The sequence below is a fragment of the Chelonia mydas genome, chromosome 2 (genome assembly GCF_015237465.2).
Source record: "Chelonia mydas isolate rCheMyd1 chromosome 2, rCheMyd1.pri.v2, whole genome shotgun sequence".
In the NCBI taxonomy this organism is placed as follows: domain Eukaryota; kingdom Metazoa; phylum Chordata; order Testudines; family Cheloniidae; genus Chelonia; species Chelonia mydas.
The window spans coordinates 215883333-215955076 of NC_057850.1; the positions used below are offsets into that span (position 1 = coordinate 215883333).

The 71744-nt window shown below is 43.6% G+C and overlaps 2 protein-coding genes and 1 long non-coding RNA gene across 6 annotated transcripts; 2 read left to right on the top strand and 1 right to left on the bottom strand.

Annotated features, from left to right (window-relative positions):
- Nucleotides 1-1825: 1825 nt before the first annotated feature.
- On the bottom strand, nt 1826-2957 carry LOC114018391 (PI-actitoxin-Aeq3c). Its single transcript, XM_037891652.2, has 3 exons — nt 2709-2957; nt 2145-2327; nt 1826-1854 (listed from the first exon to the last, which is right to left on the bottom strand). The coding sequence occupies exons 1-3, from the start codon at nt 2800-2802 to the stop codon at nt 1841-1843; spliced, it is 291 nt and encodes a 96-aa protein (XP_037747580.1). The 5' UTR covers nt 2803-2957; the 3' UTR covers nt 1826-1840.
- A 14533-nt stretch (nt 2958-17490) lies between these two features.
- On the top strand, nt 17491-24334 carry LOC119565410 (guanine nucleotide-binding protein G(I)/G(S)/G(O) subunit gamma-11). Of its 4 annotated transcripts, none has more exons than XM_037890682.2 (3): nt 17491-17681; nt 18076-18174; nt 23879-24334. In XM_037890682.2, the coding sequence occupies exons 2-3, from the start codon at nt 18079-18081 to the stop codon at nt 24002-24004; spliced, it is 222 nt and encodes a 73-aa protein (XP_037746610.1). In that variant the 5' UTR covers nt 17491-17681; nt 18076-18078; the 3' UTR covers nt 24005-24334. The 4 variants fall into 4 exon arrangements, with proteins under 4 accessions (XP_037746610.1, XP_037746608.1, XP_037746609.1 ...); XM_037890680.2 differs by having other exon boundaries at nt 17493-17681; nt 18072-18174; XM_037890681.2 differs by lacking the exon at nt 17491-17681 and adding an exon at nt 17771-17951.
- A 17164-nt stretch (nt 24335-41498) lies between these two features.
- Nucleotides 41499-58077, top strand: LOC122464733. Its single transcript, XR_006289044.1, has 3 exons — nt 41499-41539; nt 49209-49385; nt 58018-58077. It is a non-coding gene; the product is annotated as an uncharacterized LOC122464733 (long non-coding RNA).
- Nucleotides 58078-71744: the final 13667 nt, after the last annotated feature.

Consider the following 71744-nt stretch of genomic DNA (forward strand, 5'->3'; position numbering starts at 1 on the left):
CTCACCCAGACGCCCAAGAACGCCATGGGGGGGGCCTCCGTACATCCAGCCACTCCACCCCAGAGGATTGCCCAAGCAACAGAAGGCTGGCATTCAATAAGTTTTAAAGTTTTAAAGTGCTGTGTAACATTGTCCTTCCCTCCTCCACCACCCCTCCCGGGCTACCTTTGCAGTTATCCCTCTATTTGTGTGATGAATTAATAAAGAATGCATGAATGTGAAGCAACAATAACTTTATTGCCTCTGCAAGCAGTGATCGAAGGGGGGAGAGGATGGTGGTTAGCTTACAGGGAAGTAGAGTGAGCCAAGGGGGGTGCATTTTCATCAAGGAGAAACAAACAGAACTTTCACACCGTAGCCTGGCCAGTCATGAAACTGGTTTTCAAAGCTTCTCTGATGCACACCACACCCTCCTGTGCTCTTCTGACCGCCCTGGTGTCTGGCTGCATGAAACCAGCGGGCTGGTGATTTGCCTCAACCTCCCACCCTGCCATAAACATCTCCCCCTTGCTCTCACAGATATTGTGGAGCGCACAGCAAGCAGTAATAACAATGGGAATATTGGTTTTGCTGAGGTCTAAGTGAGTCAGTAAACTGCGCCAGCGCACTTTTAAACATCCAAATGCACATTCTACCACCATTCTGCACTTGCTCAGCCTGTAGTTGAACAGCTCCTGACTACTGTCCAGGTTGCCTGTGTATGGCTTCACGAGCCATGGCATTAAGGGGTAGGCTGGGTCCCCAAGGATTACTATAGTCATTTCAACATCCCCAATAGTTATTTTCTGGTCTGGAAAGTAAGTCCCTTCCTGCAGCTTTTGAAACAGATCAGAGTTTCTGAAGATGCAAGTGTCGTGTACCTTTCCCGGCCATCCCACTTTGGCGTAGGTGAAACGTCCCTTCTGATCCAACAGTGCTTGCAGCACTATTGAAAAGTACCCCTTGCGGTTTATGTGCTCGCCAGCTTGGTGCTCCGGTGCCAAGATAGGGATATGGGTTCCGTCTATGGCACCACTCCAGCCTGCATATTTTGGGCACTTCTATAATAAAGAGCATTTAAACATCAATGCACAGTTAGGCTAAACTTTATTACATCTTGTCTGACATGTATTCCACTGGCAAAGATACTTCTGAACTTATTTAACCTCTGCCGATATGCTTAAGAGATATATGATAATTGATTGTTAAAATACAGCTCTAGACTGAGTATCTAGTGAGTTAGATGGAGTTTTCAGACATAATGGATTTCTTAAAAACATTAGGGATAGACTATGATGCACTCCAAAAAGAAGCCAGGCATATACATCCTTCCATCTTAGGCCTTTCCTCAGTGGAGTGATTTTATTGGTTTAGCCAACGAAGCCCTAAGAAGCCTCGATTCAGTGGGAGTTTTATCCTAGCTAGGGTTGTAGGATCAACCCTAGTATTACCAGTGCTGTTACTGTTACAGCTGTCACTGGCAAAATGATAAATCCAGGAGAGAGAAAAAAACAGTTGGCAAAATCCACTGAGTAAGGAAACCTTCACCTGCTCCCAGAAGCTTCTTGGTGTGGAGATTTGTGACGGCATCACACCTGAGAGCTACTAGCTACGGTATCATTTTGGCTCAAGTGACAAACATACATATGCAAGCTACAACTTTTATTAAGTTATGCAGCTGAAAGGAAAACCTTTTTTAAAAATAGAATTTGGGGTCTTCAATTGATGTCTTCAAATATGCCTTCAATTGATGAAGCAGCAAATGTTGAGAGAATGCAACCTTCCCTAGAAGTTCAAGGATGCTTTCACACTGGGTAATGAGTAGGCACACCAGGCATGGCTGCAGGGCATAGTAAAAGTTTTAGTAGGGCAACCCTGCAGAAGAGCCATAGACATAGTAGTGAAAAACAACAAGATGGAGCTTTCTGAGCGAATAGGCTCCTACGTCTACTTTTAGAGAAAGCATGCACACCAGAAGGACTAAGTAGCTCTGCTGATGTGCTGGGGCATAACAGAAGCGATCAGTAGTCTGCCTCGCTTAATGCAAACCTGGGCAGCGAACTATTAACCACCAGCGCAGGATAACCGAGATGTCCCAGCATGCCCAAGCCAATGCTGGGGCGAGGACCCCTGTGTCTAAATAAAGGGAGAGAGAGAGGACTTACTCCGGATCATCCGGCAGCTTTTCTCACAGCTTTCCAAGCTTCTGAAGTTGTTGGCATTGCCCTCGCAGCCCCCATAAGTGAACTCCTGGCATGTCTGGGTGTACCTGTCGTAGTACCATCTCGGGATGAGAGCCCGGCAGGGGCCTTCCTTCGGGGGCAGCAGGCAGACCTCTTGATTTGGGGCTGTAAAGAGAGACAAGAGCTTTCGGGGTGAGTCACCGGGGAGAGAGGCGACGGGCCAGGGCAGTTCCCACGTGGCCGGCTTTCAGCCCTAGCAGCGCGAGGAGCGGGAAGGTGAGCGAGACGCTGGGAGAAGTTTACAAGGCAGGAGGAAGCGGAGGGTGATCTAGCCCCCAGCGTGCTGGATATCAAACTCCTGGGGGCTTTGCGGCGGGGGCCAGCCCACGGGAGAGACAGAGCTTGGAGCCAGCGCTAGAAGCGTCACCGGACAAAACCGGGACGGAGAGAGCCACCGTCGTTTGCCCAAGGACTAAAGGCCCCCAGGAAAGCCGCGCTGAGCCGAACCCCTCCCGCAGCTGGCCGGGCCGGGAGCTCGGCTGTTACCTGCTGGCGCCTGGGGAGCGCCCGGAACCTGTCCCAGCAGAAGCAGCAGCGAGCCCAGAGCTAAGCAGCTCCGGAGGCTGGCGGGCGAGCTCATTGCCTGCAGGGATGGAGACGCGGAACCAAGGCCGAGGCGCGGGGCTGCAGGGCAACCGATCTGGAGAGCGAGCCGGCGCTTGTCCCCCCCTGCCCCATCTCTCCGTCCCTTATATCCGCCGAGATCACCTCCCCCGGGCCGCGGAGCGCGGGTGTGGCGCGCAGCCCGAGTCACGCCTCTGGGGCAGGGCGGCGATTCGAAGAGCCCCTTCCCAGCGCTTGGAGCGCGTCATGCCGGCTCCGCGGCCAGGTTCCGCTGGGTGCTGGGCAGTTCCCAGCGAGTAACTCCGGGAAAGGCCCTTTGCTCACCCCGGGGAGGGAAAGAGCGGGCGGGGAGGGTACAACAGAACAACCGTCAACTCCGCTCCAGGAGCCAGGAGTAGCACGTCAGGGAGTCCTGAGCGTGAGGAATGCGTTCGGCTTCCTCCGCGATGGTGGCGGGCAAGATTGCCCCCTTGGCACCCGTGCGGATCAATCAGAAATCAGGCTACGCAATCATCTGCCTGTCAAACCCCCTGCTGGGGAGAAGGCAAGTTTCCGATGTGTCCTGTCGTGCTGATCACGGTCATATCAAAGGATAACTGACCCCTCCTTTCTTACCTTGCCTTTTCAGCTGCTGGGTACATCTTCAAGTCATTGCTCCGCTTGATGATGCTAAAGCGACATATCCCATTAAAGTGCTCTTTGTGGTGACTGTACTTAGTGTCAGCAATAACAGTTTACTTTGTTTCAAATGTAAGAGTTTGTGGCAGCTCCGTTTTTTACGAAAGGAAAAGTTGAGGAAAAGTTTAGAAATAGGGAAATTAGTGGCTGCTGGAAAAGCTGGTGCATGGTGACCCTTAGGCCACTGCATGCAAGGGACTGCAGTTTATACAAAAAAAAAGTTGGGGGCAGAGGGGGCGCGACTTGAACACAGACTGTAAGTACCTAACACAGGGAACAGAACTTTGGTAATAGAAGACTCTTCAATCTAGCAGACAAAGATTTAGGATCCAATGGCTAGAAATTGAAGCTTGACAAATTAAGACTAGAAATAAGGTGCTTTAAAAAAAAACAAAAAAACAGGGAAGGCAATTAACCCTTGGAACAATTTGAGGGTTGCGGTGGATTCTCCATCATTGCAATTTTTAAAATTAAGAATGAACCTTTTTCTAAAAGTCATCCTTTTGTTCAAACAGGAATCAATTTAGAGAAGTCCTATGGGCTGTGTTGTGCAAAGGTCAAATTTGATAAGCAAATGGTCCCTTCTGGCTTTATAATAATCTACGCAAATTACAATGAAGTTGACAATTTAGGGAAACTGTCTAATATTATGGGGCTGTTGCCTCTGTATTTCACTGCAACATTTCAATGGACTTTGCAAGAAAAAAAAGGTAACCCACTGGAGTCGTATTTGGTGAATAATTTTTAATTTAAAAAGGAGGCAGCCGAGAACTTTTAACCACTTGCACATATACCCAGTTACAGCTTTGAATCAAAGTATATTCTCTAACATATAGAAATCTACATCAAGGGTGTCCATCCTGTCCTGGTAGAGGATTAGCTCAATTGTCTAGCAGAGCTTTTTTATGTGTAAAGTATACCATTGCATATAGACCTTTCATTAACTAACATTTTCTCCAGATTGAATACATTAGTTGAGAGAAGAAGAATAAAATCTTAGATAAAAATAACTCTATCCCCATATCTTACTCTGATGTCCTCCCTCCCTTTTATTGTCATCCTGACTATGCTGTGTCTCCCTTAGATGTCTAGATACTTGGAGCAACAAGGACTTACCATTTTTATTTATTTGCAAAATGTCATGTACATCTACAGTACGTATAAATAAAAATATACAAATAATTAAAAAGAGGTACCTTTGATGTATTCTAATAATCAACTTTTTGCAGTGGAGGATAAGCAAACTAAAGCTAATACAGGAAATTTTCCAGAAAGGGGAAAAAGCAAAGAAGAAAAGAATACTCACCAAATGTTGTTCATATTGACGCACAAAGCACCCAGTTTGTAGAGCTCTCTTTCTCCCTATACTTCTTTCCAGTATTTCTATCATCCATCTGTATTCTCTCTTTTAAATATATCCTTTAGCTTTTATATCTATCTACACACACACACATATTTATAATCAGATTGATAAGGGATAAATGAATGGTTTAGTAACACAGACCAAACTACCTAAATACAACCTGAGCTGTTACCACAAGGACACAGCTGTCATGTTTAGTAATCCTGTTATTGCGATAGTTAATAACAGATGTCCTGGGTTTTAGTTAGGGTTATTAGTAGCATCAGATGTAATGAAACTTGGTTCCCTGAAGTGCAAACATACCTTTTCCATTTCTTGCAAAGTCAAAATGTCATTTTTCTAATATTAACAAATTCTCAACTGACTTACATGTGACTAGACTGATGTTCTTTAGAATGCATCATATTTGGTTAGAATTGAAATAAATTGAATATTTTAAACAAACAGCAGAATTAATGCACTCACTTCCACCATCACACACACACATAAACCATTGTTTAATTTAAACCTGTCTATCATTTTTACAGTGCGGTGCAATATTTAGTCAACTGCGCTTTCAGTTCAAGAAGACAAGAGATTTAAAATGTAGAGCTGTTCTTTGTAAGAAAGAAGAGACTAATAAAATGACCATACAAATGGGTCTTTGCTTTAGGATGTTATGTGATAACGTGCACAGTTGTGGACACTGAAATCTTGCTTTTTTATATTATTCCACTGCGTATTAGGAAGTGTTATTTACTCCTCATAACACAAGAACTCGGGGTCACCAAATGAAATTAATAGGCAGCAGGTTTAAAACAAACAAAAGGAATATTTCTTCACACAGTCAGCCTGTGGAACTCTTTGCCAGATGACGTTGTGAAGGCCAAGATTATAAGAGGGTTCAAAAAAGAACTAGATAAATCCATGGAGGATAGGTCCATCAATGGCTATTAGCCAGGATGGACAGTGATGGTGTCCCTAGCCTCTGTTTGCCAGAAGCTGGGAATGGATCACTTGATGAGTACCTATTCTTTTGGTTCCATCTGGGGCACCTGGCATTGGCCACTGTCAAAAGACAGGATACTGGGCTAGATGGACCTTTGGTCTGACCCAGTATGGCCATTCTTATGACGTCAGTAGAACTAGTCATGTGCATAAAGTGAGTAAGATTTGCCTCCATTATTGGAGTCATTTTTGGAGATAGAGTGGCAAGAACCATAGCTTTCCTGAATAGGAGTCACATTTGACATACCCATAAAGAGAAGATGCTACAAAATTGTTCACTAAGTCCTCTACCAACTTTACCCTAATGCACACTTGTTTTTTACCTGTGACTCTAAACGGTAGATACTAGGGTAAGTAAGCAGAAACTTTGCAAGGTACAAAGTGTGGCTGTGCTGATACAAGGAAATAGAAGCACTGAGATACAGGCAGCAGCAGTGGTGCTAGACAGTGCCGAGTAGTGAAAACCAGGAGCTTGAATTTGATTCCAAAAGCAACAGGTAGGTGATGAAAATAAGGGAATGAACAGTGAGAAAGGGAATGTATTTTAGCAGCTACATTCTGGGGAGACTGATGGTGGGCAAGGTAAAAATCAGTAGGCCAGAGAGGGGAAAGTTGCAGTGGTTGAAGCAGGGGAAGACTGAAGCCTTGAAAAAACATTTCAGCAGCAGGACTCAAGAGGAAAAGGTGAGTCTTGGGGATTTTTTTTATAAAAGCTGAAGGGAGTTGCAGAGCTGGTATGGGTGGAGAGAAGGTGAAAGGAAACAAACATGACATCACAGTACTGAGCTCTCCTTGTTCCATGTGGTCACTTATATGGTCAGATGTGTAATCCTAAGGATACAGTAATGCAGCCTTATTCAGTGGAATGAGACATGGCTGTCTGAGTGTATTAATTATTAATATATTACAGTAGTAGCCAGAGGTCCCTATCAGGATCTAGGATCCATTGTGTTAGACACTAAACAAACACATTGAGACAGTTTATGCCCTAGAGAGCGTAGACTCTGAAGACACAGCAAGTGATGGTAAGAAAAGGTGAAAGTTAGGAGGGAGGGAAGCCAATTTCCCTTCTGCGACAGTCCTCACTCAGGGGTTGGTTGGTAGAGTAGCATTTCCTAGTGATCAGGGCTTAGGCCCATGCCTTGCAGGGAGCTGTTGGTAGGGGAGCCCCAGCCCTCCCACTCCACCAGGCTCTGACCCAGGGCTCTTTGAAGGCTATCAGTGGTCTGACATCCAGGGAGACTTAAGGCTGTCCTTCCCAGGCCACTTCCTATCACCCCCCTGTGATAGTTCCTGGGTCACCATCTGGGTTTAGGCAGCATGAGGGTTGACCACTCAGTACACAGCATTTTCTGGCAACTGCATATAATTTCTCTTCCTGGGTGGCAACTGCCTCCTCTTGCAGCATGGCCCACGCTCCTGGGGCAGATCAGATCCCCTGCTGGGGTAGTCCAAACAAAGTAAAGGAGGATTAACAAAACTCAGAGTCCACCTGAGAGGGAATGAGAAATGCTTCCTCCTCAGGTTATCTCTGTAGCAGCTCCTCCCTTCCCTCACAGAGGGACCCTTTGGCAGTTGTCATGGGGAGAGATTCCGCCTTTCTGTCAGCTCTCTTCAGCTGACACTGAAGGTCACAGGTCTGCTGTTTTCCCTGGTCTGCATCCTAAGGAGCTGCTCCCCTACTTCTTAACTCCTCCTCCAGTTGGAGCATTTCCTGCAGGTGTGGGTGCAGGGGGCTTGCTGAGCCCAGAGCCATTCCTTTACCCCTTGTTCCCCAGTGTGGGGTTTGTGGATCCCAGCACACCTCCCTATACTGAATCCAGCACCTATGGCAACTAGACAGGGCCATGTTGTAGTCTGTGTCATGTCAAAGTTTGACTCAGACTCACAATTTATCAGACCACTCTGTTTTATTAGCAAAGCTGCTCTGCTAATACATTTAGAAGTGAGCCCCCCGAGTGGGGCTTGTGTCTCTTAATTTATACAGTTTTTTGGAGAACAAGTTACAGAGAAGTTACAGACAAAAGAAGAAAAAGATTTTAGTCACCACCCTTCGAGATCCCTGAGATCAGTCACGTATCTTCAATTACCTGCCACCCTTAACAATCTCCTTTAACAGCTTCCAGTTAACTTAACTAATTGCCCTTCACACCTTCCATTCTGATGCCTGCTTCTTAGACGTGCTGGCTCTATCTTAATTGCTTCTCCATTCAAAAGCTAACTGTCCCTACGTGTGCTCCCTCAGATACTTTGTAACATGTTTTGGCATGCCCTCTCATATACAATGTATCCAGCATGTCCCCTTATACAACGTTATACTTATACAATGTTATACTTCCACAATCCCCCCTTTTGGTCAAGGCTACGCCCATGACCAATGACTTACTGGATTCCATACATCAGTTGTTCTTTTTCATTACTTTCACTGGTGACATTTAACAACATTAAATTAGCACTCTGGTTAGGGGTAACCTGATGGACGGTGTGTCTTGTGCAGTTTTGGATACAACAAGAAATCAATTGAAAACACACAAAGATTATTAGAATTCCAAATAGGATAGTCAGGATTCCTTGAAACAACCAGTTTCCCAGACTAGAGAAATTGAATAAGTTACTTATCCATTTCCACAAGGAACTTGGTTCTTCGTGGGGAAGGTATGCAATTTGCTCCAGATGGCTAGCACGATTTACTACCTCATTAGTATTATCAGGTATGTATACACAGCATTCTGTTCCAATTAGAGCACAGGTCCCTCCTTTGGCTGCCAGTATTATATCTAATGCCCGACGGTTTTGGAGGGCCACTTGTCGGACCGCTCCTGCTTCTTTGGCTAGAGCTTTTAAGCTCTCTCCTGTTTCATTGGCCATGATCTCAACCACCGCTTGTAACCTTAAAAGCCTTTTTGCATGGTGGATTACCCCCCCTACTGGGACTAAAGAAATGCCAACAGCTTCTTCCCAAGTTAGGGGGCTTATGTTATCCACATACCATTTAGCATCTGGCAAGTCCCTCCTTTTTCGCCTGAAATTACGGAGGTGATTTCGTGGGAGGGATTGAAGCACCCGGAATTGTGGGAAAAGCTGAGCAGGATAACAGATACCTGACCAATTTGCTGGTAACACAGTGTAAGCATTTTCCCCACAAACCCAATGATGTCCCATTAAAGCTGGGAAGGGTTGACTGCAACCCTTTGACATGTAAGAATTTACGAAGGAAGAATAGTATCCCCCAAAGGGCACAGGATGATTTTCACTGGGAGAAGAGGTAGCATTCACATGACATTTGTAGATGGTGCTGTTTTTCTCAGGGAGGCTGTAGGGGGAGCAAGAGATTGAATCTTTGGTTTGATCCCAGGTTGAGAGGAAGTTTATCTTTCCATACCCGGTTTGCCATTCTCCAACCTTGTTTGAATAGTCCCATACACCATGGGACACGATGTATTGGAGACAGCTGCTCCTCCCTAGATTCAGCCCTGTCCCATTACACACCCAGCACCAGTGGCCCTTTCCTTTCACCACACTTATAAGTTTAGGAACATATGTTTTTCCCAGCCCCCAAGTGTCATTTTCCTTCCATGTCCTTTTAAGTGGATAGGGTTCTCCAGCAAGCTCTGAGGAATTCAAAGGGATTGCCATGGTGGGGATACTAGCTTGTGAGTGAGCTGGGATGTGGCTGCAGCAATTAGAAATATTCAGGATCTGGGCTACCTGCACCTGTTGTTGGATGAAAGAATTGTCACTGTCACTCTGGATTCCCCAGACCCTCGGGACACAGTAGCTGAGGATTAAGCTTCTCAAAGGACACATGTTGGAAGCAGGACCCTTTCTGTTTCTGACAACCCCTTTCGAGGGAACCACAGTCACGGTTTTACGTCCACCAGACAGCAGGCGCTAGGCTCACTACTGCTTCTTGTTTGTTGGGTCCTGCTGTCTGCTTACCCTCTGCTTCTGGCAACCCTTACGAGAGCGCAGATTGTAAGGTATTGCAGGCTGTTCCTCTTTGTCTTCTGGAGTTGAAGCTGGTTCTGCGTGGTCTTGCAGAGGTGCTTGGTCCCCTTGAGGTGGCGCTGGCTTACACTGTGAGGCGTGGATCCATGCAGCGATGCCGGATAATTTCACTGCTGTCTGGGTGGTGAGCAGTACCTGGTATGGACCCTTCCACCGGGGTTCCAAGGCGTGCTTCCGAAGGTGGTGCCACAGGTAGAGCCAATCACCAGGCTCAAGAGTGTGACAGGCAGCAGAGGTGGGTTCCGTCGGCCAAGCTGCTCGCACCTGCGAATGGAAGGAGCTCACAGCTTGCATTAACCCTTTGCAGTACTGGAGGAGCGTGCTGTGAGTTAGGTTTAGGTCTGGGGCTGGGGTAATAGTAGCCATTGTTCGCATAGGGCGTCCCATGATGATTTCAAATGGACTCAATTTGTGTCTCTGGGATGGGGATGACCGAATTTCCATAAGGGCCAGTGGTAAAGCAGCTGGCCAGTTTAACCCTGTGGAACTACAGATTTTTGCCAGCTTATTTTTAAGCACACCATTTCGCCTTTCAACTGCCCCTGCACTCTGTGGATGGTAAGGGCAGTGCAACAGGTGGGTGACATGTAATACCTGGTTTAGATGTTGAACAATTTTTCCAGTAAAATGTGTTCCCCCGTCACTAGACAGAGTGGCAGGAATTCCCTTGGTAGGGATAATGTGGTTTAACAGACATTTTGCAACGGACAATGAATCAGCTTTGCGACAGGGAAAGGCTTCAATCCAACCCGAAAACAGACATATTATAACTAAAATGAATTCATATTTCTGACACTTTGGCATTTGTACAAAATCAAGTTGCCAGTGTAGGAAAGGTGCTTGAGGCAAACCCCGGAACCCTGTGTTACTTTTACAGATTTGCCTACATTGTGGCTTTGACAAGTAACACAAGCGGCACAGTGGCGGGTTGCAAAGGAGCCGAAATGGGGAGCCCACCACCCCGCCTTACTCATAGCAGAGACCATCCCCTCCTTGCCGACATGCGAAACACCATGTAGCAGGGCGGCTAGAGACGGGTAGAGTGAGAGGGGGGCTACAAAGGTACCGGTGGGCGATCGCCAAAGGGAATCAGAATGCAAAGAGCAACACAAAGCACTCCAGGAGTCTTTCTCTGTTTCTGGGGCAGAATCCTGGAGCTGAGCGAGATGAGACAGAGATGGTGGCGTTACAGAGACAGAGAAGGGACCAAGAAACGCTTCTGGTGAAGGTTTTATAGTGGCGGCATGTTTTGCAGCAGCATCAGCAAGTGCATTACCTTTTGCCACCTCAGTGTCTGCTGCTGAGTGGCCAGTACACTTAACAATTGCCAAGGCAGACAGTAGTAAAACTGCATACAGGAGGGCGGCAATGTAGGGGCCATTCTTGATAGGGGTACCAGTAGAGGTAAGAAAACCTCGAGCCTGCCAGAGGGTGCCAAAGTCATGCACAACCCCAAAGGCATACCGAGAATCAGTAAAAATAGTGGCAGAGAGCCCCTTGGCTAGAAAGCAGGCATGGGTTAGAGCAATCAGTTCAGCCACCTAGGCAGAGGTCACAGAGGGTAAGGGCGCAGCTTCTATGGTCTCAGAGAGAGAGACCACAGCGTACCCTGCAAGAAGGTGGCCTTGGTCATTTCTATAACAGGACCCATCAGTGAATAATACCAGGTCAGAGTTAGGGAGAGGTACATCTGAAAGGTCGGGGCACAGGACAGTGATAGCGGAGACAGTTGCAAGGCAGTCATGGGGTTCACCACCACGAGGTAAAGGAAGGAGGATAGCAGGGTTTAACCGGGAGCAGCGCTTAATAATGATATGTGAGGCTGAAAGCAGCAAAAGTTCATACCTAGTGAGGCGAGCAGAGGAGAGGTGAGCAGTGTTGCGTTGCAGAAGGAGAGTTTCCACAGAATGGGGAACCATGAGAGTGAGAGGAGAGCGGAGGACAAGGGACTCAGACATCTCGACCAGGCGCGCTGCAGCAGCTACAGCGCGTAGGCAAGGGGGTAAACCCTGGGCTACAGGGTCCAAGGTTGCAGAAAAAGAAGCCACCGGGCGATTTCTGTCACCATGCTCCTGAGTAAGAACCCCGAGGGCACAAGCAGATTGTTCGTGACAGAAAAGGGTAAAAGGCTTGTCATAGTTAGGTAACCCTAAGGCAGGGGCAGAGGCTAAATTCTGCTTACGGGAGATGAAAGCAGCGTTTGCTTCAAGTGGCCATGGCATGGGGTTAGGTACAGAGGATCGAGTGAGTTCTTGGAGTGGTTTAGCCAGAGAAGCATATTGGGGAATCCATTGCCTACAGAACCCTGTCATGCCTAAGAATTTTCTGATCTGGCATGGAGAGCAAGGCTGGGGAAAGCTAAGGATGGCTTGTACCTGGGCTGGAGAGAGTGTACGGGAGCCCTGGGAGAGAAGGAAGCCTAGGTATATGACAGAGGTTTGGCAGAGCTGCAATTTTGTGCGAGAAGCCTTATGACCCTTGTTCGCTAAAGCTGTGAGAAGTGTTAGTGAATCAGTTTCTGAGGCAGACAGAGAGGGGGAGCACAGGAGTAAGTCGTCCACATATTGGATCAGTGTGGATCCTGATGGGAAAACCAGATCAGCGAGATCCCTGGCTAGGGCTTGAGAAAAATAGGATGGACTCTCTATATACCCCTGGGGAAGGGTAGTCCATGTATATTGCTGACCCTTGTAGGAGAAGGCAAAGAGATACTGGGATTCGGAGTGAACTGGGACAGAGAAGAAAGCGGAGCACAAATCTACAACAGTAAAGTGGGTTGCATTTGGGGGAATAGACGCTAGTATTGTAGCAGGGTTAGGAACCACTGGAAAAGAAGGTATGACAATACGGTTAATAGCTCGAAGGTCTTGAACAAATCGCCACGATTTGCCATCAGCCTTTTGAACTGGGAGGATAGGGGTGTTACAGGGGCTGGAACAAGGGACAATAATTCCTTGTTCTTTTAATGCAGATATAACTGGAGCAATCTCAGCCTCTGCCTCAGGATTCAAAGGATACTGAGACAGGCGAGGCAGAGGTTTGGAATTGTCTACAGTAATCCGAACTGGGTCAGTATTTAATCGGCTCACTTCAGATGGGTGAGATGGCCATAGGGAGGAAGGAACCTGAGAGATTAGGTGCTCTAGGGACGGAGTTAAGGGACAGCAAGGGACCGGAGTGGAGAGGGAAGTTTCAGTCAGCAGGGAGGCTACAGAATCACATAAGGAAGACTGAGGGATTTGCAGATAGACACCATCTGGGGAGCAGTAAATAGAACAGCCAAGTTTGCATAGCAAGTCCCGTCCCAGAAGGTTTGCAGGGGTGGAATCAGAGAGGAGGAATGCATGCTCCTCAGAGAGGGGACCGACCTGAACAGACAAAGGTTTTGAGAGGGGAAAAGAGGTAGGGATCCCTGTAATGCCAACAGCAGACACAGATTTTCCAGATCGGGGAACCTCAGGCAAGTCAGTGGTGCGGATTGTAGAAAGAGAAGCTCCAGTATCAACAAGGAAAGGGAGAGAGAGATCATTTACAGTCAGGACACATTCTCCAGTAGGGGACAGAGGTAAATAAGGGAGCTAAAACTTTGTGAGGTTCCCCAGCATCCCGTCATTGTTGGGGTGAAAAATAGGGTTGGGGATCAGCTGGAGGAACCAGCGGGGGGTTCACTTGATTTCCCATACAATTATTAGGTCGTCTTGGACACTCTTTTTTCCAGTGTCCAGGCTGTTTACAGTAGTTACAAACCCCAGTTAATCCAGCCCCTCGCCCCCTTCTGCAACCCCGTCCCTGTCCCCGGTGTGGTCTGCTTAGTCCTGAATAATGCTGTATCTGCAGAGCCATTAACTTTTGGGAGGACTGTTCCTCCTTTCCTTTTAAAGTGCGGTGGCAATGCTCTGCTACTGCCAGCAATTTGTCCATGGTTTCAGACTCCCATCCCACACTTATTCGTTTTAACATGCTGCCTGTGGCAGGGAGAAGACCATCAACAAATGCATGTGCCAAGGCCCCCTGCCCATTTACATCGGGCTCTTGTATTCCTGAATGTTGTAGGAAAATATCAGTTAGCCGGGACCTATAGTCGCCTGGGCTTTCTCCTTGCCCTTGCTTACAGCAACGTATTGCTGTCCAGTTTGTTTTAGGAGACCACACTTTGGGAATGGCTTGATGCAGGCGCTTCCAAAGAGCCATACACCGGTCTCTGTATGCCGAATCTCAGCCAGTACTTTTTATGGTTGAGTGGCGTGCCTCAGCTGGCCAGTCTGCGGCAGCCAACCATTTTTCATAATAACTGGCAGGAGCTAACAATTTACACAGTTGGAGGAGATCTGTCTCAGAGGGTTCATAGGTTTCACAGATTAACAGAAACTCCTCAGCAAATTTGACAGAGTTTTCCTGTGGTTTTGGGAAAACTTTTAACTATAGATAAAAGTTCCGTGCGAGTCCAGGGCTTATAATCCCATATGGACTCACTTTCTCCCATCTTAAGGACTCGTAAGGGTGCCACAACAGTTTGATCAGAGTCTCTCATTAACCTCCCATCAGGTTCTCTTTTCCAAGAAGAGACGTCAAGAGAATCTTTGCAGTCTGCTTTGGATTTCTTCTTCATAATATTTTGCAGAGCTGTGAGGCCAATGAGGGTATCTTCTTCACTTTCATTATCTGTAGTCACTGAAGATTTTTCCTTTTCTGATTTCTTATTTGCGCAGGAGTATGGTGGGGGTCGGGTTTGATCCGGATCATTGCACAGGACTGGGCAAAGGGGAGCGCTCGGACTAGTGGTGGGAGAGACTGCATCCAATTGAACTGTTAGTTTTTTGATAGAATTTTTAAGAGAGGTGAGTTTTGACTCAGTCCATCTACGATTTGCCTCTTCCCACCACTGCATGAAGCAGTCTACTTCTCCTCTCTCCAATTTGGTTTTTGGGAGGACGAGTTTGCTTTTTAAAGCGTCCACTCGATCCTTGTCCCAAAAACCTAACAGTGGCCACTGTAATTTGGGGTTCTCTAGAGCTAATTTGGACCATTTTTCAAGAAACCTACAAGAGTCCGGACCCCTCCTAAAATACATAAAATAAGCTGGAGTTCCCTTAGGGAACTGTTCTACCTTAGACTTCTGATTACCCATCCAGGAGGACTTCACACAGCACTCACACAAGAAGGAAATTCGGGCTCAGCAGAGCGGTACCTGGTGCAACACACAGAAAGGAGCCCACAGGCTACTGCCTCAACTGCCCTTGCTTTCACACCAGGGATTATACCCAAGGCGTGGTGCGGCTGCAGCTGTGCAGATTCCACTTATTCAGACCATGGGGACGGGGACCCCTTGGTCAGCCAGTCTCTGGACAGAGATGGCTCCCAGATTCACACACACCACTGGGAAGACGGATAGACACAAAGACAAGACAGTCCTCAAACCGGTTAAAGCACAAAAATAATAATTACCTGAGACGTCTGATTCCAGAAGCTGGATCCAAAGACCCCTACCCGAACAGAGTGGGAACCAACAAGTTCAATGGCGTAGACTGCGCTGCTGCTGTGTACCTTTCTGTCTTGTGGAGGATCGCTTGGACTAAGCGTCCAGGCGCCGGCTGCCACGATCGTCCTGCAAGGCAGTCAGGGATCACACAGCCTCAGTGAAGCCCCTTGCCATCTCGGTGGAACCTCCAAATTGTCAAAGTTTGACTCAGACTCACAATTTATCAGACCACTCTGTTTTATTAGCAAAGCTGCTCTGCTAATACATTTAGAAGTGAGCCCCCCGAGTGGGGCTTGTGTCTCTTAATTTATACAATTTTTTGGAGAACAAGTTACAGAGAAGTCACAGACAAAAGAAGAAAAAGATTTTAGTCACCACCCTTCGAGATCCCTGAGACCAGTCACCTATCTTCAATTACCTGCCACCCTTAACAATCTCCTTTAACAGCTTCCAGTTAACTTAACTAATTGCCCTTCACACCTTCCATTCTGATGCCTGCTTCTTAGACGTGCTGGCTCTATCTTAATTGCTTCTCCATTCAAAAGCTAACTGTCCCTACGTGTGCTCCCTCAGACACTTTGTAACACGTTTTGGCATGCCCTCTCATATACAATGTATCCAGCATGTCCCCTTATACAACGTTATACTTATACAATGTTATACTTCCACAGTCACTTATCCGTGTACCCACATATGCCACACTCATATCTCCAGGCATGACCCTGATTGGCACTGGGCTGGCTGAGCTTCCTTCAAAACTGGAACTCTGATTGGTTTAAGTTCGGCAACACCATGCCCTCAATCAGCAGCTTGTCCCACTGCTGCTCCCAACCTCTTCCACACCTGGCAAAGGAGCTGCATGCAGATTAGACAAGGAAGCTGCTTCTGAATGTGGGATGCTTCTCTCCTATGCTTGTTGTGGCTTGCTACAGTGATAAAGTGGTGTTTTTAATTAGATTAGGTGGGTGAGGTAATATCTTTTACTGGGGGAACTCCTGCTGTGAGAGAGACACGCTCTGCAGCACAGATCTGCTCTAAAGCTTGTCTCTCTCAGCAGCAGAAGCTGGTCCAATAAAATATATTACTAAAAAAACCCACCTCCCCACTCGAATATCTTGGGAGCACCAGGGCTACAACCACATTCCAAACAACATATTTTTCATAGGCAGGCATTGAATCGGGTCCCCCTGCCTTTTGTTTGAGCAATTGTGCTGCTTATGCAAAATGCTTTGCTTGGAAGGGGGAGAATGGCAGTACAAAGGAGAGAGAAAAAGGAGGAGTCCTTGTGGCACCTTAGAGACTAACACATTTATTTGGGCATAAGCTTTCCTGGGCTAAAACCCACTTCATGGGATGCATGCAGTGGAAAATACAGTAGGAAGATATATATACATCGGTGCTGATAATAGCCCACCTTCACTGATTAGTCTCATTACAGTTGGGATGGCAACACCCATTTTTTCATGTTCTCTGTGTATATATATCTTCCTACTGTATTTTCCACTGCCTGTATCTGATGCAGTGGGTTTTAGCCCAGGAAAGCTTATGCCCAAATAAATTTGTTAGTCTCTAAGGTGCCACAAGTACTCCTCCTTTTAGTTTTTTGGTTTTTGGGGGGTTTTGTTGTTGTTGTTGTTTTCCTGATACAGACTAACACAGCTACCACTCTGAAACCTGTCGCTGTACAAGAGAGAAAACAGAGCAAGAGAGCCGGAGAAGGGCGGGGAAGGGGGTGGATTGGAAAACATTGCACTCCATTAACTGGAGTCACACCACACAGCTCTCCCCGCGGAGTTGGCCACCCAACCTTTCCCATTCGCCTTCCCAGCAGAGAAAAGAAAGTCAGACGGATCAGGAGTTCCAAATGTTTACAGAGTGTTTTAATTTAACACAAGGAAGAAACAATTTCAAGGGGGATTTCGTGGTCCTTTTCCAGACTGTGCTCTGTGAACCAGATCACTCTTGCTGCAACCCTGTTATATGAGTCTATATGCCTGTCTTAACCGCCACCGCTTTCCTCCACCAGCCTTGTCGTTCGGTACCACCAGGAATTCGGCACACAAAAAGGCCGGACATTTCCTCAGCAAATCTGCTTCCTCTCAAAGGATGTGTGTTCTAAATGTGTCTGGCTTCTTCCTTGTGGAGAAAGTTTTCAGCACACACATCCTCTTCCCCAGAACAGCCAGCCCTCCTCATTCCGCGCCTTGTTCTCTGCATTACACCGGTGTCGAACTCCGTGTTAATACCAGATTAAATACACTGGGATTTAAACGGATTAATCAATGTTACCCGATTTCCCCCCAACCCCCTCCGTTACGGGCCGGCCAGGTTTACATAAAAGAGTTGATACCTATTTATACAGCAAAGGCGAGAACTGAAGGTTTGAATGGAGGAAGGGGAGGGAAAAGTAAATCGTTGTTTGTTGTGTGCAGTGCCTAGTGTAAACGTCCTCTCGGTCAGGGTGGAAGGGTGGAGGTCACACTATTGGGTTTGATCCGTTTAGGAAGCTTATGCTGCTGATTTAAACCCCAGGAGTCGCGGGTGTGAGTAGCTAGCTGGACTGGAGCACTCTGGGGAAGGTGCGTGAGGGAGTTTATTGGAGAGGAAGTTGTTACTTCAGAGAATCGGGTCAATTTCGCCCGGGACAACAGTAAGTCATGCCCTCGGGGTGGGGTGGGGTAGGGAGGGGAGGGGAGGGGAGGGGGCTCTTTCGCGAACCGCTGGGTCCCAGCATCTCCTCCGAGAGGGTAACTCGCTCCCCTTCTTACAGCTAGAAAATGCCGGCGATCAATATAGAGGATCTGAGCGAAAAGGATAAACTGAAAATGGAAGTTGAGCAGCTCCGGAAAGAAGTGAAGTTGGAAAGACAACCGGTGAGTTCCCCCAGGCTGCCCCCTGCCCAGCCCCCTGAGAGCCTGCGGCTGAAATAGCCCCATCGCCCCGGGGAGGCAGATTGGAGAGGAGGTCAGGCTGGGGCGTGAACAAGATCTTTAGCTCTCGAGTCTCCGGGGTTGGGGGGCGGGGGAGGGGGCAGTTTGGAAGTTACTCTGCTTCTTTTCAGCCTTAGGTTCACAACAATGCCTCAAATAACCTCTCAATGGTAAGCGCCGCAGTGCATCTCACAGCGCGGGGAAGGGTCTTCACGCCCCCCTGAAGCGCTGACTCTCTTTATGGGAGTGGAATGAGACCTGCAGACAGATGCCAGCGCGGTTCAATGAGCTGGTTAGTTTCGCCTCCTCTCAAGGGCTCACTGATGGGAGGAAAGGCGCACACGCGCGATCTCAGACTGGGGAAAGGATTTCTGACCCCACGAGCTCTCCCTTCTTGCAGAAGGTGGAGGTGGGCATTGAAGTCTGTCTCAACAACTGAAGGGATGAAACAGACATTGGGGCCTTGGTGTCTTTGTGTGTTTTTAAAATATACTTAACGCGCAGTAACTTTAAGAGATTTTAGGTTAGTTTCTCGCTCCCCACGTAGTTTAGCTTTTGGTGACTGTACCTGCTACCTTCCGTCACAGAAACCAGAGCTAAAAACTTCTGAAAACTATAGGAAGGAGGATCCAGACCTGTGGAGGTTAAATGTGAGTGACACAGCCTGAGAAATGTCTCTATAATTGTAGAAAAAAGGAGGAAAACACATTAACAAGCTAATCACAGGGTGTTAGCGCTAAATTCGGTAGTCGCTGCAGCTAAACCCAAGGGCTCAGCGAGGGTGTGGCGTAGTTGGCACAGGGCAGCTGAAACTGCTCTCCAAAGAGGAAATGAAGACAAGGGACCATTCAGACTTTTAAACTGTGGGATAAAATATCCACTGTGTGCTGAACATTGGAATATGTGACCTCAACCACGGCATTCCCCCCCGCCCCCCGAATTGGATCGGAAATAGACATTTTGGAGATGTTCTAGAACACAAAATGATTTTGCTGGCTCCTAGAAACCAAGTCCTATCATTCAAAACAGCCTTGTTAGTTAAAACAAAACCGTACAAGCCAGTGGTTCTCAGAGTCTGGTCTTCAGAGTTCTTTCTGGTGGTTTGCAGGGCTACCAGGCCAGACACAGAATGGCCTGGGAGCCTGGGAGGAATTCCCCAAAGTCTCTCCCTATTGTGAAGTGGTCCACAGAAGGACAACAGAGAACAGTTGTTGGAGAACCGTGGTCCATAAGGGTCGATTCAAAAGTTAAAGGTGTTTTGTTGTTGTTGTTGTTTCTGGTGATTCACCTTGTGAAGTAGTATGCAGTCAACAACGTGGGATGTATTTTACCATGCACGTTTTCTGGAGATGAACATTCTTGATACATAGATTTCCGATCTGCTCCTGTTCCTATTGGAGTCATTGACAAAACTCCTGTTCACTTCAGTGGGAGCAGGATGGGGCCCTGAATTTAATCCTGCATCTACTTAAGCAGCTGAATAACTTTACTCACACGATGTCAATGGGACTATCCATCTGAATAAAGTTACAGCCTGCAGGTTCAGGGACTTTGCTCAGAAACAAAATATTGATGTCAGAGGTGTATTTTAGCCCATGAAATAGATGTCAGTGATTTTTATTAGAGTGATTATAGTTATTTATATTACAACAGAACCAAGAAGCTCCAATAGGATCCAGAGCCCCTTGCAATGTGTATAAATGCATAAGAACATCTGATTCTTGCCTCAAAAACATTGAAGTGACTGAAAAACACTCCATAGGCTGCACATAATCTATTTAAACATATTTAAAAAGAAAGGACATTATTGTAAATAAGCTGAGAGTCTGAGAAATTTAGGAGAAGGCATAGTCGGGAATCTCCTGAATGCCAGCAAAGAGAGTGTCCCTCACCTTTAGGGATGCTAAGGTTGCATTGTTATACATTCCAGTCTTTTATTTCCTGTCAGTTACGTTTCCGATTATCCATATGCATAAATCACCATTTGACATGAGAATTTTGTGCGCAAACAGAGACACATCCCCTACTCCTCTCATGGGCAAAAGCAAATATGCCTATCAAAGTCCCCTTGACTTCAATCGAATGCAAAACTCCCTCTTCCTCATTTTGACATGATGTAGTGAGGAAATTTCCTTTAAAATAATCTCCCTCGGTGAATAAAAATATACAGATTCATACTCAAGAGAAATTTTTCTCATAAGCAAAAAGGATCTTCCTCTCCAAGATCGAAACAACCTAAGCCCCCAATCCTGCAAGTGCTTTCACACATGCTTTACCATCATGAATAGTCCCAACTGAAATCAATGGATCTGCTCACGGTAGTAAAGCTAAGTATGTGCATAAGAGTTTGCAGGATGGGATCCAAGTTCTTAACCATTGGGCCTATGTTCCTCCCTACTGTGACTTAGTCATAGGTTATGGGTAATTAGATCTTATTTGATACACTTAATGGCCAGTGGAAAACTTTGGGTTCTTTCTTATGGCCTAAGACTTAACTTTTCATAATCCATGGGCAAGGGTGCTGGAACAATTTGTATAGTGGGGGTGCTGAGAGCCGTTGAACCAAACTGTAAACCCTGTATACAATGGAAACCACTTCAAGCCAGAAGCGCAGCACCCCCAGTATCCCTACTTCCAGCACCTATGTCCATTAGAATCTCTCTACTGTAAGTAGACCAGACGTATTGATTCTGTTGTCATGACTATTCTACTTCTGTTTCTATTATATATAAGTTCTTATACCACATTCATCACCATAATAGCTGAACATCTTCCAGTAGTGACTATGCACCTATCATTTGTTGCTTGTTTCCGCATCCTCTTTCCTTTGGGGAGAGAAGCATGTGCTATGGAGTGTCTTATTTTGGTAGGTTTTGTTTTGTTTGTTTGAGCAAAACACAGTAAATGAGGCAGAGGAAGTGCCCACATCCACTAAAAATGGGAAGAATAGCCACTGTGTCAAGTTTTCCCCTTCCCAGAAACAATCAGAAGCCTCTTCCTGGGGACTCCTCCCAACGGTGCCTCTGCAGAGCTCTCTTGGAAATGGTAGGGGGAAGACCTGGGAAGAAGAAACTCTATTCAGACTGCAGTCCTCAAACATTCCAGATATCTAAGACATCAGGAACAAGTTGTTGCTTCTGTAGGTGAATCCATGTTGCTCCAGGGAAGAGGCAATCAGGCAGAATGAGGGATGCATAAACAAAGGGGATCTCCAGAATCCATGGGATTTGCCCATAGGGTCTGGAGACTGAACCCCTGGCTTTCTCTGTAGGGTTTCAAATCTCTCTCCCTTGGGAGAGTACAGAGCATAGACATTTCTCGAGGACAGGTGTTCTCAACCTTTTTCTTTCTGAGGCCGCCCCTCTCCCCTGCATGCTGTAAAAATTCCATGGCCTCCCCCCCGTGCCACAATAACTGGTTTTCTCCTGCATATAAAAGTCAGGGCCCGCATAAAGGGGCAGCAAGCAGGCCAACTGATTAGGATTAATGATTAGGGGTATGGAACGGCTTCCATATGAGGAGAGATTAATAAGACTGCCACTTTTCAGCTTGGAAAAGAGACAAATAAGGGGGGATATGATTTAGGTGTATAAAGTCATGACTGGTATTGAGAAAGTAAATAAGGAAGTGTTACTTACTCCTTCTCATAACACAAGAACGAGGAGGTCATCAAATGAAATTAATAGGCAGCAGGTTTAAAATAAAAGGAAGTCTTTCTTTACACAACACACAGTCAACCTATGGAACTCTTTGCCAGAGGATGCTGTGAAGGCCAAGGCTATAACAGGGTTCAAAAAAGAATTATATAAATTCATGGAGGATAGGTCCATCAATGGCTATTAGCCAGGATGGGCAGGGATGGTGTTCCTAGCTTCTGTTTGCCAGAAATTGGCAATGGGCAACAGGGCATGGCTCACTTGAGGATTACCTGTTCTGTTCATTCCCTCTGGGGCACCTGGCATTGGCCAGTGTCGGAAGACAGAATACCGGGCTAGAGGGACCTTTGATCTAACCCAGTAGGGCCATTCTTATGTTCTTGTGCCACTGGGGCCCTGCAAATCTACATCACCCAGGCTTCGGCTTCCTCCCCGGGTGATGGGGCTCAGGGGCCTGGGCTTCAGCCCAGTGCGGTGGGGCTTCAGCTTTCTGTCCTGGGCCCGAGCAAGTCTAATGCTGGCCCTACTTGGCAGACCCCCTGAAGCCTGCCTGTGGCCCCTCCAGGGGGACATGGACCCCTGCTTGAGAACCACTGCTCTAGGAGTTTCCCCCCTTCTGTGGCTCTCTAAATTGGAAGGGAGACTATAGTCCCATGATAGCACGTTACTTTGCTATGAATTTGTCACAAAATATCACATAGCATATTACAGTAGATGCTCATGAGTAGGAACATATGGTGCTCTTTAGTTATGTTGCTCCTAAGCGGCTGTTGTTGTTATGGGGAGTGTCAACAATTCACAGTAGGGAAAGCACTCCCAGGGTAAATGTTGCTCATAGGGGGAGGTTGCTCTTACAAAGTGTTGCTGCAAACAAGTGTCTACTGGAGAACCACTGTATGCTTGAAAGGACAATGTCAATGTGTTTTTCATAATTTTCAGGATGTTATACTAACTGCTGTTTTATAACAACCCTTTGTAACTGATAGGTGAAATGTGCTTCCTTGTTGAATTTGTTGTCTTCCACTCAACAGGCTTGTTATTGTAGGACTACACCTTGGCTGTTGGCTTTTGTTATAATAGAAAAAAGGCTACTGAAGCATTTGTTTGGAAAAATGTGTAATGTTACATTGAGTTTGGGTTCAAATTCTGATGATTCTGCAGCAGATTCTGCATATGAGTACCATTGAAATAATGTGAGTTTTTGTGATCCTAATTTAAATAAATTATTAGGTTTTAGTTTTTTATTTTTAAATCAGTGGAGGATTTTTATGCACAGTAACTGCAGGACTAGGCTGTGTATCACCCCTACTATGATATATTGTATGTTTTCACACAGAAGCTTATGTGGATGTGTGATGCAACATTAAGCTGTTGCTTGCAGATTTTTTAAAAAATACATCTTAGCCAACATTTTCAAAGGTGACTATTGATTTTGGAGTGCAACTGGGGATACTTTTAAAAGCCTGATTTTCAGAAGGAGAACGCTCAGTGTTTTCTGAAAAGGAGGCTCCTAAAAGGTATCTCAAGTTGGACACCAAAGTATTGATGCATCCAGAATTACTCGTCACTTTTGAAAAATATGACCTTTACTTCTTTTGCCAATAAATATGAAACACATGCTTGGAAGGGGAACAAACAGCTCACCAAATAAACCATTTATTGACTGGTTCAGAAGAAAAAAAAAAACATTTTACAAAACAGTAGTGGGAATAAGAAGAAAAGAAACTTGACCTTTAACATCCCTTCAGTTTCAATAATGTTAGAGATTATTATAACACAAGTAGGTGTTTGTTTTTGTTTTAAATTTAGGGCCAGATTTTGGAGGTGCTCAGTGATCACACGTGGAGCACTTGCAGCATCAGGTCCTTTACATATTATGTAAATATAAGAAAGAGAAAAAGAATGTTATGAAGTGAATGTTGTCTTTATAGTCTAATGGGAAATGTGACTGCTATGTATAAAGCAGAACCTTATTTCTTCTTTTATTTAAGGTGTCCAAATGTTCTGAAGATATAAAGAACTACATTGAAGAAAGATCTGGAGAGGATCCTTTGGTCCAGGGTATTCCTGAAGATAGGAATCCTTTTAAAGAGAAAGGAGGCTGCGTCATTGCATGAAAGAAAAATTTCCTACATACATTATTGTACCTTTAGCGTATAACTAGTTTGTCCTCAGTTCCATGGGTCCTTGTTGAACGAGTACTGTCAATGGATTAAAAACAACAACAACCTTGAATGAGACTCTTGTTTATCTCTTTATCATTTTATATGATCTAATTATATCTCACTACTTGATAATATTCTAAATTGTATTCTAAGTATTGTTCCCCAGAGGAGACAGATACTTGCTTAATGTACTAATGGGCATTTGCGTGTAGTCTCTGTTTAGCGTGTTGTTTCTTGACTCTTGCGTTTACTAGCTCGTTTTAATAAAAACTCTTGCTTCTACCAACGCTTTAGTGTTCCTTAGCAAAAGATATGCAAAGAACATGGTCAGACGTTTGCATTTTCGTTGCATGATGCGTGTGGCACACCCTGAACCACCCAGCCCCGAGAACAAGAACTACTTCGGGGCTACGTCAAGGCGGGACGATCGAGTCGTTTAAAAGTCTCACTGAACTCAACTGAACAAAAGGAAGAGAAAAATCTCTCACCCCTAAATTCGAACGACTGGAGCAGCAGGCTGAGTCCCCGACACAGTCGGGCGCACGGGGAGGGGCTGTTTGCAGCGCCTTTCCCAGCAGCGGAAACTTCCCGGGAACAGCGTGTAGCCCCGCCTGTGTTTGCTAAGGGCTGCAGCCTGCGAGCTACGGGTCCCTCGCGGGGCAGCTGTCGCGACACCCAACGCGCCCGGCCGCTCAGCCCGGCGAGGAACGCGCCGAGCAGGTGCAGGGCAGGTGACCCCAGGCAGCGCCCCGCCTCGGTCCTGGCTGCAGGCGGGGGGCGGGGGGCGGCGGCTGCGCATGTGTCTTGTTCCCTCCCGTCCCGCGCTGCCCCCGCCATGGCTCGGAGCTGGCGCGGGCTGCTGGCGCGCGCGGAGTGGGGCACGTGGAGCCCTGGGCTGTCCGGCCCCGCTCGCGCCCCGCTGCGGGCGGGCAGCTCGAGCCGCGCCCCTGGAGCCGCCGGGGACGGAGCCCACTTGCTGTATTCGCGGGAGCATTACGCCCTGAGGGCGTCTCTGCGAAAGGTACCAGCCTGCCCTGCGGCGCGGCTGGGGGCGGTTCCCCGCTTCGCTCAGGCCTGAGGGAGCCTGGTACTTTGCAGCCTGAGCTGGCTTTGCTCCGGCGGGGCCGGGGCGCAGGGCTCCTCTCCAGCTGCCCGCGGGCTGGGCCCTGCGTGAAGAGACCCGTGCGGGGCCGCAGTTGCTCTCCCGCTCCCTATGAGCCGGCTCTCCCCACCCCCGATCCAGCTGTGTCGGTACAGTGCCCCTCGCTGCCCTGCCCGTATCTCCCGAGCACGCCAGCCCCGTGTGCTCAGCCGTGACTGCCGCCCGATGGTTCGGGAGCCCCTTGCGGTGACCCCTCGCCAAGGGCTGGGGAGTCAGGAGGGACACGACTTTCTGAGCAGGATAGTTCGGGGATGGATCCCAGCCCGCAGGCACGAGAAAGGGGGAATGAGGGGTGGCCCTGAAACTGGCAGGTTGATGTGTAGCATGGAGTCCCTCATGTGCCCTGCTCAATGAGGTGCATACATCACCTTGCCCTAAGATTGCTGCTAGTATCTTTGTTTAGATACAGGTAGTTTCCTCTCCATATTTACTGTAGGTTTGGTACGATAATAACGGGTGTAACTATCTGTATACCAAACCTCATACTGACAGAAATGTTTCATACTTAGTTTAAAAACATGAGCGAAACCATTTTTGTTCACCTTCAGACATTCTCCAGGTCACGTTTGCAACTTGGAAATTATAGTACTGTGAACGAGAAATAGAGGATGGATAGCTAGCTAGGCAGGCAAGGCATACAACTGTTTTCATGAGCCACCTGAAGTGAAATGTACACATTAAACAGCAAACACGGTGGGAAAGAAAAAAATGATTTTTAAAACACAGCTGATTTTAATATTTTTCAAGGCTGTTAGAAAACAGGTAAGAAACTTTTGTCAAATACGTGACTTTAAATGACTTTCTCTCTTTGGAGACTTTGTATTAATTAACAATATTGGTCCAGATTTTCCCTGAAGTAGTTCCACTGGAGTTAGCAGAGTTACAACAAGGGCAAGTTTGGCTCATTATATCACAAGGCCAAGATTTATTTTCTTCTAGCGACATACTTTGAAAAATATTAATTGACAGAACTCTTTGTATGTAGCCACTTATCAGCAGTAAACCTTTCTTATTATGTAATGTGGTTTAAACACAGTCTCAATCTGAGCTGTAATCTAGACAATAGTAATACTAATCACTTAGCTTCTTAGCCACACACAGTCCACCCTCAGGCCTTGGAGGTTACAAAGCTTTTACTACTAATTATGTTTGAAGGCTTATGGTTGGGATCCAACAGGAGTTTGTGGCTGTTAAACAGACCTTCCAAGTCTCTTTGATTTGGATGAAAAGTCCTTTATTTTTGATTAACTTTAAAGCTATTTAAATGTCCTTACTTTAAAAAAACCCAGCCAAACAAGTTGTCGTCATTTGACATTCCTGTTTATAATTAAAATCTCAATCTATTTTTGCTCTAAATAGGTGCACAGGGTTGCTTCAGATCTGTCCTCAACGTCATAACAAGGCCAAATTCTGCTCTTAGTCACATTTGTGTAAATTCAGAGTATTTCCTGTGATTGGAGATTATGGAGTTACTTAGGCATTTGATGGTGCAGGTAAAATCAGAATTTGGCCCTTCACTTTCTGTGTATAATATGAGATAAGGGATCTCTCTAAGGGGGTGTTTGAGGAAGTGGCAGTCAAGGTGCTCTGTAACAATAATTATTGTGAAGAGAGCCTGGATTTAACAGCTAGTTAAAGCAACAGTCATAGTCATACTAATTGGTCTCTGACAGTCAGATTCAGCCCATTAAAAGTATTGTTGCAGAGAATACTATTAGAGTACAGAGCTGAGAACCAGGGTTTATGACCTGTGTAGAAGAGTGTATTACCAAGTCACATGGCTCTGACAGCCTGATATCTATACCACTGTCACAAGTAGAAGTTTGAACCACTTTTTCTACACATGACCTACAAGGCATAACTGTGATAATCATTAGGGTTCGTGATGGGAGGAGGCATTATGTAGCGCTGAAACTCAAGCACTGTTCCTTTGCACTGTATGGGTGAAACGGGTCCATCTTATGCTATGATTCCTGCCAGTGGGTAGTATTTCATTTCACGTGGGATTTTGTGCATTACTAGATGAGTTTAACCTTTCCAAATTTATTTTATATCTTAGTTCAGTGGGGGGAAAGATGTTGTTTATTTTTCTTTCATTGTAAAATGACAACTTATGCTTCTCACACTCAAACAGGATGTATCATTGTCTCATTAGTTTAAGGGATGTTTAATTAGTGTGTTGATAAGCATGAATAATGTTAGGCCTCTTCCCCCGAGGTTTGTATATGTATGTGTTCCTTGTATATATTCTCCTGTGCCTTGATTTTCTGTTCACATAAAGGAAAGATTTCTACGTCTTGATTAGTTTGTTAATACAAACGTTAATATTATTCACTTAGACTGAACTCCTGGATCCTGCACAAAGCCAGAGTAAATTGTCTGTACCTAGGATGAGGAATCCTCCCCAATCTGTGAAGTGACAGCAGAGTAATTCTGTAGCTGCTCCTGCAGCCTTCAGTTTGCAGAGATCCTTGCTGCAGATGGGGACAGGGGCGGGGGGGGTTGACCCGTGTACCTGAGAAGTCACAGATTCACCAACTTCCTTGGACAGCATACTCCTCTCCACACACACTAGCGCATAGGGAGGCACATGAAGAGCTAGGTTCTGTGGTGCACAGAGGCTGCAGAACTGTTGCGTTCGTCTCTTCATGTGTTGGGGAACTGCACCATTTCCACTTTGTTCTGGGGCTGTAGGAGTGTGCATGTGCTTAGGGACTAGGGTTTTTCCCTTATTTAATAGAAAATATCACCAGCTATTATGCTTGGCAACTCTAAAACTTAGAACAAATTAAATACCAGAGGCAGTGGTGGGATGGAGCGGGGCCGGGGGAGGAAGCCGGGGCCCGGGGCAATGAGGGGGAAGGCTGCAAGGCCAGGAAGGCAGCAGGGTTCAGGGGTGGTGGTGGGGGGGGGTGTATACAGGGCCGTGGGAGGCAGCAGCAGGGGCCACGGGCTGTGGGGATGGGTGATGAGCCCCACTGTTATGTGGCCAAAGCCAGGGCTTGGTGTCTGCTGCCATGCAGCCAGGACCGGGGCACAATACCCACAGCCAGAACCTGGAGACTGGGATAGGAACTGTGTGGCTGGAGCCAGGGATTGGAACCTGCTGCTGTGCAGCCGGAGCTGTGGGTCAGCGCCCAAGCCCAGTGCCTGCTGCTGCACGGCCAGAGCCTGGAGCTGGGTGCCGGAGCCCAGGGGTGTGTGGCTGGAGCCAGGAGTCAGCGCCCACTGGTGCATGGCTGAAGCCAGCACTTGCTGCTGAGTGGCAAGGCCCAGCGGTTGGTGGCTGGAGCCCGGGAACAGAGCTGTGGGTTAGTGCCTGCTGCTGTGCAGCTGGGGCAGGAGATCAGCACGAGGGGCTAGGGCCACGTGGCTGGAGCCTGGGTCCAGTGCTTGTCACCGTGCGGCCAGAGACCAACTGAAGCTCCATGGCCGAAGCTGGGGGTCAGCACCTGCTACCCCATGGCCAGAGCCCTGCAGTTGGAGCCAGCTGCCATGCGGCTGGGGGTCGGCGCCTGCCCAGCCAGAGCCTGGGACTGGAGCTGGGGGCCAGAGCCTGCTGCCACGCAGCTGGAATCAGGGGCTGGAGGCTGAAGCCCTGCAGCTGGAGGCCAGGGCAACGTGGCCAGAGCCAGGGCGGGTTCAGTACCTTCTGCCTCGCAGTTGGAGCCCGGGGCTGCACGGCCAGGTTCCTGAAGTCCCACCACTGGAGCCTGCTGCCCAAACCCCCCCTGTCCAATGTGGGTCCAGAACTCCCCTTGCTTCTGCTGCGTTCTGTCCCACTTCTCTCCCGAGGCAGTGCAGGGCAGCGTATCCAGGAAGAACAAGGAGGAAGTGGGAGGGGCCGATGCTTTGCGCCTGCCCCCTCCCCTATCACCACCCAGGAGGCTGTCATGGCCACACGAAAAGCCCCTAGTGGTTGCATGTGGCCACGGTGGCAGCATTTGAGAAACACTGGTCTAGTAGGCACTAGCTTAGGACTTGGGAGACCTGGGTTCAATTCCCACTGCATATCTCCTGTGTGACATAGCCTCTCTCTACCTCGGTTCTCCATCTGTAAAATGGGGATAATAGCACTTACCTACTGCGTAGGGGAGTTGTGGGGATAAACACAATGATTGTGAGATGCTCAGATACTACAGTACAGGGGTGGCCAACCTGAGCCTGAGAAGGAGCCAGGATTTAACAATGTACATTGCCAAAGAGCCACAGTAATAAGTCAGCAGCCCCCCCCTCAACTCCCCCACCCTGCTCCCAGCGTCTCCCACCCACTAGCAGCCCCGCCAATCAGCGTTTCCCCCTCCCTTTCCGTACCTCCCGATCAGCTGTTTCATGGCGTGCAGGAGGCTCTGGGGGGCAGGGGGGGAAAGCGAAGGCACTGCAGGCTCAGGGGAGGGCACAGGAAGAGGTGGAGTGGGGAAGGGGTCTGTGGCAGAGCCAGGGGTTGAGCAGTGAGCACCCCCTGGCACATTGGAAAGTTGGCACCTCTAACCCTGGAGTCGATGCCTATTCAAGGAGCCGCGTATTAACTTCTGAAGAGCCGCATGTGGCTCAGGTTGGTCATCCCTGCTACAGTAGCTTGGGGCAATATGTGTATTTTTGATAGATGACTGTATTGCGCAAGAAATTATATTAAGCAAGATAATATTTTATTTTACAGGCCAATTCTATAGCATATATATAACTCCCAGAATGAGGACTTGATTACACATGAAAGTTTCACTCATTTAACTTTAATCCATTTTTAAACTGCTGTAGTTAAGCTTGTACAAAACCCCTTTGTAAATACTCTTATTATATTTAAAGAATGATTTATTTTAGTTTAGCTTAAACCTGTTCCCAGTTGACTTAAGCTAGACCATGCCTACACTACAGGGAGTATAGCGGCGTAGCTACTGTGCTCTACCTATGCTGGCATAACCCCATAGCATAGACAGAGCCTACAGCTTCGGAAGGGGCTTTTCAGTCACTGTAGGAACTCCACCTCTGTGACAGATGGAAACAGTCTTTCATAGACCTAGCTGTGTCTACTGTGGGGATTAGCTCAGCATAGCTATGTTGTTCAGGGTATGGATTTTTCACACTCCTAAGCACTGAAGCTATGTCAGCCAAGTTTTTAGTGTAGAGCTGTCTCTCAGCTGCAATAAGTCACTCTTAAAGTAAAATAAGAGTGGCCACATAACCATTTGCACCTGTTTAAAATTACACCTGTAGTTCAACTGATGTAACTTTCTCCTGGGTAGACAAACCCTAACACAACCACAGGAGAAGTTACAGAAATAATTTATTTGGATTCCATTACTCCGAAATCCTTATTTGTGTTTCCATTCTTTTTTTCTCTGGAATCTGTTAGGTTAAAAATATAACTCTATCTGTAATTTTCCAATTGTTTGAGCATGAAGAGGAAGAGACTCATGTAATTCCAGGGAGCTGTTTTCAGCAGGGATATTGAAATTGTCATATGAGTAGTTTCCCTTTCTACTTTTTAGGTCACCACCCTTCCTCTTGAAAATCTCTGAGAAGTAACTTTTTTTCTCTGTTGTACAAGGTTATAGTGCAAGAGTATTCAACAACTTGTTAAAATGGAGATTGATTACATTCAAATGTACTGTAGAGGAAACAAATTCTTATTCGTCTGCTGTATATAAACTCTGCATTTTTCTTTTTTTTTTGTCTTGGCGATGGGAGTGAGGGCTCTGGGACATGAACCTGTGCAATTCTCCATACATGTGTGGCCAGAGCCTTATCTGGTGTAAATCAGCTTCCCATTTATGCCACCTGAGGATCTGGTCCAATTACTCTTATCCCATCCTTGCTGCAATGCTATAATGGGGATACTGGAATAAAGAAGATGTGAGACCATGTCCTTTGGATAATAGTTGGTCTTGGTTTATATCCGCATAGCAAAGCTACAAATCAATATGGTGACCACTTTTTATCTATGATTCTTTATTTAGTATAGTTAAGGCCCTGTGTATTCTGCAGCATGCTGGACCTACATTTGGCACCCGGAAACCCCCTGAGTTTACCACCACCACCACAGCGAAATCTGTAACAAAATGACAAGAGCAAATGGATATAAACTGGCCATGAAAAAGTTGAGTCTTGAAATTAGACAAAGGTTTCTAACTGTCAGAGGAGTGAAATTCTGGAACAGCCTTCCAAGGAGAGCAGTGAGTGCAAAAACCCTAACTGTCTTCAAAACTGAGCTTGATAAGTTCATGGCAGGGATGGTATGATGAGACTGCCTACAATGACACGTTTCAGAGTAGCAGCTGTGTTCGTCTGTATCCGCAAAAAGAAAAGGAGGACTTGTGGCACCTTAGAGACTAACAAATTTATTTGAACATAAGCTTTCGTGAGCTACAGCTTATGCTCAGATAAATTTGTTAGTCTCTAAGGTGCCACAAGTCCTCCTTTTCTTTTTACAATGACACGTATATCTGAGACTGCTTGTAGCAGATATCCCCAACGGCTGGTGTTGGACACTAGATGGGAAGGGCTCTGAATTATGACAGAGAATTCTTTCCCAGGTATCCTCTGAAATGCTCAGGGTCCAGCTGACTGCCATATTTGGGGTTGGGAAGGAATTTTTCCCCAGGGCAGATTGGCAGAGACTCTGGAGGTTTTTCACCTTCCTCTGCAGCAAGGGGCATGGGTCATTTGTAGGTTTAAACAATGGTAAATTCTCTGTAACTTGAAGTCTTTAAATAATAATTTCAGGTTTTCAGTAACTCAGCCAGAAGTTGTGGGTCTGTTACAGGAGGGGGTGGGTGTGGTTCTGTGGCCTGCAATGTGCAGGAGGCCAGAAGAGATGATCATGATGGTCCCTTCTGGTCTTCAAGTCTATGAGACATTTCCATAGTGTAAAAATTTAGAGCATTTAAGGAAAAGTTTTCAGTGCAGTAAAAATTAGAGAGCATGATCCTTTGAGAGGATGAACACCTTCTGCAAAATACTGCAGCATGCCCTCAATTCCCAATGAAATCACTTGAATGAAGTTGGTTGATTTATCTTTGTCACATTCCCTACATCCATAGGACAGCAGCAGAAGAGAAAAGTGTATTGTTCTTCTCGTAATTACAAATACTGTATATCATTTCAGAATAAGCTTTTCATAGTTTAGCCACTAGCAAACTGAGGGGGAGGTGACAGGTTATTGGGATAACAGGTGCTACCCACTGATCATATTATTTAGTGGGAGGATGTTAAATTATTAATGGAAGGAAAGTGCATCAGCTGGGAAATACATGATTTGGGCTTGAGATTTTTAAAAACATAGTGGTCTACAACAGGGGTTCCCGAACTTGGTTTGCGGCTTGTTCAGGGTAAGCCCCTCGCGGGTCGCGAGATGCTTTGTTTACCTGAGCGTCCGCAGGTACAGCCACTCACAGCTCCCAGTGTCCCCGGTTCGCCGTTCCCGGCCAATGGGAGCTGCGGGAGGCGGTGTGGGCCAGGCCACCACTTCCCGCAGCTCCCATTGGCTGGGAACGACAAACCGCGGCCACAGGGAGCTGTGAGCATCTGTACCTGCGGACGCTCAGGTAAACAAAGAGTCTCACGGCCCGACAGTGGCTTACCCTGAGCAAGCCGCGAACCAAGTTTGGAAACCCCTGGTCTACAATCATATTTTCTTTCACTAAAACCTGCAGGAGGGAATGGATTCAGAACACTAAGTGTGGGGAGCTTCACCCATTGTGCACTGAATGTTCTTCTAAATAGGGGAAGTTCAGTCTTGCAGAGAGGTCAGGCGCAAACTACATGGAACCCAGCATTCCTGAGGAAAGCATATAATATACCCATAGATCCTGTGCTCCACTTCTTCCTTTTTTCTCTGATTGAAGTATTATGTAAGTATTTTGGGGACAAATCCTCAGTTGATTTTAATACACGTATGTTTCCTTAGTGGATATAACAGTCAGTGTGTGAGCTTTGAGGGATAACACAAATGCTGTATGCATACAACCATACACAACTCTGTGTATGGCCAGGGATTACCACTCAAGAAGACCTCATTTATGAATCTCATGGTAAAATATCCATTGACCATAATTGAATGATGCTATTCTCAGAAACCTATATTTCGGTGCAAAGAATTTCTTTGTGAGTGCACTGTATCTATTTGGTTGCATGGCAACAGAAGGAAACCTCTCCAGCACTCCCTGTTTCGCTTACTGGTTGTGAAGAAGTCTCTTATCAGTGCTATTCTGGCTGTCTTCTATGCGCAAGTCTTTTGAATGTCTCTCTTCTCTGTAGACTGCAATTAAAGCCAGTGCAGGGGCTGCTTGAGTTGAAGCTTCAGGCTAGCTGGAGAGAGAGAATGAGAGCTGAGAAAAAGAGTTCGATAAACAACAGCATTCCATTTCTACTTTACAGTCCTGTGTAAATGGGAAGGTCCCCTATGGAATCTAGATAGGCATGTCTTACAGATTCAGTAATGGTGATGGAAAGAGCTGATTTTGTTTTTTTCCTTGTGTTGCCACTTACTGTCAGAACTGCCCTTGGAGGGAATAAATATGATTATCTGTTACTTTACCAATTACAATAAAAAACAGCAGTGAGTTATCTTGAGAAGCAAAAAATAAAATATAGCAAAATAATAACTACAATATTATTAATCACCATAATAGTCATTTGCATTTTTCTAGCGCTGTTCTTCTTGAAGCTCTCTACAGACTTCAGTTAAATCACATAACTAATTAGGATTTCACACATACAGGATTATGACTTCATGTGAAAGATAAGAAAGAGGCAAAAGCAGATGAACTGCTAAACAGAGAGGATTTATTTTCATGCAAGACATCTCACAAAAATAGAGGGGGCTCAGAGATGGGTGACAGAAATGATTAGAGGCATGGATGAATGGACATTCCATATGTGAGGAGGATATGTGATAAAGGTGTACACAATAATATATGGTCCAGAGAAGGTAAATATAGGACTCCTCTTTAACTTTTCTCATAATGCAAGAATAGGGAGACAGTGAAACTGAAAGGCAGCAAATGTAAAACTGATAAAAGGAAATAAATTTTTTAAACCATGAACAGTTAGCCTTTTGAACTCATTGTCACAAGATATCATTAAAGACAAGAATTCAGTAGGATTAAACATAGGAATGAACATTTATAGGGAGAATGCAGACATTCAGAGTTCTGTTGGGAAATTTAAAAAAAAAAAAGTCCTAAAAGTTTGGAGGGGATAAAAACCCTCATGATAGACCAACAGAATTGTTACCATATTTTCTCACTTTTCCATGATATTTCAGTGGATTTCTTAAAGTCTCTTAAAATGTGCTATGGAGGTATTCCGAAAGGCAGAATATAAAAATAGATGTGCGTAGCGTTCCATGTTCATCTCAACAATTTCCATATCAAATTTGCTTAGTGTACAAGTAAAAGGATTATTTTCCTAACTGCCAGCACTACAAAGTCAGTCTGGGTTCTTTCCCTCTTGTGCATCGTCATCTGCAATAAAGGTTCTGCAGGAAAAATTGTGCCCTCAGTGACACCTCCACAAGTAAATTGCCTTCATAGGCACTGTGAGAAGGCATCTCCTTTTCCTCGTTGGCCTCAGTGTGCCTCCCTCTGGCAGGGGAGAGGTTGTAGTAAATCAGCCCTACTCCAGAAATTTTTAATTCTTCACTTTGCTTTATTTTTCAGTATTTACAAGGTGGAACTCAGGCTAGGCCCGAGTAATTCTCTTAAGCAGAAACAAACTCACAACATAAAATAAATACATTTTCCTGGCCCCTCCCCAGGGCATAGCCTTATTACGCTGTTTTCTGGTTGCCAGTCCTTTCTCAAACAGAAGTTAACTTGGGAGAGTAGCCTTCCACCTAGGAGAAGCCTTTTCTCCCTGCTAAAGCTTGTTTCCCATCCCTCCTACCTCTCTCTCTCTCTCTCTCTCTCTCTCTCACCAGAAGAGGGGGCGGTTTAAAGGTCACTGGCAGCCCTTAATTGGACTCAGGTGTGTCTGGTTAACCTGAGGTAACTTCTTTTCAGTTCATAGGGAAAAGGGTTTCACTGATATGCTTGCTTTCCACCACTCTCCTATAGCTGTCATGACTTGGTCACATCATGTACACAACCACACGTAAGTGGTCTGATCACCACCTTCACCCACAGTGATTACATTTACAGTTTTAATTGCATAGTCTGGAATTTCCTCCTTAGATGAGTGGAATTCAAAGTGGTGGCTGCCAGGAGTATGTGTTGGTTTTTATCACTACCCTTTCGGATTTGTGGTCTCTTAGACTCATAGACTTTAAGGTCAGAGGGGACCATCATGATCCTCTAGTCCGACCTCCTGCACACTGCAGGCCACAGAACCTCACCCACTCCTGAAATAAACACCTAACCTCTGGCTGAGTTACTGAAGTCCTCAGATCATGGTTTAAAGACTTCAAGTTACAGAGAATTCACCATTTACACTAGTTCAAACCTGCGAATGACCCATGCCCCACACTGCAGAGGAAGGCGAAAAACCCCCAGGGTTTCTGCCAATCTGACCTGGGGGGAAATTCCTTCCTAACCCCATATCTGGTGATCAGTTAGACCCTGAGCATGTGGCAGATACCTGGGAAAGAATCCTCTGTAGTAACTCAGAGCCCTCTCCCTCTAGTGTCCCATCTCGAGCAGTTGGAGATTTTTGCTACTGGAAGTCACCAGTGGGCCACACGCCATTGTAGGCAATCTCATAATACTATCTCCTCCATAAACATATCCTTTTAAAGTAATAATGTAGGGGTAATTAAATACCAAATATTACTGGATGTCATCTTTTCTTCACCTATTAGCTGGGCCAAATGACTAGTGATTAAAGTGCTGTGAGCCCAAAAAGTTGATTCTCCCCAAAACAATGATAAATCAAGTCAAGTATGTGACATCACCAGCACAGGGAAATAGTGGGATAAGAATACTAATCTAACCATATGATGGCAGAAATCTTATAACAAGAGGTACACAAACCGTAGCAGATAAACAGCATCACATCTAGTTTGTCAGATGATTTTGCTGCAGGAAATAATAATAGTACTTTTCTCATTCATGTAATTTTTCAGCAATAGGTCTCAAAGCAGTCTTACAAATGCGGGTAAGAACTTTCATTCCCATTTTACAGATGGGGAAACTGAGGTACAGAGATATTAAGTGATTTGCCCAAAGCCCAAAACAGAACCGAAGTCTCCTGACTCCTGCTCAGATGGTCTACCCACAGGACTATACTCACTTCTGCAATCATTTTTGGCAGGGCATTACCCTTGTTTCTTTCTGTCAGAAAATGGTGCCAATACAGCATGTGCTCTGAAATATAATGCATATGATGTCCTTGGCATACTGCTTAAGCATGCTTCCAATCTTGAACAGTAACTGCAGCACTAAGCAATAAACAGATAGTAGAGGTGATACCTAGAAACTGTGGCTACTTAAATGCTCAGTCGTGATAGAAATATTCTAAAGCAGATCTGAAGTGTGTTGAAACTCTTTCTATTATAATGCCGAGAAAGTCCTAGAGCTAAAGAAAGCTGGTCATGCATGTATAAGCAAAGGGAACATAAATAATGGACACTGAATCTGACCTCAACGGATTAGGATTTAATTGCTAGTTTGCGCATCATACACTGCCCTTCTGGGGTCACCAGTCTGCTGAAGAGACACATTTCACTTAAGACTGTTGGAAAGAACATCTTTAGTACTTTTCTAAAATAACAAACTCAAGGATCACCACAGGCCTCAGACGAAAAAAATGTGTGAGACAGAAGAGTCTATTTGGACCAAATTTTTTGACTTACAATTATAAAAGGAACATGTACGTGTCATATTTCTGTTAGGGGAAAGCATTAATTACTGTATGCGAAGGTACATAAAACCCAAGAAGGACCCTATTCTCTCATCTCCAGGGACAGGTCAGTGCATTTCATTATTGCAGAGGCTGAACACTGGGCTTGCAAAGTCAGAACCTCAGTCAGTTCATAGTAAAACTCAAGAGACTAAAACAATAAAAGTTCCATACAGATTTTTTCCAGATCAGCCACAGGTAGCAGAGAGCATGGCACCAATTTAATACCTTGAAACACAACTTTATTAGTAGTATTGACTACTAGTATTATAACAGCATCTAGGGGCCCCAATTGAGATTGGGATTCCATTGTGCTAGGCGTACGAATATGTAGTAAGGGACAGCCCTTGCATTGAAGCGCTTACAATGTAAGTAGAAAAGGTGGATAAAGGGTGGGAGGGGATAGACAGACAAGGCCCACATCCTAAAATGTATTCAAGCAACTTCCTCCCTTTCATTTTAATAGGAGTTATGCACCTTGGTACCTTTGAGGATCTTGGCCAAGATCACTTACCCAAGATCACACAGTACACCAAACGTGGAGCCTGGAATAGAACTCAGGTTAATGGCCCAGCTATGTTGTCTCTCAAAAGTCTTATACAGGACTCCATTCAGGTCTAATCATCACTGAAAAAGCTAATTAGATCTTAGTTAAAACAACTATTAAATAGTTAAAATAAAACCAACATTAATATGGGCCCTTTAATGTATACCCACAAAAGCAATGGAGTTTCTAGATGATACACTTTTTTATGGGATCAGTTTCAGAAAGTGACCAAAATCTGAGATCAGTAAGAATGGCTGAACATCAAAAGGTTTATAGTTCTGTTTAGGTGCAGATAAGCATTCAAAAACTCAGATGTTTATCCAAACCAAATGGACTTTTGGAGTCTTGTTAAAGTGGGAAAACTTAAAAAGCTGCCTTTTTGGATGTCATCAGAAATACTATAATAACCATTCTTTCTGCCTGGAAGTGAACAAATACTTATCTGGATGCTTCAGAACCCTTTTTTAAAAATCTTTGTTCAGTTCTATAGATGGACAAATGGCATCCTGCACTAAAATAAGATTCATGCCATAAAACCAAGGCACATTGGGACATGTTGAAGATACAGTCCTTTTTTGTTTAAAAAAAAGAAAAGGATACTGAAAGTTAGGATCCTTAATCCTTGTTATGCAAGACTACAGATAGAGTTAAAGTCTAACTTTAGACATCAATTTTTAACAAATTTGGCCATAGATTCATCCCTAGTTTCACACTTTATGCTTGTGAATTTGTTATATTTCTCTCTCCCCTAACATTCTAGTTAATGAGTGGTATATTATATTATATTTTATATTGAAATTGTCAGAAAATAAGATTTTCAGAGTTTGTTGAGTGTGTCAGAATACACACTTGCATTAATTAAGACTTAACTTGCATTAATTAAGACTCAGTGCACAGATAATATGGTGATGAGCATGCTATAAATGGCTACATGTAAAGATTTGATAGGCAGATATTATATGCTGCTAAAATACTTCTGAAGTCAATGGGAGTGAATATGCTCTCTACCTTGCAGAAAACATTTGGCACCTTGCAGGAATCAGCCCATACTTATGTGTTTGTTTATAAATGCTAGAAGTCTAAATAATAAGATGGATAAACTTGAGTGTCTGGTATTAAATGAGGCTATTGATTTAATAAGCATCACAGAAATTTGGTGGAACAATTATAATCAATGGGACACAGTAATACTAGGGTACAAAATATATAGGAATATACATAGTCCAGATTAGGTTACACTGGTGGGGGAGTGCCACTATATGTGAAAGAAAGTATAGAGTCACATATAGTAAAAATCTTAAATGCATCAAACTGTACCATAGAATCTCTATGGATAGAAATTCCATACTTAAATAATAAGAGTATAGCAATAGGAATATACTAACAACCATCTGACCAGGATGGTGATTGTGAAATGCTCAGGAAGATTAGAAAGTCTACAAAAACATAAAACTCAATAATAATGGGGGATTTCAGCTATCCCCATATTGAATGGGCACATGTCACCTGAGGGCAGGTAGAAAAGATAAAACTTCTAGATACCATTAATGACTGCTTCTTAGAGCAGCTAGTCCTGGAATCCACAAGAGGAGAGGCAATTCTTGATTTAGACCTAAGCAGAGCACAGGATCTGATCCAAGAGTTGAATATAGTTGAACTGTTAAGTAGTAGTAACCATGTTGTAATTAAACTTAACATCTCTGTAGTGGGGAAAATACCAAAAAATTCTACCACATTTAACTTTAAAAAGGAGAGCTACACAAAAATGAGGAAGCTAGTTAAATGGAAATTAAAAGGAACAGTTATAAGAGAGAAATGCCTTCAAGCTGCATGGAAACTATTTAAAAATACCATAAGAGAGGCTCAAACTGAATGTATATCCCAAATAAAAAAAACACAGTAGGAAGATCAAAAATGTCACCACAGCTAAACAGCAGAGTAAAAGAGGTGGTTAGAGACAAAAAGGCACCCTTTAAAAATTGGAAGTCACATCGTACTGAGGAAAATAGAAAGGAGCATAAACTCTGACAAGTGAAATGTAAAAGTATAATGAGGCAGGCAAAAAAAAGAATTTGAAGAGCAACTAGCAAAAGACACAAAAACTAATAGCAAAATGTTTTTAAGTATATCAGAAGAAGGAACCTGCCAAACAAATGATCAAAATGTTAAAGGAGCACTCAATGAAGACAAGGCCATTACAATTCTTTGGATTTGTTTTCACTGAAGAGAATGTGAGGGAGATTCCCACACCCGAGCCATTCTTTTTAGATGACAGATCTGAGGAATTGTTCCAGACTGAGGTATCAATAGGGAAGATTTTGGGAAAAATGATAAATTAAACAAAAATTGATAAATTAATATATCACCAGGACCAGGTGGTATTCATTCAGGAGTTCTGAAGGAACTCAAATGTGAAATTGCAGAACTACTAACTCTAGTATATAACCAATCACTTAAATCAGCCTCTGTACGAGATGACTGGGGACAGCTGATGCAATGGCAATTTTTAAAGAAAGGCTCCAGGGGTGATTCTGGTAATTACAGGCCAGTAAGCCTAACTTCAGTACCAGGCAAATTGGTTGAAACTAAAGTAAAGAACAGAATTATCAGACACATAGAAAAACACAATATGTTGGGGAAGAGTCAACCCAGCTTTTGTAAAGAGAAATCATGCCCACCAATCTTTACAATTCCTTCAGGGCATCAACAAACATGTGAACAAGGATGATCCAGCTGATATAGAGTACTGGGACTTCCAGAAAGACTTTGATAAGGTCCCACACGAAAGCTGCTTAAGAAAAGTAAGCAGTCATAGGAGAAAAGAGGATCATGGATCATTAACTGGTTGAAAGATAGGAAGCAAAGGGTAGGAATACACGGTCAGTTTTCACAATGGAAAAAGGTGAATAATGTGCTCCTCCAAGGATCTGTACTTTTACCTATGCTGTTTAACGTAGTCATAACTGATCTGGCATAAACAGTGAGGCTGCTTAGTTAAGTCCAAAACTAAGTGTGAAGAGTTACACGGGGATTTCACAAAATTGGGAGATGGGGAGACAAAATGGCAGATGAAATTCAGTTTATAAGTGCAAAGTAATGTACATTGGAAAATATAATTCCAACTATCCATACAAAATGGTGGAGTCTAAATTAGCTGTTACTACTCAAGAAAGAGATCTTGGAGTCATCATGGATAGTTCTCTGAAAACATCTTCTCAATGTGAACTGGCAGTCAAAAAAGCTAACGATGTTAGGAACCATTAGGAAAGGGATAGATGATAAGACAGAAAATATCTTAACACCACTACATAAATTGCAGGTATGCCCATATTTTGAATACTGCATGAAGTTCTGGTCATCCCACCTCAAAAAAGAAATATTAGAATTGGAAAAGTTACAGAGAAAGACAACAAAAATGATTAGAGGTATGGAATAGCTTCCATACAAGGAGAGATTTAAAAGACTGGGACTGTTCATCTTAGAAAAGAGATGATTATGGGGAGATCGGGTAATGGTCTATAAAATCATGAATGGAGTGAAGAAAGTGAATAGGGAAGTATTATTTACCTCTTTGTATGACACAAGAACTAGGGTTTCTTTGAAATTAATACTCATCAGGTTTAAAACAAACCTAGGGAAGTACTTCATCACACAATGCAGTCTTCCTGTGGAAGGGGATGTTGTAAAGGCTAAAAGCACAAACGGTTTAAAAAAAGAATTAGATAAGTTCATGGAGGATAGGTCCAACAATGGCTATTATCCAAGATGGTCAGGGACACAACCCCGTCCTCCCTAAATCTGTGACTGCTAGAAGCTGGGACTGGATGACAGAGGATGGATTACTCGGTAATTGCGCTGTTCTGTTCATTCTGTTTGAAGCACCTGGCACAGGCCAGTGTCGAAAGACAGGACAGTCAGCTAGATGGACCACTGGTCTGACTCGGTATGGCCATTTTTATTTCTTATGTTCTTATCGGAAGTTGCTGAAACAATTCAGAACATTCTTGACTATTTGTTTTTATAATTATTGTCATAAAAACTATTTAAACTATTTCAGGGAAGTACTGTACTGTGTCTTAATTTCTTTGCAGGGATGTGTGTGTGTGCGCGCGGGGCAGGTGGGTAGGTAGTGTCTAGCATATTGTGGGCACTACTGAAAAACAACACATTTTTGTAACAATTTCCATTGTAGTACTCATTTTCAGGACTGCCCTGAAAAACAGTCCAAATTTCAAAAAGAAGCCCAAAGATTATTTTTTTTGGATCATCCAAGGAGTTGGGTGCTCTCAGGCACCAGTGGCTCTTGAAGATACTCAACTCTTTGGAGGATCAGTCCCTTAAAGAAGAGTGAAACAATACAGCTTATCAACTCCTGAGCCTCAAATTTGGATAATTTTATTCCAAGCAAGTTTACCAGGTGATGAAAGAAAGAATTAACGGTAGTTTGTGACCAATTCTCCCGCAAATGCAAATTCTTTAATCTTCAACTTGAAAGATAATCTTCAAGATATATAAGCAGAAGACCACCATTTGGTTTAAGCAGTCTTGTTTTTAAACAACATTTATCACAACACAATGGTTACAACAAGTGAGATCTGTTAGATGCATTAGTCATACTAAATAGAAAACAATTGGATTATTACTGATCTTTAGAGAACTTGTCCCTTTCGGTTGTGTTTTGTGGCTCCAGTAAATGACAAAATTGCCATTATCTTCCTCCAGGTAATAAGTGTTGGGTTTATTTTACAGGTTCTTCACATAGATGAAATCCTTTGGCTGACTTTTTATAGTCCAAACTTTATTGCTGACTGTATGCTTCTTCAGTATAGAACTTGTTACAGTTGCTGAATAGAATAGTAAATTATTAACCAGCAAGCATCAGTACAGAAGAAAACTTTAATGTAGCAGAGACCTAACAAGTACGCCAGCAACTAAAGCTTCTCTGAGACATCAGTGGTCTAATCTGTTTGTTCCTTTGTGAGCTGCAGGCAGATCTCAATTGGGTTTATGTATTTCAAAGCTGCTGTGGCGAGGCTGTATCAAAGGTTCCAGAAGAAAGTCATAAAGGCTTGTGTGGGTCGTAAAGTTTGCTCCAAAAGTGACATCAGTGAGGTGGCAGCCTCTAGAAATGATTATATGATATCTGTGTTGTTCACTAGTCAGAAGTTCAGCTGTCCCTGGGGATGCCTTGTGCTAGATGTATTCAAAGTGAGGGATTCATTTGTCTGTTCTTTATATTCACAGTTTATGTTGTTGGAATTCTTTCTTTTTTCTCTTTTTAAGTTTTTGTGATCATGGAAATGAATGGTTAACAACCCGGAAGTGGGCGGGGGGTGGGGGGGGAGTCCACGGTTTTGCCACCTTCAGGGTTCAAACTGAGAAGAAAAGTAGGAAAACTATTTTCATTTTGCAAGGCAGATCTGAGCTAGGGAGAAGTCAATGGGACTACTCACATGCTCAGTGTTAAGCATGTGCTTAGGTACTTTACTGACTCATGGATATAGACCATCTCCTGTCTCTGGATTTGATTCAAGGATCATTGAACTCAACAGAAAGACTTTCACTGAACTCAGTGGACTTTGAATCAAAACCCCTATCAATGCTGATTTCCCATTTTGGGCCCAGTTCAGGAAAGCATTGAAGTATGTGCTTAATCCATCTGATTTCAGGAAGGCACATACACACATGCTGACGTGTCCTTCTTGAATAGGGATAATTTCCTATGTTAGAGACAAATCCTCAATCATCAGCAGAAGTCCTCAATCATCTTCAATGAGACTAGGATTTAACATCTTGTGTTTTTTCAAGTCTAGCTTTAAATAATATCCCAAGTTATGGGGCTTCAATCACTGCTTTATAGCTCTAATAGACCACACTGTTAGGATGTTACAATGTCATATTTCATTAAGGAAATTATATGGATTAGTAGCAATAAAAAGATTAGCTGTTATTCAACAGTATTTATTAGTTAATGTTTAGCATATGGTAATCCATAAGGCAATGGCACCAAAGGGGTTGTTTAAATTGAATCAAGACACTGGGGAGTCTAGGTCATTGCTTAGTTCTAATGATGCTGTTCTAAATAAAGCTTCACTATGTAAAGTCCGTATTTTAATTAAGGCTTCCTAAAAAGATTATCCATTAGACAGAAATGACTGAACATTTTGTATATGATGAAAGAACATCTCTTTAGGGAGAATTCCATGTCATATTTATTCAAAGGAGAAGTAGAATTAAAGGCCTATTTGTATGAAATTCCTGTATAATTACACATACTGCAGCATTAAAGTCAGGAATAAATTTTTTGAGAACTTAGGCTGTGATCCTACAATGAACTCTACACAAGCGTAGGGATCTTTCATGGTCTTTTTTCATTTAGGTCCCTCTCCTGCACACAGTTCACTTTAAGCATGTGAGTAGTTTCATTGACTTCAGTGGGTCTACTCCCAACCTTGAAGTTAAGCAAATGCATAAGTGTTTTCAGGATTGGGGCCATACTGTAGATAACATACCAATGGCACAATTCTGAAAACATGAACATGGGTAACTGCTATGCTTTTGAGGGTCACAGAAGAACACCAGAAGAAGGACTGTGTAGCTCAAAAGCTTGTCTCTTTCACCAGCAGAAGTTGGGCAAATAAAATATATTACTCTCACCCACGTTGCCACTCACAGTCCATTGAAGTCAGTGGGATTCCTAACGTGAGTAAAATTACTCTTCTGCATAAATGTTCACAGGATTGGTCCCAAAACAGTACCAACTGCCTCAACGGTGCAGGTATCATCATCACCCTCTTCCTTTTTATTAGTTTGGGCTCCATCCAATATAAAAGAGTTAAGAAATAATACTTGGTTGGGCATTGAGCCCCTAGCCAATACTATGAAAGAGATGATCACATGTATTTAATTTTAAATCATTATCAATGTTTCCTCATGTTCTATCCCCAGTTTGGATCAGAGATGCAGAGCAGCTTTACACTAAAGAAAACAAGAAAAGAGAACAAGGAATAAATACAAAAATGCATCAACAGAGGCTCTTTAATGAGCAACTACACTGAAAAAAAAACCAGATTAAAAACACAAAGATGCAAGGTTATAGGCACATACTTTCCCCCAAATTGTAATCAAATGATAAATAAATAAATAAAAATGACTGTGAAATTGAGTGCCATGTATCTTCCCCCTTTCTATAATATCCTGGGGTGTTACTATCACAATATGAATTAATACAACTCTCACAGCCCAGGGAAATGAAATCAGTAGTTGATTTCTAGGAATTTTTTCTTTCTTTCAACAAACCCATTTAAAATGGTATTAGGAACAACAAAGAGTATCTTCAGGGGCCTGATCCAAAGCCACTGTGATAAGTGAACTACAGGAACTCCTCACTTAACGTTGTAATTATGTTCCTGAAAAATGCAACTTTAAGTGAAACGATGTTAAACGAATCCAATTTTTCCCATAAGATTTAATGTAAATGCGGGGGGTTAGGTTCCAAGGAAATATTTTGGGGCAGACAAAAGGCATTATATACTGTACAGTACTGTACTGTACTGTGGTTGGGAAGTGCCCCTGGCTTACCCCACACAGGCACAGCCCGCTGCAGGCAAGGATGCTAGGAAACACCTTTGCAGCAGCAATGGCAGCTTACCCAGAGAAGAACAGGCAGTGACTTTGCTGGGGGATGCTCCAGGCCCATCTCTTCCCGTCCCCGCTCCACTCCAGGCCCACCTCTTCCCACCCGGATTCCACCTCCCCCAACAGCTGTTTGGTCGCGCTTAGGACCTTCCGGGGAGGAGTGGAGACACAGCGCTTCCCTGCTCTTCCCCCTCCCTCCCAGCGCTTCGCGCTTAGGACTTTCTGGGAGGGAGGGGGAGGAGGCAGAGAAGAGGAACTTGTGCAATGCTCCCTTGTAAAGTTGCTGCTCTTCCACAAAATCTTAATGCAGTGGACAGAGCAGGCAGCCAAACGACGTTATAAGGGAGCACTGCACAACTTTAAAGAAGCATGTTCCCAAATTGAGCAGCCACGTTTGAAACAATGTTAAGCGGGAGGACGTTAAGTGAGGAGTTACTGTACTCACTTTGACTTCAGAGGGCTTTGCATTAGTCCCTAAAATTGCTAATTTTTTTTTGTCAGATGAAAGTATAATTGTATTGATGGGAACTGAAGAGTGGCACACTTTGATAAACTTAACATCAAAACAGGAAGGAAGGAAGTTTTACTCTCTCTTGGAGTTGTAATGTGCTTGGGAAATGCTGACAAGCGAGGAAATGAAAATTGGAAGGGGAAACAATCACCAGTGTGAGTCACCCGCTGCACAAAGATGGAACATTAGAGTCAAATACTTTCCCAAGAACTGCACAGGAGTGAATTTCACTACAAAATACTGGTTAAAAACACTGCTGGGAAGATGGGAGAGGGATTGCACCTGCTGAGAGAACTCCCCTAAGGCTGATAGAGTGGTATATTGTCCGCTACATGAGCCTCTGTACGAAGTACATAATCTGACCCTCTGTGTACTGCCAAATATCTCGTTCTGTGCCCATCCTGGGCCTTTATCATTTTTGCCACATGGAGTGCAATAAGTCTTTTTATTTATAGGTCACAACATATTCTTGAATTCTCCGAATGCTCAGACTGGGAGGATGGGGGAGTATGAGTGCTAACTGGATTTTTGTCACCATTTTATCTATTTGCATGATTAAACTGGGGGTTTATTATTTGACCCAGTATTATAAAAATAATGATAAAGCATTCAGGTATGTTGCATTGCTCTATAGCATACAGATTTTAAATGAGGTAAACTGGTCTTTTCCAATATAAGGGCTAGATCAGCAGCGCTTATTCACACAAGGAAGTGCACTGCAGTCAATGGGACTATTTGAGTAAATCAGGGCCACTGGTACAGGACTACATTATCAGCCTTTACAAAATATAGACTTGAAGTACAGCAGAATCCCCATTAGCTGAGAGTTGAAGGACACCAAATACATCTGGCAAATCAGGATTTCTGCTGCTCAGGGACACAAGTAAGATTGTTAAGAAAGGAAAAGGAGTACTTTTGGCACCTTAGAGACTAACCAGTTTATTTGAGCATAAGCTTTCGTGAGCTACAGATCACTTCATCCAATGTGAGCTGTAGCTTACGAAAGCTTATGCTCAAATAAATTGGTTAGTCTCTAAGGTGCCACAAGAACTCCTTTTCTTTTTGTGAATACAGACTAACACGGCTGCTACTCTGAAACCTGTTAAGAAAGGGTCCATCAAAACTGCACTCTGCCTCTCCCCTACCTAGACAGGTACCTGAGAATGCACCCTTCCCTGGAGCATCAGGGAAGTTCTGGTGGGAAAAGGAAGGAACAGCTGATGGGGGAGGTAAAGTAGGGGGGCTGAGATGTTGGATACATTTATCAAGAGGATAAAGGAGGAAAGAGATAAGGAGAACTGTGCTAGGTATGGACGAGGAGTAGAGAGGGGAGAAGCTGAAAAGCCACTCAGGAAGCCAACTGTTTTCCAGCTGGCTTTGGTATTTAAAATCAAAACCACTGCAGCATTCCAGAAGCTCTGTAACCCTCCATTTATATATAGCGCAGGGATCTGGGGCAACATCTGCCTGCTCAATTTGCTACTGCTGCCAGCGTGATACCTGTTTTGTGGATAAAGGACATCAAGTCTCTAGGACCCTCACTAGCATGAAAGTCACGTAACAAAAAAACCAATGTATTCAGACAGGGAGAGAGGGCAGATGATGGTCAGAAGGATTCATTTTCTATATATGGAAAAGTTTAGGACAGAAAACTGCTATCATGTTAGCCAGCAACTGCGGGACTCCTTAAAAACAAAAAACAAAAATAAAACCGCAACAAACCTGAAAACAGAAGTGAAAACAGACAAGCGGCATCTAGTTGTCTAAAGTTTGAAGGGAAGCAGAACAAAGATTGAATGACTACTATTGAGAAAGGATGATCTGATCTTTTGGTTAATAATTTTATGGCAGTGAATTTAGGTTAGTGATATTACTTTATCTATGGAATCCAGGGAAGAGCATTTTCCCTTCACAACTGCTGTCTCATTGTAAGTAAAAACACTTAGATCATCCAAATTCTGCTTTTAAAATTTTCTTTAAAATAACTGTGGTGTTTATCTTTCTTTTTTTAAAAAACATAGCAGTGAAACTAACATGTTAGCATCTATTAGAGCTGGTTAAAAATGTTGGTGTGTGTTTGTGTGTCTGTGTGCGTGTGTGTGTCTGTGTCTGTGTGTGTGTAAAAAGTAGACCTTTCACCAGAAACAGAAAATTTTCTTTCTTTTTTTTTTTTTTTTGGTCAAAAAACATTTCATTTTGGCTCAAAAATAAAAATGTTCCAGTTTTTGTGTTTTGGTTTTTTTTGGACAAAAACTCACAATTGTCTGCAGAAAGCACACATATGGACCAGTTGGAGGGATGTAGGCTCCCACATACCATATCCTGCCGGATCCATGGGGAGGATGCATGTGGGATTGGGTAATTCACCAAGACATTTGGGAACTTAGAGTACCTGGTATGCCTAATTAATTTTAGTCAGTGCTCCCAGAATAACACCCGACATTTGGATAGGGAGAGGGACATTCTGGCCATTAGAACGCCCACAGCTTCAGTGTGTACGCAAACTGAAGCCAGGGGAAGTTTTCACTGTTCATGACAACGTTTGTTGGGAGGGTATGGGACAAGGAACTACCCTGACAGGACACCTATTCTTCCAAGCTAATGATAGCTGTGTGCATGTTGAGGCCACCATATTACAAGATATTCATTTTAATCTCACCACTGCTGCAGGCCTGCTGATAGAATTTTTCAATCAGCCCTTAGGTTTCAGATGCCCTTTAACTGGACCACCCTAATACCTGATTGATTCCAAAATTTACTTTCACTCCTACCAGAGATTCAGAAAATTTCTGAGTTGCAAGGGCAACTTCATATGCTTCAAAATATATATCAAGTTGAAAAGTATGCCTTTCATACCCCTTATAGAGTATCTACTTTATGTGCTAAGTATGATGTACTGTGTTTTGTGACTAAAACTGTGTAACAACCCCATTATAGTATTATTGTGGGCACGTTATTGCTTGTATTGTTATTTGGTTTAGGGTTATGTTGTTGTTGTTGTAAAGGATGTCATAATAATAATACTTTCCATGTCCATACTAACCATGCATTGTCACTGTATCCAATTAAAACCCCTAAGGTTGCAGTATTTGATGCAGAGTTTGAAATACAAAATTTAATGAAAATGGAAGTTTAAAATTGATAGTTGTGCTGGGAGCACAAAAGGGGGGAGTGTGGAAGTAGATAAAGGGAATTTGGATGCAGGCCTCTGAAATGAGCAGGAGTCAGGGTAACTCTAGCTTTAATAACGCGAGATTTGTAGAAGCAGGGATAGTGCGAAGCGAGTGGAAAAGAACTGTGAAAGAGGCTGTTGTGAACTTGCATTGGATAAGAATAAAATGTAGACTATAAGAGAAATTGAGAAAAATAAGATATGAAGGAATATGTATAAACAATATGCAGCTGTTGCTTATTATTGTCTGTAATAAAGATATAAATACTTGTTCTAATTGTTTATCTTTAGAGAGACCTGCCTAGGTGGGGGAAAACGCTGCGTCCTAGTGCACTCTCTCCCTCTGTGCAATTGCTTGAGATAATAAAGTGTATCTGACTTGCTGCACCCAACCTGAGAGTGAGAACTGTGTTTTTCTCCGACAGAATCCAGGGAAGAGCATTTTCCCTTCACAAGTGCTGTCTCGTTGTAAGTAAAAACACTTAGATCATCCAAATTCTGCTTTTAAAATTCTCTTTAAAATAACTGTGGTGTTTATCTTTCGTTTTTTTAAAAAACATAGCGGTGAAACTAACATGTTAGCATCTATTAGAGCTGGTTAAAAATGTTGGGGTGTGTGTGTGTGTAAAAAGTAGACCTTTCACCAGAAACAGAAAATTTTCTTTTTTTTTTTGGTCAAAAAACATTTCATTTTGGCTCAAAAATAAAAATGTTCCAGTTTTTGTGTTTTTTTTTTTGTACAAAAACTCACAATTGTCTGCAGAAAGCACACACTTTTGGGGAAACCCCCATTTTCCATCCAAACACAGTTCTGACAGAAAATTTTGAACCAGCCCTGGCACTTATTGATTTGAAATATGGCGCAAATCCTGTCCTCCTCCACCACCTGTGAGGGCCCAGACACAGCAGAACTTTGCAGTTCCACTGTGCACGGGGGAAAGAAGCCAATGTAACCCTGCCAAAAAGCTGGAGAAGAGCCTAGCAGAGCCCAGGGGTGTATTTGCTCATTGAAGGAGAGTCAACCCAGCCAAGTCTGATGATCCCAGCATGGTTTAGCAGTGCACGTATGATTCCATTTTCAACATCAGCACAATGTACTGTGATGTTTCCTTTTGCCATCTCCTGTTGGGAGAGCAGGGCTTGAGGACGGAGCTTGGCTTGTGAATGGAACTTGGAATAGTTTTCCCTCCCAATTTGATCTCCACCTAAGCCATGCTCTGTAGTCCCCCTTTGCCTTTGCTCCACTGGTGCACTCTTATGCAGCTGGATTTGGGAAACAGAGATGAGATGTGGAGGAGGAAATGGGGCTAGCAACCCCCTGCTCTACCTCTCACCTATTACCTCCCATGAAGCTTCTGCTCAGCAGTTCCCACACCTTGGGGAGAAATGCTGCATCACCTCTGGTTACTATAGCTTGGCAGGGGATTGGAAAGGGGCAATTTAACACTACGGCCCAGACCCAGAAAAGGTATTTAGGCTTCTAACTTCCATTAAGTGAGGAGCCTTAATGCCTTTGTGGATCTGGGCCTATGTACCTTGTGATGAGGTACCCCACATGACAGTGATAGGCTTATGGGGAGCAGGAGAGCCCAGTTAGCCCTGGGCTCTCCTGCTATAGCATCTGGAGGGGAAGACAGCAATTAAGGATTAGACCCAGCTCAGGAGAACCTGAGTGCATGGTTCCCATAAAGGAAGGACTGCAGGGCAATAGGAGAGAGGTAGTTGAAAGTATTTGCTCATTGGGAGAGAAACCACACAGAGGACTGCAGGAAGGAGCTAGAATCCTAGGGAGAGGGCAGCTGGGGAGAAGACGATTCCTAAAGCAGGTATGGAGGAGAGAGGCTCCAGCAAAGAATTGCAGATGGACAGTGGCTCAGGTGGGACCAGGCCTCCAGGGAGAAAGCCCCTGGAGGTAGCACTCTGTACTAGAATGATGAAGAACTCTGCAGAGCCTGGGAGAGGGGCAAAAAGTCTTTGTAGGATTGAGGCTGGGAAGGATGGAAGAGTTTTAATTCTTCTGTGCTGGGTTATTGTTCCTCTGGTAGGAATCTCGGTGTGACCTGGCCACAGGACAGGTCAATGCACAGACCACTGAAGTCTGGAGGTGGAGGGTCAGGTAAAGGAACTGTGTAACCAGGCTGGATACCTCCTGTAGACCCCCCTTGTGGCCTAGAGTCTCACTGCCTCAGTTTCTCCTCTTGAACTATTCAAATAAACTTCACTTCAGGCTTTTTTCTTTATAAAAAACATCCCTGTTTGGGGACAGGGGTTTATTAATATAAAATGAACTGAAAGTAAAATTCAAACCCCCCAAACAAAGTCCATTCATAAGTCCACACAAAACCCAAGGTTTCTCTTTCACCTGCCTGCCTGGAGAGCTTTCCTCACTCTCTGCAGACTCTACCACAACTTCCTAAGGTTCCCCTTCCCTTTCATTGCAAATTTCTGTTCCTTTTACAATGGAATCACCTGATTCCTCTCAGCTGGGCTTCATCCTGTAATTAGGGTTGGCTTAGCTCCGAGCTCTCCAGCCCATAGGGCAAGCCATCCTGTTACGGGTCGCAATGCTGGGTCTTGCTATGAGGAAGTTCTCTGGGATGGTGAGTCTATGACATATCTATTATGAGAGGATGTGGTCATTTTTCTGTCCCTGCAAAGTCATCTCACTTTGGACAGAATTTATCATGACAAGATAAGTACCAAGGGCTAAATTCTGTCCTCACTTAGACCCTTGTTTCCCCAGTGACATTAGGGTGACACTGATGTAAACTAAAAAGAAAATTTGTCCCTAATCTTTCAATCTGCACCATTTAAATCCCACATTTAAAGGGAATCCCTTTGTCTTTTTGGCATCTAAGTACCATTCCAATAACTGCAGAAGAATCATGAGCTGGGATTAATGTAAAAATGGACTTTAAAAAGGATATTCTGGTTTTCAATAATTAAATGGAAGAATCTTTGCACTTATTAGTGGATGTTTACATACTACTATTTTCAGATGATCATACTTAAAAGTCTGGTTTGATATAAAACTAGTACAGCTTGGGCAGTGAAAGCAGATCTGCTTATCTTGCCATAGCAAAATGTTCCCAGCTGGTGGATAGGAACAGAAATGCAGCAGCAAAGGGACAACTTGGGATCTGTGTATTATAAAAAATGATACACGTGGCAATGAAATAAAGATTCTGCTAACAGCTTTCACGTATCTTATTGAATGAAATGTATTGTTCTATAATTTATCAAGTAGTGGGCACAGATTTGGGCACTGTAAATATATTATTAAAGCAAATGGATGTATTTAGCAATAATTGCTCTGTATATTAGTCTATTCAAGGGAAACATAGCATGAAGAGTCTGTTAGCATTGGCAAGGGAGTTAGCACTTTGAAATGTTCTCCAATTGAAAGGTGTTGTTCAAGTGCCCACTGAAGCTCCCTGGAGGCTCAGCTGTGCAGTGCTTCTGTTGCCAGAAGGCTCGGGGAGGGAACATACCAAGAAGCTTGCTTTCCCCATCTTCCACTGCTTTGAAGGTGTTTCATACCACATTATTCTGCTTTGGTCCCCCACGACAGCTTTTCAGAAAACCTGAATTCTGTGGTGCAACTGAGAACATCAGTCTGCCTTAAAACATATTGTGTAGTAAAGTCCCTTAGGCTTTGCTTCCACTGCCAAAAAAGGTGTGTGTTTACCATGAAAGAACTAACAGGATAGTCATCTTGCTATAAAATCCTCGTGGAGACAAGCCACTGTAGTTTTTATTGTGAGCTAGCGAGGCAAGGTCAACATTCTATCCTCATCCGTGACTGACCTTGCAATAAAACAAAAGCACCTTGTCTCCACTAGAATTTTACAGCAGGATAGTTAATGGATGTTAATTATCCCATTTTAAGCTCCCCCACCTTTTTTGCAGTGAAGAAATAACCATAATCACTTACAGTGCAGAACAAATGTCAAAGATTATTTACATCTGTAGATAAACTTGAAAAAATCCTTTGTACATTTCTGGCAGGAGCTCTGGAAAATGTTCTGCCTCACTTTGTCAGACATTGCATGCAAATGAAAGATCTGTGTGTATCCAATAGGTCTTGATGTGGAAACTCTGCAGTGCAACACTCTCTTTATACTTGATAAAAGCAAGTTTACTTGATCTTTTTCTGAATTCTCCAGTCCCCATGTAGGACAGCAATAATCTGTGTAGTCTTGCAGTTGGTAAACAGGCTAGTTACAGTCACAGTTCACCTGCTTTTGGATACTCTCCTCATCCACTAAAACAAATAAATCCACTTGTAGATTGTCTCTCAGGCCCACCATAAAAAAAAAAAAAAGGAATAATCATTCTACTGTTGAGTGTCTGACTACATATTGCAATATCATCTCCTAGACAGAAGTTCAGATTTTGGCAGCACTATATTATCTCAGTGTTCGGATTCAGTGATTTTTCAAAAGCCAACCATAGAGTTTCCCTATCAACAACTAGTATAAACTTTTCAAGTTCTTTTTATAAGTCCAAATGACAGACTGACCTACACTTTCTGTTAAAATTAAAGTCACATTATGAAAGTGAAATAAATCAAGACCACAAGAAAAAAATAATTTATTATCAACTGGTGAACAAAATCCAAAGGACCAATATTGAGTAGTATAATTTCCTTTTCCTTCAACCTTTTTCACTTTAATACATAATACAAATATTCAAATGTCAGGGAGAGTGGATACAAATCTGCATGCAGCCAGTTCTAGAAAACATCTCTCTTCATTCTTACTGATAGTTCATAGTCTAAAGTCACCAACAGATATCCAAAGAATGTATTAAAAACTTAATATTTCTGTTGCAGTGTCAAAAAATCTCTGTTGGTTTTACTAGAATAATCAATGGGCAAAATCACAGTCAAATGCACATATATTCTGTCCTGAAGTTTATGAGCTCATTAGCTTCTTGAAAATTTACTGGAGAATCTGTGACCAGGTGAGTTAGGGAAAGTAGGGGGAAAAAAAAAATAAGAGGAGTAAAAAATATCAGCTGATTCTGACTGCTTACAAAGAACACAATCCTCTAAAGCAGTGGCTCTCAACCTTTCCAGACTACTGTACCCCTTTTCAGGAGTCCAATTTGTCTTGCCTACCCCCAAGTTTCACCTCACTTAAAAACGACTTGCTTACAAAATCAGATGTAAAAATACAAAAGTGTCACAGCACACCGTTACTGACAAATTGCTTACTTTCCCATTTTACCCTATAATTATCAAATAAATCAATTGGAATATAAATATTGTACTTATATTTCAGTGTATAGTATATGCAGCAGTAGAAATAAGTCATTGTCTGTATGAAATTTTAGTTTGTACTGATTTCGCTAGAGCTTTTTATGTAGCCTGTTGTAAAACTAAGCAAATATCTAGATGAGTTGAGGTATCCCCTGGAAGATCTCTGAGTACCCCCTGAGGTACATGTACCCCTAGTTAACAACCGCTGCTCTAAAATGGTTCCATTCCATTTCTGATTTTCAAACCTACTATATGTGAGTGGCCTTGATAATTGTACTAATTATGGTTGTGCTGTTCCTTACTTTTACAGAGCTTAATTTTTAATTACCTCATCAGATTCAGTCACAGCAGTTACAAACTTGTTGTAAAATGAATATTTGAACAAAAAGGGCAAAAAATCTTTGAGTTTTTTCTTCTATCCTGTTACAGTTTCACTTAGTGTGCATGTCTTGGAATTTTAAAAAACTTTCCTGACCATTTGTAAGAGCAATTCATGTAATATTAAAGCATGTATTCTATGTGACAGTTGAATTTTTTATAGCGTGATTACCAACGTTTTCTAACAAAAAATCCCTCATGTTGCATTTAAAAAAACCCACAAAACAAAACAACATCCAAAACAAAGCAAAACAAAAATAGTTGATTCTTTCAGAATCCCAGGTTGGCTCTGTTTTGAGCAGTGCTGAACAACAGCACTGAAGTTGGAGACCTAAGTCTTAACATCCTAAAACTAAATATTGTCCTTTCAGGTGGAAAAATTAAAAATAGCATTGGCTGAAAGAGTGCTGTGTAGAGACTAAAAACTCTACTTTGGCCTCCATCCCTACTGGTAATGACACCATAAACGCCAGTGCATCACTAAAGGTCCCAGTCCTGCAAAGTGGGTCACACAAATGGACCTCTGATCTCTATGGGGCTCTATACCAGCAGAGGGGTCTGCCCACATGCTTCACACTGCAGAGCTGGAGTCTAAGAGACTTAGATATGTGAGTTTTAATAGAGCTATTGGGCTTGTGAAAATATGTACACTCAAAGCTAATTTATCTTCTTTCGCAAACAGTTTCTTCTACTGTGTTTATTTTAAACATTTATTCAAGCTGTGCATAATATTTCAGTCACTTAAAATAGATTCATCTTCCTATTTGACAATGGTGAATGAGGTTTGCTGCTGCATGCTGGAAGGAGGGCCATGACTCTTAAAATTGCTCTCTTTAGTAAGCTGACATGCCAGTTTGCTATTACCACTAATCTGCATTTGTAATCATGGGGGAAAAAAAACAGACTCCTAAATGAAAAAAGAAATATGTCATATTAAAAGGTTTACACACTCATAATGATTTGTCTATTTGGCTCTAAACAAGGACTGCATTAAAGAGTACTAATACGAAAATCCCAGTTTCCACACAGCGGTAGCTTGTATGAGGTAGTGAAAGCTCCCAGATACTGATCTTTCCCTGGTGAACAGGGTGGGGAGTCTTTGGTCACTTGGGACAGACTTCCATTTTGCAACACTGGATGGATTTGGTTTTTAATCTAAGCCTCAATGAGGAACAAATGGGAAATATTTCCAGTGTTGTGACTGCTCAAAATGTTATTAATAAATCTGTATTTTCATTCTGAGGGGAGCCCCTTAGCTAGTCTTTGAAACCCACTCACTGGGTAGCCAGCAGAGCTCAAAAACAAAGTGTGGATTAAAACACAGATGGGCTGACCCTTAAAGAGTGAGCACAGGCATCTTTAAAACTGAGATAATCTGTTAGTATTTCATCATCACCTACAGCACACCTCTGACTGTAATTCCTACATGGCATAGGGGATAAGATGTACAGGTAACTCCATGATTCAGATATTCAACTGTAGTTCTGTCTTGTCATTTCTTCTTTCTCTCCCCTTTTACAGAAGCTGTAAGATTGATCTTTCCTTGACAGGCACTGAGGATTTTCTAGTGTGAGAATCTTAGTCACAGTACAGTACACAGTAGAGAAAAGCAAGGAACACAGTGCATGGTCAGTGAGGGAGCTGTCTTCATACATGACCACACAACTTCAGTTAAACAGCTAAGCTGAAACTGAGGCATTTGGAGATCAGGAGAGAAGCCTTAGAGTCTTCAGGAGAATGTGCTGGAAGTTTCCAAGGTAGATAAGGAAAATTAGAGAGAATGGAAACCGGTAAGGAGCTATCACTCAGTGACAAGCCAGATGATCATGCTGCTTGGTTAATGAAGCAGGCCCAGAAGTTCTGAGAAATGGGGTATTGTATACCAACCATCTTGTAATACAGGAGTCCAGGCACTATGTTGTCAGAGAAGGCTCTGGAGTGGCTGGTTGGCCGCTGCCAAATGAAAGAGTTGTACTTGCCAAGTGTGACCAGCTCCTGCTTGGGGTAGTTCTCACTCTGCAAGTACAAGAGCATTTTCAGAGCTGAGAGCAGAGCCCCTGGGAAAAGAGTTATCAAATAATTTAATCAATGAATCTTTTTGACATTTTTCAAATAAATTATTTTACAACTAACTCTGTTCATTATTCACCCAGCTCTTTTAGGGAAAAGAGTACAGAGGAGTCTTAAGAAATATTATTTCCTGCAGGGTTGCCCAGGTTTCATCCAAGTTTAATCAATAACAAAAGCTCTCTTGTTTATGTTTATATTGGGTGAATATATTTTATCAGTTAATTGTGTGGTTAGTGTTCAGTGTATGAGTCTAGCTGAACTGGGTGTCTACTTGAAACACACACAAATGAAGACAAAGGAGATGGTTAGTCAGGGTCCATAAACATCCAAAATCAACATTATATATAATACAGGGGGTGCGGAGGTATATATATCCGAAAAGACCAAGACCTCTCATTCTCATGAAAGAGAGGGTCAATAAAAAGGAAGAACACATCCTGCTTGAAAGTTACCTATGCAACCTTATCTCTAGTGTCAAAGTCAGAGTCAGGACTCACATAATTTGTCAGACCACTCTGTTTATTAGCAAAGTGCTTTGCTAATGCACCCAGATGTGAGCCCCTCTCTGAGGCTCAAGATAACTTATTTATACAGCTAAGCCAAAGCCAATTTAACATAAGAGACAAAAGAAAGCAGAAACTGACAAATATACATACATATCTTATTTGCATACTAACGTTTACCAGTCTCCTAGTTCAGTAGGAGCTCTAAGTTAATTAGTTTGAGGACCCATTGTCTCACACTCCTTAATGTTCCTCTTCCTGACAACTATATTTCAACAAACCCTTCAAGTAGCATTTCTTTAATGAATTATAATTTCAATATAATTCATTCTACTTTCACAATCCCTCCTTTTGGTCAAGCTACGCAATGACCAACAATGACTGGGTTCCACATATCAATCGTTTTTTATCTCTTTGTTCATCAGTGATATTTAAAATAATCAAATTAGCACTCTGGTTTGGGGCAGCTATCTGTGTAGCATGCCTGACACAATTTTGGATACAACAGGAAAGTAACTGAAAACATACAAAAATTATTAGGATTCCAAACATGAGAGTTAGGGCTCCCTGAAACAACCAGTTTCCTATGCCAGAGAAACTGAAAAGGTCACTTAGCCACTTCCATAAAGAACTTGGCTCATCATGGGGAAGATATGCGATTTGTTCTAAGTGGCTAGCGTGATCTGTTACCTCATTGGTGTTGTCTGGTATATACACACAGCAGTCTTTTCCAATGAGAGCACAATTGCAAAATGCGACCTTGTAATGAAAGCACATGTGCTATGTATGTAATGTTAACAGCAAGGTTTACCCTGAAAGAGTGTAGCCACTGTTTTATAAAATGTGTCTTTTTAAATACCGCTGTCCCTTTTTTTCTCTCCACCAGCTGCATGTGTTTCAATGATCACAGGATCTTCTCCTTACCAAAGGCTACTGAAGATTAGAAAGAAAAAAAAACGCACTCGAGATGAAATGTTCTCCGAGCTCATGCTGTCCTCCCACACTGACAGAGCACAGATGAATGCATGGAGGCAAATAATGTCAGAGTGCAGGAAAGCACAAAATGACCGAGAGGAGAGGTGGCGGGCTGAAGAGAGTAAGGGGCGGGCTGAAGAGAGTAAGTGGCGGGCTGAAGACAGGGCTGAAGCTCAAATGTGGCGGCAGTGTGATGAGAGGAGGCAGGATTCAATGCTGAGGCTGCTGGAGGACCAAACCAGTATGCTCCAGTGTATGGTTGAGCTGCAGCAAAGGCAGCTGGAGCACAGACTGCCACTACAGCCCCTGTGTAACCAACCGCCCTCCTCCCCAAGTTCCATAGCCTCCACACCCAGACGCCCAAGAACGCGGTGGGGGGGCCACCGGCCAACCAGCCACTCCGCCACAGAGGATTGCCCAAAAAAAAGAAGGCTGGCATTCAATAAATTTTAAAGTTGTAAACTTTTAAAGTGCTGGGTGGCATTTTCCTTCCTTCCTCCACCACCCCTCCTGGGCTACATTGGTAGTCATCCCCCTGTTTGTGTGATGAATGAATAAAGAATGCATGAATGTGAAGCAACAATGACTTTATTGCCTCTGCAAGTGGTGATCGAAGGGAGGAGGGGAGACGTTCTCGAGGGAAGGTTCCTAGCACTCAGAATTGTGGGAAGAGTCAGGCGGGATAACAGATTCCTGACCAAGTAGCTGGTAGTGTGGTATAAGCTCTGGTCCCACACACCCAGTGATGGCCTATTAAGGCCAGGAAGGGTTGGTTGCACCCATTCGTCATATAGGTGTTTGCAAATGAGGAGTAGTATTCCCCAAAGGGTACAGGGTAATTCTCCTTACGAGGAGTGGTGTTATTTGCATGACATTGCAAGACTGTATTGTTTTCACTAAGGTTACTGTAGGGGGAACATGAGTGATTTCTCTGTTTGATCCCAGGTTGAGAAAAAAATTCATATCTCCATACCCGGCCCGTCACTTTTTAGTTTTGTTTGAATAATCCCATACACCATTGGCCACAATATGCTGAAGGCAACGGCTTTTCCCCAGATCCAGTCCTGTCCCATTACACACCCAACACCAATGACCTTTTCCCTCCACCACACTTATCCATTTAGATGCATTTATTCCCACTGCTTCCCAAATGTCATTGCTGTTCCATATTTTGTTAAATGGACAAGGCCCTCCAGTGAGGTCTGGGGACTTGAGTGGGATAGCCAGGACAGGAACACCAGTTTGAGAGTGGGCTGGGATGTGGCTGCAGACCCAGCAATTAGAAATATTAAGGGTCTGAGCTATCCACACCTGCTGCTGGATAAAAGAATTGTCATCATAGTCTCCCCAGACCGTAAGATACCAGCAGCCGAGGAACAGGCAGAGGTGCATGTTGGAGGCAAGGCTCTTCTGGTTCTGACAACCTCAGCTGAGGGAACCGCAGTCACGGTCTTATGCCCACCAGACAGTAGGCGCTAGGCTCGCTACTGCTTTATTTTTTTGTTCGTCGTCTGCTTCTGGCAACCCTTACGAGAACGTAGATTGTAAGGTATTGCAGACTGTTCCTCTACGTCTTCTTCTGGAGTCAAAATTGACTCTGCGTTGTCCTGAGGTGATGATTGGTTCTCTGGGGATGGTGCCTTCTTACACTGTGAAGCATGTATCCATGCTGAAATGCCAGATAGTCTAACAGCCGTCTGTGTAGTAAGCAGTACCTGATGAGGACCCTTCCACCGGGGCTCCAAGGCGTGCTTTCGATGATGGTGCCGTACGTAGACCCAATCACCTGGCTCGAGGTTGTGGCAAGCATCGGAGGTGGGTTCCGTGGGCCAGGCGACTCGAACCTGTGAATGGAAGTGACTTACAGCTTGCATTAGTCCCTTGCAATACTGAAGGAGCGCTCTGTGAGTCAAGTTCAAATCTGGAACGGGAGTAATGGTAGTCATAGCTCGCATAGGGCATCCCATAACAATTTCAAAGGGACTTAATTTATGCCTTTGGGATGGAGTGGATCTCATGTCCATAAGGGCTAATGGTAAGGCTACTGGCCAGCTTAATCCTGTAGAGTCACAAATTTTAGCAAGCTTATTCTTAAGTAAACCATTTCGTCTTTCAACTGCACCTGCACTCTGTGGGTGGTAGGGACAGTGCAACAGGTGTTTGATACGCAATATACGGTCCAGGTGTTGAACAAGTTGTCCAGTAAAATGTGTACCCCGATCACTGGACAGAGTAGCAGGAATTCCCTTGGCAGGCATAATATGATTTAACAAACATTTGACAACAGACAGTGAGTCAGCCTTGCGACAAGGAAAGGCTTCAATCCAACCGGAGAATAAACATACCATAACCAGTATAAATTCATATTGTTGACACTTAGGCATTTGTGCAAGAACGGTGCTTGAGGCAGGCCCCGGAACCCCTGGGCCACTTTTACAGGTTTACCAATATTATGGCTTTGGCAAATGGTACAGGCTGCACAGTGGCAGGCTGCAAAAGAGCTAAAATGGGGGGGCCCACCATCCTGTCTTAGTTACAGCAGAGACCATCCCCTCCTTTCCGACATGCGAAACACCATGTAGCAGGGCGGCCAGAGATGGGTAGAGTGAAACAGGGGCTACAAAAGCACCAGTAGGCGAGCGCCAAAAGGAATCGGGATGTAGAGAGCAACCCTGGGCCACCCAGGATTCTTTCTCGGTTTCTGGGGCAGAGTCTTGGAGCAGGGTGAGGTCATTGAGGGACCAGGAGGGTAAGAGGAGAGCGGAGAGCAAGGAAATCAGACATTTTGACTAGCCGCGCTGCAGCAGCCACAGCACGCAGGCAGGGGGGTAAGCCTTGGGCAACAGGGTCTAAAGTGGCAGAGAAATAAGCCACTGGGCAGTTCTTTTCTCCGTGCATCTGAGTGAGAACTCCAAGTGCACACCCAGATTGTTCGTGGCAGAAAAGGGTAAAAGGCTTAGAATAGTCAGGCAGCCCTAAGGCAGGGGCAGAAGCCAAACCCTTTTTGAGGGAAACAAAGGCAGAATTGGCCTCAGGGGGCCACGGCATGGGGTCAGGCACAGAGAATCGAGGGAGTTCCTGGAGAGGTTTTGCAAGGGAGGCATATTGGGGAATCCATTGTCTGCAAAATCCAGCCATGCCTAAAAACTTCCGGACCTGGTGTGGGGAGCGGGATCGGGGAAAGCTAAGGATAGCTTGGACGCGGGTGGGAGAAAGTGCACGGGAACCCTGGGAGAGGAGAAAGCCAAGGTATGTGACAGAAGCTTGACAGAGTTGTAGTTTAGAGCGAGAAGCTTTGTGACCCTTATTTGCTAGGGCAGTAAGGAGCACTAAAGAGTCAGTTTCAGAGGCAGACAATGAAGGGGAACAGAGGAGTAGATCATCTACATATTGGACTAGTGTGGACCTGGACGGAAAAACAAGGTCAGCAAGGTCTCGGGCTAATGCTTGGGAAAAATATGACGGGTTTTCAGTATACCCCTGAGGCAGTGTGGTCCATGTGTACTGTTGCCCCTTGTAAGAAAAGGCAAACAGGAACTGGGAGTCAGGGTGAACCAGGACAGAAAAGAAAGCAGAGCACAAATCAACAACAGTAAAATGAGTTGCATCTGGTGGGATAGAAGCCAGAATCTTTGAGAGAGGCAAGTTTTGATTCTGTCCACCTATGATTTGCCTTTTCCCACCACTGCATGAAACAATCAACCTCTCCTTTTGCCAATTTAGTTTTAGGTTGGCCGAGTTTGTCTTTGTCCCAAGATCCTAATAGTGGCCACTGAATTTTGGGATTCTCCTGAGTTAGCCTTTTGCATTCCCATACACATCTTCCCCGCCCCCCCCCGCCCCCCCGCCCAAGGTCAGCCCTTTGAAGCCATCCCCCACCCATGTCATGAGGTTTTCTGTTCATTAAAACACAACAATGCTAGCAACAAGACAAACACCACAGACAAACAACACAAAACATAGATCCATGGTATTCTGAGTTATTCTTCTGCTGGCACCAGCTTGCTTGTAGAGTCTAAAAACAAAAGAAACAATTTCCACCCCCCTTGTGGGGACAGATTATTGCTTAATTATAATACCACTTTCTTTTACAAATTTCCTTGCTAACTGCAGGAAAAACAGAAGAATTACCTCCAGGCTGTACTTATTTTGTTCTATAGTCAGGCTGTTCTATAGTCAGGCTAGTGAATTACCCCACTCACTGATCAGTTATGAAATTCTTGAGGTGGTGTATCTCAGTTTCCCCTCTTGTGCAACAGACTATGTTTGCAATAGTTTCTCTGCTGTACCAAGCTATAAGTTTATTCTCAGGTAATAGCTGAGACACAGCTTCAGATTTTAGCACTATACACACACACACAAAATTCTCTTTTGCCTAACATCCCTGGCACTGTGATTACTCTTTTACACAACTGTACCCCGATTACACTTCCGTCTTGTACAACTAGACACAACCAGGTGCAGCCAAGTTAAGTACCAATAGAAACCCCTTACATCCTTTAGTGATTTTGATTACATTACCCAATAGTCAAACAATTTTGATCAGATTCTCTCTCTGCCTGCAGCAGTCCCTTATAGACCATTTCTGTGGGAAAAGGGCCCATTTTCCCTCAGAGTAGCTGTAAAGGCTTCTGGGGACAGAAGCGTAGTGGTGGTAGTAGCCACTCTACCTGACCCCCTTAGCCTAGACCATTTTTCCAGAAATTTACAGGAGTCCAGACTCTTCCTAAAATACATAAACTGAGTCGGCGTTCCTTTAGGGAACTGTCCCGACTTAGATGTCTGGTTACCCAGACAGGAGGACTTCACACACCAATCACACAAGAAGGAAAGTCGGGTTCGTCAGAGTGATGCCCGGTGCAACACACAAAAGGAGCCCACAGGCTACTGCCTCAATCGCCCTTGCTTTCACACCAAGGGTTTTACCCTAGGCGCGGTGCGGCTGTGATTGTGCAGACTTCACTCACTCAGACCGTGGGGACAGGAACCCTTTGGTCAGCCGATCCCCGGACAGAGACGGCGCCCAGACTCAAACACACCACAGGGAGGACGGATAGACACAGAGACAAGACAGTCCTCAGTCCGGACAAAACATAGAAATAATTACCTGACCAGATTCCTGATGTCAGATCCCGGGATCCCTACCAGAACAGAGCGGGAACCAACAGGTTCGATGGCGTAGACTTCACTGTGGTCATGCACCCTTCCGTTCTGGCGGAGGACCGCTCGGGCCAAATGCCCAGGTGCCGGCTTGCCACGGCCATCCTAAGAACAGTCAGGAGTCACACAGCCCCAGAGAAGACGGTTGCCATCTTGGTGGAACCTCCGAATTGTCAAAGTCAGATTCAGGACTCACATAATTTGTCAGACCACTCTGTTTATTAGCAAAGCGCTTTGCTAATGCACCCAGATGTGAGCCCCTCTCTGAGGCGCAAGATAACTTATTTATACAGCTAAGCCAAAGCCAATTTAACATAAGAGACAAAAGAAAGAGAAACTGACAAATATACATACATATCTTATTTGCATACTAACTTTTACCAATCTCCTAGTTCAGTAGGAGCTCTAAGTTAATTAGTTTGAGGACCCATTGTCTCACACTCCTTAATGTTCCTCTTCCTGACAACTATATTTCAACAAACCCTTCAAGTAGCATTTCTTTAATGAATTATAATTTCCATATAATTCATTCTACTTTCACACTATCATGTCAGACTTTTGAGCTCTTAACTATGACATCTTAGGGCCAGACTCTGATATGTTTCCTCACAATGACTATTCCCTGAGAAGGACCAAGACTACATATACTATTCAACATGAGTAAGGGGATCTGAATCTGGTCCTCAGTATTCTCTTAACACAATTGTTTTAGGCTGAGTGAATGACTTGATGATCAAGACTGAATTTGGTCCATACAGAAATTTTATATTTGTATTGCAAAAATACTAGGCCCTTTATAGGATGTGGATTAGCTCACCAAACCAATTACACAGCTCTGGTATACTGTATATCCAAAATGTAGATCTTAGCACTATATTCAAGTTTCTAATACCACTCCCAGTAAGCATCCTTGCCTGGCTACTAACTTGGGTGTATGTGTATTGTGGGTCACAAGAGGGATGTCATTGTGGCACTTTTCACAAACATTTGCATTCAGTTAAATAGTTTGGATACCAATCATTAAGATACAAGATCAATGTACATCCACCACAGCAACAGTTACTAGAAATGGATGCAATCTCCTATTGAATCAAAGTGCTAGCAATCTTTCCAAATCAGAGTCTGTAGAATACCTAGACAAATTGGATTCCGCTTCAATTAGATTCTGCTGCATTTTCTTGAGTACACTTACACCTACGTGGCTAGTGTACATTTTACTGGCATAAAACATTTATAACATCTCTTCAGTTTTTTACATTTATAAGTGTTCTTCTCTTGTCAATGGAAAAATAGTTTCATAAACTCATATTTTATTTGAGGGAAAGGCATACCTGTATGAGAGTGGATGAGAAAACTGTGTCCTAAGCCCAATTCACGATTCAAATAGTCATTAACTTTCAATATGAGTGATAATTCATGTTGAGAATTCAGTACATTTTTTAAAAAGAGCAGTTTATAGGGTTTATAAATGAGCGAATCAGATCAGGTGAGCTCAAAGATAAAAATCTTTGTACAAATCAAACTGAAGATCCAGTCATAATTAGCTTAAAGTACCTTTATGCCTTTAGTGACAGAGGAGACAAATACACTTTCCAAAGGAACTGCTGTAGTTTCGTGGCCAAATTCCCTTGGTAATAGCAGTACAAATTTTATTTCAATAAAGTTGTACCCATTTAACCGAGAGAGAATTTTGCCTTTTATTTACAAAGGCCTAGATTATGATTAGCCCCAAGCATGGCAAAAAGTCTAGCTGTATTATCTCAGGAGGAGTTCCAAAAAGGAATCATGTCACAGAATAAGGGGGGGGGGGGGGGAGGTCTGAAATGGAGCCAGAGGCCTGGCTTCACCCCCTGCTACCCTGGCTGTTGAACCTCAGCTAGCACCAAGGGAGTTCATGCTGCACCTTCTTTTGGCTGTAGCAGCTATTGCTCCTATATGGGCTCCCCCAGTGCATGGTGCCAGCTTCTTTCCTCTGCAGATAGAATGTCTCCATCTGCCACTGGTGTGTGGTTTCCCCTCTGCTCCCCAGAATGCCGCAGTAGTTAGAGAAGCCACAACAAATCTCTGTGTTATATAGACACGATCATTTACATTGCATTTTAATCGTTAATAAAAATTATAATTGCACATGACCACAAGCATTCAGGGTCTCTCTCTCTCTCTCTTTTTTTTTTTTACACGTCTTACACATCCAAAAGATGACAAAGCCTGCAGCATAATCACAATGCCTCCTAACACCCTGCTGTGGCACTGCTTCTGTAGTGACTTAGAGGGAGAGTGCCACCTACTGAAACACCAACAGCAAAATCAAAATACAGGCTCCGGTGGGTCAGCAGAATTGTCTTCCCGTGGAAAACGTTCCCAAGTACTAAGTGCAATGTCAAGCAACGTGTGGGTCTTTAAGCACCAGCAGAGTAGAGTTTGGATGAAGTTAGGAGAACTTCAGGGTTATCTGAGCTTTGATATCTATTTATGGCAGGTTTGCAGAATTATCATGAACAATTATCAGCTCAGGGGCCATTTACTATGATGACGATAATGATAATAATGGGGAAAATTAACGATATTTTACTTGTCCATCAGTAAAAGTTACTCATCCAAGGAGAGTAAAATTTTGCAAGGCTTATTCACAGTATATTAATGGATATGCATTTTCCTATAGTAGAAGATGCATCCTTTTCAGAAAGAGTCAACTAAAATTGACTGAGAAATGCAACAAGTGTGAAGTAAGTTGAAAATGATATATTGACTCCAAATCACACCATGCGAACAGCTGTGATGATTAGTTTATAGTCCTGTGTTCAGTCACATGGAAAATGATGAAAATTATAGCATTAATCATTAGGAGACTGTGTTCATTTTTGGAGAGTGTGGGCTCAGATATACAGTAGCTTTTTAAATGAATGATTTATACAGCAGTTTAATGATGTTTAATTTATTAATTTACATTAAATGAATCTTTACAAGTGAATTTCTTGCAAAAAAAGAGATTACAGTAGATATCGGCAAGTTATTATCCAATGTAACAATGCTCATTTTACAAGACTTACATAGCAGGAAATGGGAGTCTCTCAATTCTGCTTAATGTAAAAAAATATATAATTGAAATTTACATGGTGGCAAAAACCATTATAGCATCTGTGAAACGGCACAGAAAATTACTGTGTACAACATATGAATTTATTTCTGATAAAATGTTCCATCATACAGTGCCAAGTTGAGAACGTTCTGCCACATCAACACAAATTAAATAAAGAAATAATCTGAGCTCTCTTTTAAAATGGATTTTTATTCTGAAGTAAATTCAAAGCTTGGGAAAGTCCTTTGCTTATTGACAGAATAGGTAAAGCATGGTCAGTATCAGTACAAGCTTCCCAACACTGCCCCCTAACATACCCTGTTTTAAAGAAACTTTGGCCAAGTCTGCTTTCAGATACACTGGTACTACATAAAGAGCAGAGTCAGATAACAGGTCCATGAGACTGAAAAGGAGCCCATGTAGGAGTAAGCCAGAGTCTCCAAGATACAGATAGGTCTGTCTAGTTCTCAGACAGTGACTAGTGCCATTTTTGATGATGCTATGACAAAGTGGGGATTTTCTCTAATATTTTTATGAATCCTATGTGTGCCTCAATTTGCTTCTGTACTATGCCTTGCTACCCGGGGGGGGAGAGAGGGGGAAGGTTTAACACTGCTCCTGGAACAACACAGGAGACACAGGTGTGTGTGTCACCTCGCTGTCTGGGTAGAACGTATAGGTCATTAAGGAACTGGTAGAAACAGGTCCAGACCAACAAGCAGACCAGAGAGACAATACATGTTCCAATGACTCAACAACTGACACTTAACAGTGGATGTTCTGGCAGTGGTGGGGGGTTGGGGTTGGAACTCAGGATGGCCCTGCCTTGAGAACAAAGGATGGAGATGTGACCACCAGGGGATAGAAGTTGTCTGTGCTCTTCTGGGACTGAGGTGTCAGAGAGAGACAGAGCCTTAGATAGAACCCCTACAGCTTGGCTGGTGGTTTGCTCTGGCTTGACCATAATGGACTATGTTTGAACCTTTATTTCTTATGCTAACCTAAAGATTTCCAATGCTGTGCTCCAGTTGACTAATAAATTCTACACTGTTTTGAAAAGGCTGTTTGGTGCCACTGCAAATACTTGGTGAGGTGCAGGTCCCTGAAGTCTCTAACCAGGAGTGTGTCTCATCTGGACTCTGGGCAGAGCTCATGGTATGAAACAGGAGCATTAGAACCCAGAGGCTCAGCCTAAGAGGGAGTGAGGCTGCGGGGCCTACCCTAAAGGAAGAATGGGACTCCTTGGGGATCTGCCACACTCCAGGGGTTACTCCAAGAGATAGTTAAAAGCAGAGCCTAGCCCAGATTCTGTAGATCTGTGACAGGTGCTTTATCTGATATGAACACCGGCCCACTGGAAACTGGAACTGAGACTGATAACTCATTCCATATTGGGAACCAAAAATCATTCTCACACTCTTTCATTTATACTGACCTGATCTAAATACAAACCAATGACCTTCAGAACAGGCTGGGCAGGAAGGTAAGGGGAAGGAAAACTCTGAAGTTCCTCTCACAGATTTCTTCCAGAATTGTCCCTCTCGCGAGAGAAGGGGCTGTGTCATTTAGAGACTGCAGCACTCTCAAACTCATGATGCACAAGAATCTATAGGGAAGGGAAACCGGAGTTGTCATTGTAGCTACTTTGCTAGTCACCCTCCCATGTGGCAGCCTGGAGCTGCACAGACAGTGGCTGCATCCCTCCATATGTTGATTGTTGGGAGACAATCCAACTCTCTTCATTTAAATACAAGCAATTACCATGAATGATTAAATATCATTATTCATCCCTTTACCATTCCTCAAAAGTTACATTACTCCTAAAGAGCTGAACTAGATTTTTGACCACTCCTAAATGAATTATATTACTTTAAGTATATGGAATTTATTTCTATGGGTGAACAGTAGAGCTCATTTGAAGACAAGTCCTCACTGTTGCAGAAGGTGTTCCATTTGTTTATTGTTTATAAAGATGCCTCACCACTTTTTTCTTTGAAATCCCTTCAGACATGAAGATGAGGAGGAAAACTGCTGGTTTAGCTCTTAAAAGTGCTACCCCATCACTACCTGTTTGATGCAGCAACGTATAACACTCTTTGATGTAACTTTGATGAGTTCCAAATGTGGTTGGGATCCTGTAAGCAAAATGGATGTAGCATCAAAGCAGAAAGCTTTCTAGCTCATTTTGTGTATAATAATAGATCAGCACCATTTAAAGAGAAAGAAGATAGGAAAAATCATATTTTAAAAGAGTGTAGGAGATATTTAGGGTCTGAGGGAGTATTTCGTCCTGTTTACTAATGAGACAAAAAGGTTTTGTAATGATCCATTTATAGGAATGAAAACTCTTTTAGTCAGATATCACATGGATGCAAGGACATTTCCTTGTGAATTTGATGTAAAGTTTTAAGAAGACAGAGCAATATTTTGCATTGTTACATAAAGTACAGTATCATGGTATTAACAGAGTTTAGTTCTCCCTCCCTAAGAAGAAAGTGTTTAGTGTTTAGAACCTGAAAGTTAGACTCAGGACTCTGGGGTTATATTCCCAGGTCTGCCACTGACTTGCTGTGTGACCTTGAATGCAAACCACTTAGGCCCAGATCATCATAAGAATTTAGGTGCCCAACCCCTGTTAAAATCAATAGAGTTAGGCACCTGAATACTTCTGTGGCTTGAGGCCTTAATGCCTCTTGACCTCCACTTCTGTAAAACTGGAATAATAAATACATACTATTTCTACATCAATGGGGTGTTGTGAGGCTTAGTACCTCTACATTGGTTTGACTGCCTCAGATGACTCAAATGTTGTTATAACGTGTCACTCATAATGAAACAGTCATGACTTCAACTTTTCTATAGTTGGAACATTCTCTTCAGTCAACCTAACCAAACAAGCCTTGAAAGACCAACCCCTCTGGCTCCACAGACCTATTTGGAAGAAAGGCTGACCTGCCATAAAGAAAAGGAGGACTTGTGGCACCTTAGAGACTAACCAATTTATTTGAGCATAAGCTTTCGTGAGCTACAGCTCACTTCACCCGCCATAGGAGCTCGGCATATATATCACGATTTTGGCCACAAAGTAGAGCCATGTGGAAAGAAGAGAGCTCATATACATGAATTCCCTGCTATTCATAAATTATAGCCCTTGATAGCTGGGAGTGTCAATCCATTAGTGCAGCTTTTGAGAGTTAATCTACTTCTCTAGTATGAGTCATTCCCTGCAGAAAGGTGAGGATTGATATAGGGTCACGCCTACATTTCTTATAAGAATTTTTTGGGAATGGAGCCCCTATAATCCTCCTCTGACACTGCAGTCATTCATGCCTTTGCATTACTTAAGATCAACTGAAGTAAGCACAGGATGGAATTACTTTTATTGATAGATCACTTTCTGTTTGAAAATGTGCAAGGGAAGCTTATATGCATCTCACAAGATAAGACCAGTTTTAAAAGAACAATTAAGCTGACGCAAAATTATGCCGGCAATGAGTAGTGTGCTTCCTTCATCCTATCAAGTTATGTAGAATTAAATCAAGGCAGTGTACCAACCATGTTACAATTTCCCCATATTTGAAGGCATGAACATTTGCTTTACAAGGATAAATTTAGGGGAGAGGGAACAACCAAGAGTCAAGCCATTCATCAAATTTATCATGCAGCTTCCTCAATCCACTCATTGAAGGGTGGCACTTAAAAAAATTGCACATAGATTATACAGAGGTGTTTGCGGACAGCACTGATTGGTGAGTGAGTTGGTAGGTGTTCTGTGAATTCACAATGTATGAACTTTGCCCCCCCCCCCGCACCCACCCACACTAAGAGCTAGATGAGAGTGAGGGGGTTGGGACTGAGCTGATTGGACATTTTTCCATGGAACATTTTCTCTCAGAAAATGCCAATTTGTTGAAAGCAAAACACTTCATAGAAATGTGTCAGCTTTGATGAAGATTAATTTTGAAAGAAAAATGGACAAAGGGAGTTTCTATAAGGTTTGTTTCAACCTTTTTGGACTGGAATATTTTGATTTTTTTATTATTTCAAAATGACATTTTGTTTCACTTTTTAAAAATGTATACTAGAAAATAGGAAAAAGGCAGAAATGGAACAAAACATTTTGACTTTGTTGAAACAAAACATTCTGATTGACCCCCAAACCATTTAATTTTTCAGAATTTGATTTTGCTGCAAAATTCAAACTGTTTTGGTTTCAGAATGGAAGAAGTTTCAAAATCCCCCAATTCCCCCCAAAATGAAGAACCCAGTTCCTACCAAGTTCTTGTCAGAAGCAATGGTTAGTGGAGGAGTCCTGAAGAAGCCCAGAGGTTCCAGGAAGCCAGGGATTCTCCACATAGACAACCTTAACCCCTATGGATCATCTGAACTCTGCTCGGCTCCTCAGAGATCTGCAGATTTAAGGGTAAACCTCATAGCACTGCATGGAGCAGCAAGCCCTGCTCCCTCCCCGCATCCCTGTCCGTTCAATTGGATTGGTGCTTTCTAAGTGAGGACTCATAATTTTTAGGTTACCAAATAAAACACACAACGTAAAGAAGAAATGATCTGCATTTGTGCTTGTTAAATAAGATAATTATATAAAGAGGGGCCCATAACTAGCTGTCCTTTATGTCACTATTAGTAGCTAATGTCACTAATAGTAGCTATTGTTTTCAGTGGCACAAAGCAAAATCAAAGTGATGAAAAGGAAAAATATTAGCACAATGGGAAGTCTTGTCAATGGCTGCATGACAAGGTCCTTCCTCGTATCTTTGGAGCATGCACATGGTTGCCTGCAATAAGTACAAGAAAATATTCTGTCCCTTGCCTGTGTGCCAAATTCCAATATGCTGATGAAAACCCAATACTGCTGCTCTACATTTGTACTATTACATCCAGTCATGCTGCTCTAGCAAAGAGAGGGCTGTTTAAAAATTGAAACGATAGGCGAGATTTGTTTTCCAACAGGCACTGTGTGGGCCAATGGCATCATCTGCCACGTGGAGCAGTTTGCACTGTACGGGGGGAGCCCCAGTGCTGGGTGACGGGTTTGCAACAAAAAAAGGAAATCATGTGCACCCTCCTCCTTTGCAGGTGTCATTAAAAATTCCAAACTCAGCTCATTTCCGTTGGAGGATTTACTGGGTGTCACTATGTTTTGGGGCATGCTGAGGAGTCACGCGCTCCAGGAAGGAGCACCATAGAGATTGTCCCTCCCCATGACCTTGCAGAGTCCTCATGCTCCTCAGGGAGGGAGGTGGAAGAGGAGACAGTAGTCCCATTGATGCTGCCTCTGCCTTCATAAGGAGGCTCCCCTCATCCCCAGGAGAAGAAGTCTCTCTCTTCTCAAGGCACCATGGGAGCTGTAGTGTCTAAGGCTGGATTGCAGCATTCAGGAT

Excerpts from the sequence above, each read along its gene's own strand:
- LOC114018391 (XM_037891652.2), bottom strand. The coding sequence starts at position 2,802 with ATGAGCTCGCCCGCCAGCCTCCGGAGCTGCTTAGCTCTGGGCTCGCTG. Across the intron at positions 2,328-2,708 it reads CGCTCCCCAGGCGCCAGCAG|CCCCAAATCAAGAGGTCTGC; the intron begins GTAACAGCCGAG and ends CTCTCTTTACAG.
- LOC119565410 (XM_037890682.2), top strand. The coding sequence starts at position 18,079 with ATGCCGGCGATCAATATAGAGGATCTGAGCGAAAAGGATAAACTGAAA. Across the intron at positions 18,175-23,878 it reads TGAAGTTGGAAAGACAACCG|GTGTCCAAATGTTCTGAAGA; the intron begins GTGAGTTCCCCC and ends CTTTTATTTAAG.